At 55.4% G+C, this 68,545-nt stretch overlaps 4 protein-coding genes and 5 non-coding genes across 12 annotated transcripts; 3 read left to right on the forward strand and 6 right to left on the reverse strand.

Annotated features, from left to right (window-relative positions):
* Positions 1–3,165: 3,165 nt before the first annotated feature.
* Positions 3,166–12,015, forward strand: apom (apolipoprotein M). Of its 2 annotated transcripts, none has more exons than XM_069198621.1 (7): positions 3,166–3,570; positions 4,563–4,705; positions 5,903–5,973; positions 6,990–7,088; positions 8,328–8,426; positions 9,473–9,510; positions 11,725–12,015. In XM_069198621.1, the coding sequence occupies exons 1-6, from the start codon at positions 3,451–3,453 to the stop codon at positions 9,499–9,501; spliced, it is 561 nt and encodes a 186-aa protein (XP_069054722.1). In that variant the 5' UTR covers positions 3,166–3,450; the 3' UTR covers positions 9,502–9,510; positions 11,725–12,015. The 2 variants fall into 2 exon arrangements, with proteins under 2 accessions (XP_069054722.1, XP_069054723.1); XM_069198622.1 differs by having other exon boundaries at positions 11,883–12,015.
* A 4,648-nt stretch (positions 12,016–16,663) lies between these two features.
* LOC138243182 (prostaglandin E synthase-like) lies at positions 16,664–21,792 on the forward strand. The gene is made up of 3 exons (XM_069198697.1): positions 16,664–16,856; positions 17,987–18,069; positions 20,289–21,792. The coding sequence occupies exons 1-3, from the start codon at positions 16,740–16,742 to the stop codon at positions 20,536–20,538; spliced, it is 450 nt and encodes a 149-aa protein (XP_069054798.1). The 5' UTR covers positions 16,664–16,739; the 3' UTR covers positions 20,539–21,792.
* An 830-nt stretch (positions 21,793–22,622) lies between these two features.
* Positions 22,623–22,693, reverse strand: trnag-gcc (transfer RNA glycine (anticodon GCC)). Its single transcript has one exon. It is a non-coding gene; the product is annotated as a tRNA-Gly (tRNA).
* A 1,404-nt stretch (positions 22,694–24,097) lies between these two features.
* Positions 24,098–24,168, reverse strand: trnag-gcc (transfer RNA glycine (anticodon GCC)). The gene has a single exon. It is a non-coding gene; the product is annotated as a tRNA-Gly (tRNA).
* Positions 24,169–24,814: 646 nt separating this feature from the next.
* On the reverse strand, positions 24,815–24,885 carry trnag-gcc (transfer RNA glycine (anticodon GCC)). The gene has a single exon. It is a non-coding gene; the product is annotated as a tRNA-Gly (tRNA).
* Positions 24,886–25,420: 535 nt separating this feature from the next.
* On the reverse strand, positions 25,421–25,491 carry trnag-gcc (transfer RNA glycine (anticodon GCC)). Its single transcript has one exon. It is a non-coding gene; the product is annotated as a tRNA-Gly (tRNA).
* A 598-nt stretch (positions 25,492–26,089) lies between these two features.
* Positions 26,090–26,160, forward strand: trnag-gcc (transfer RNA glycine (anticodon GCC)). Its single transcript has one exon. It is a non-coding gene; the product is annotated as a tRNA-Gly (tRNA).
* A 1,265-nt stretch (positions 26,161–27,425) lies between these two features.
* Positions 27,426–46,790, reverse strand: LOC138242697 (regulator of G-protein signaling 2-like). The gene is made up of 7 exons (XM_069198256.1): positions 46,704–46,790; positions 37,836–38,313; positions 36,551–36,612; positions 35,213–35,308; positions 34,191–34,252; positions 30,763–30,929; positions 27,426–29,455 (listed from the first exon to the last, which is right to left on the reverse strand). The coding sequence occupies exons 2-7, from the start codon at positions 38,307–38,309 to the stop codon at positions 29,279–29,281; spliced, it is 1,038 nt and encodes a 345-aa protein (XP_069054357.1). The 5' UTR covers positions 38,310–38,313; positions 46,704–46,790; the 3' UTR covers positions 27,426–29,278.
* A 14,977-nt stretch (positions 46,791–61,767) lies between these two features.
* LOC138243049 (uncharacterized) lies at positions 61,768–67,050 on the reverse strand (the record flags this gene model as incomplete). Of its 3 annotated transcripts, none has more annotated exon segments than XM_069198539.1 (5): positions 61,768–61,991; positions 62,944–62,972; positions 63,316–63,436; positions 65,593–65,988; positions 66,748–67,050. In XM_069198539.1, coding segments are annotated over 5 exon segments (1,028 nt in total), but the record flags the coding sequence as incomplete, so codon positions are not given.
* Between the last annotated feature and the right edge of the window lie 1,495 nt (positions 67,051–68,545).

The raw sequence follows: 68,545 nt of genomic DNA on the forward strand, positions 1-68,545 counted from the left end.
TTACAGGGGTCTGTGACCCTGGTCCAGTCAGTCCAGGGGTCTGTGACTCTGGTCCAGTCAGTCCTGGGGTCTGTGTCCCTGGTCCCATCAGTCCAGGGGTCTGTGACTCTGGTCCAGTCAGTCCAGGGCTCTGTGACCTCTGGTCCAGTCAGACCAGGGGTCTGTGACTCTGGTCCAGTCAGTCCAGGGGTCTGTGACTCTGGTCCAGTCAGTCCGGGGGTCTGTGACTCTGGCCCAGTCAGTCCGGGGGTCTGTGACCCTGGTCCAGTCAGTCCAGGGGTCTGTGTCCCCGGTCCAGTCAGTCCAGGGGTCTGTGTCCCCCGGTCCAGTCAGTCCAGGGGTCTGTGACTCTGGTCCAGTCAGTCCAGGGGTCTGTGTCCCCGGTCCAGTCAGTCCAGGGGTCTGTGACTCTGGTCCAGTCAGTCCAGGGGTCTGTGTTCCCGGTCCAGTCAGTCCAGGGGTCTGTGTCCCCCGGTCCAGTCAGTCCAGGGGTCTGTGTCCCCCGGTCCAGTCAGTCCAGGGGTCTGTGACTCTGGTCCAGTCAGTCCAGGGGTCTGTGTCCCTGGTCCAGTCAGTCCAGGGGTCTGTGACTCTGGTCCAGTCAGTCCAGGGGTCTGTGACTCTGGTCCAGTCAGTCCAGGGGTCTGTGTCCCCGGTCCAGTCAGTCCAGGGGTCTGTGTTCCCGGTCCAGTCAGTCCAGGGGTCTGTGACTCTGGTCCAGTCAGTCCAGGGGTCTGTGACTGTGGTCCAGTTGTAACTGCAGGGAAACGAGCAGATTCGACACAGCCACAGCGCCATCTACTGGACCAGGGCCCTCTCCACACTCAAGAACTTGGGGATCGTTCCTCAGGAGGCACCAGACTCCGGGAGAACAGAGTGTACCGCAGGGAGAACCGCAGGTGTGCTCTCATCAGAGAGGGCAAAGAAACAGGAAAACAGGTCCCCCCCACTAGACAGTAGCTCCTGACACAGCGGGTTGGGGAAACAAGGTTGTTTTTAATCAACCGAGACGGAGAAAACTGTTTGTGCGCAGTTTCTTTCTGTTTCCAGGATGTGAGCTTTTGTTTGTTTGCGTGGAGTTTGGAACAGTAAATAAAAGCACACAGAGTGAGTGGAGTAGGTCTCTCAGATCCTGGAATACGAGTGGATGGATTTGTGTGTGGGGTCTGTGTGTGGTGTGTGTGTGTGTGGGGGGGGGTCTGTCAGTGTGTGTGAATTTGTGCGTGAAGTTTGTGTGTGTGAATTTGTGTGTTGGGTCTGTGTCTGTGGGATCTGTCATTGTGTGTGTGGATTTGTGTGTGGGGTTTGTGTGTATGGATTCATGTGTAGGGTCTGTGTGTGTGTGTGGATTTGTGAGTGAGGTTTGTGTGTATGAATTTGTGTGTGGGGTCTGTGTGTGTGGGATCTGTCATTGTGTGTGTGGATTTGTGTGTGGGGTTTGTGTGTGTGTGTGGATTTGTGTGTGGGGTTTGTGGATGTGTGTGTGTGTTGATCCAGGCTGTGTGAGTGTGTGGTGTGGATTTCTGTGTGTGTGTTGATTCAGGTGTGTGAGTGTGTGGTGTGGATTACTGTGTGTGTGTGTTGATTCAGGTGTGTGAGTGTGTGTGGATTTCTGTATGTGTGTGTTGATTCAGGTGAGTGTGTGTGGATTTCTGTGTGTGTCTAGTCAGGTTTGTGTGAGTTTGGATATCTGTGTGTGTGTTGATTAAGGTTTGTGAGTGTGTGTGGATTTCTGTGTGTGTGTTGATTCAGGTGTGTGAGTGTGTGGTGTGGATTACTGTGTGTGTGTTGATTCAGGTGTGTGAGTGTGTGTGGATTTCTGTATGTGTGTGTTGATTCAGGTGAGTGAGTGTGTGTGGATTTCTGTGTGTGTCTTGTCAGGTTTGTGTGAGTTTGGATATCTGTGTGTGTGTGTTGATTAAGGTTTGTGATTGTGTGTGGATTTCTGTGTGTGTGTGTGTTGACTCAGGTGTGTGAGTGTGTGGTGTGGATTTCTGTGTGTGTGTGTTGATTCAGGCGTGTGAGTGTGTGTGGATTTCTGTGTGTGTGTTGATTCAGGTGTGTGAGTGTGTGTGGAGTTCTGTGTGTGTGTGTTGATCCAGGCTGTGTGAGTGTGTGGTGTGGATTTCTGTGTGTGTGTGTTGATTCAGGCGTGTGAGTGTGTGTGGATTTCTGTGTGTGTGTTGATTCAGGCGTGTGAGTGTGTGTGGAGTTCTGTGTGTGTGTTGATTCAGGTGTGTGAGTGTGTGTGGAGTTCTGTGTGTGTGTGTTGATCCAGGCTGTGTGAGTGTGTGGTGTGGAGTTCTGTGTGTGTGTGTGTGTGTTGATCGAGGCTGTGTGAGTTTGTGGTGTGGATTTCTGTGGGAATCTGTTCAACTGTGTGTGTTTCTGTGACGCAACCTTCTTGTGTGGACACATGCAAGAACACACACCTCCCCCGCAGGGCAGCAGAGCAAACTGACCTCTTCTGTGTCCTTGCAGACTGACCCTCCTCCCCTGCTATCTGTGTGTGTGTGTGTGTGTGTGTGAGCCTCTGTCCTTGAGCAGAAATACTCCAGAGGCAGGTATTGAACAAACTGGAGGGAGCTAATAATTCATAATAATTCCTTACACTTATATAGCGCCTTGCTGGACCCTCCCCTCGGAGCTCTTCCCGGGTCAGGGGGATCCCCTCCAGCCCCCCCAGTGTGCAGCCCCCCCCTGGATGATGCTCCAGTCCGCTCAGCACACAGCAGCTCTCAGTGGGGAGGAGAGCAGAGGGATGGAGCCAGTTCAGAGAGGGGGGGTGATTAGGAGGCCATGATGGGTCAAGACCAGGACACTGGGGTAACACCCCTACTCTTCTCCAGAGACACCCCGGGATTGTTAATGAGCACAGAGAGTCAGGACCTCGGTTTGACGGCGCCTGTTTACAGTCCAGTGTCCCCCGTCACTATACTGGGGCATCAGGACCCACACAGACCGCAGGGTGAGAGCGCCCCCTGCTGGCCCCACTCACACCTCTCCCAGCAGCCTCAGTTTTTCCCAGGAGTCTCCCCTCCAGGTACTGGCCAGGCTCCCACCTGCTGGGGCTCCAGTGTTGGGGGGGGCTGCCAGCTGGGAGCTGCAGGGCTGAGAGGGCCGCCGGTTAATAATTAATAAGAGTTAACGATTACTGCCCCGAGCTGGGAGGGCAAAGGGCTGTGGGGCAGACGCAGCAGAGAGCTCAGAGGAGCAGGACGCCGGAGACCCGAAGCCGGACGGGAGCCCCCCCAAGAATCGCGACCCCCGCAACCCCCAGAAACAAAAACCCCGAGGTTCGATACAGAGAGAGAGAGAGGGGGCAGGTGGGAAGGGAGCGGGGACACCGTCTTCAGTGCCGCGCTCGGAGCGCGCGCCGGCGCACGCACACCCGCGCGCACGCGTGACCAGCCACCCGGGGGGGGGGAGGGCGCGCCGCCCGCCGCGCGCATGGCCCTGGACAGCAGCGTGTGGGCCTGCCTGGCCTACCTGGCCGGCCTGGCCCTGCAGGCCCTCTGGCCCTGCCGGGGGCCGCAGCAGATGTCCGCCGGGAGCCTGAACACCGCCGAGGTGAGAGAGGCGGGGCCGCCGGCCGCCGCCGCCCGCCGTCGCCGTCGCCGCCGCCACGGGCGCCACACGTGAGAGCAACCCTAACCCTAGCCTGCAGTGACAGCACCGTCCGCGGTAACACGAGTGCTGGCAGTGAGGGAAACACTAGTGCTGGCGGTAGTATCGGTAGAGCTGTAGTACCGGCAGTAGTATCAGTGGAGCAGTAGTACTGGCAGTAGTATTGGTAGAGTATTAGTACTGGCAGTAGTATCAGTAGAGCAGTAGTACTGGTAGAGCAGTAGTTCTGGCAGTGAGGGAAGCACTAGTACTGGCAGTAGTATTGGTAGAGTATTAGTACCGGCAGTAGTATTGGTAGAGTATTAGTACTGGCAGTAGTATCAGTAGAGCAGTAGTACTGGTAGAGCAGTAGTTCTGGCAGTGAGGGAAGCACTAGTACTGGCAGTAGTATCGGTAGAGTATTAGTACTGGCAGTAGTATCAGTAGAGCAGTAGTACTGGTAGAGCAGTAGTTCTGGCAGTGAGGGAAGCACTAGTACTGGCAGTAGTATCGGTAGAGTATTAGTACTGGCAGTAGTATCAGTAGAGCAGTAGTATCGGTAGAGTATTAGTACTGGCAGTAGTACTGGTAGAGCAGGAGTACTGGCAGTGAGGGAAGCTCTACTACTGGCGGTAGTATCGGTAGAGTATTAGTACTGGCAGTAGTATCAGTAGAGCAGTAGTATCGGTAGAGCAGTAGTACTGGCAGTAGTATCAGTAGAGCAGTAGTACTGGCAGTACTATTGGTAGAGTATTAGTACTGGCAGTAGTATTGGTAGAGCAGTAGTACTGGCAGTACTATTGGTAGAGTATTAGTACTGGCAGTAGTATCAGTAGAGCAGTAGTACTGGCAGGTGTGTCTCATGGAGAGCAAGCTGGGGTCTGCGAAAAGACAAATTCCTCATGCAAGAAATTGTATATATGGCCAATAAAGTGATCTGATCTTATCTCCCTCAGTATTTTGGCACCTGGTACTTCATAGCCGCAGCAGGAGAGAACTCATCAGACCTGCAGACCTTCACCCTAATGGACAACGCCATCTTCAGCCTGCAGGGGGCCGAGCTCCCCCAGCGACTACTGCTGCAGGGCGTCTTCAGAGTGTAAGACCAGTTTCTCAGTCAACACTGTCGTGTTGTTATCACAGTCAAGACCATCATCATCACCATTTTAACCATCATCATCCATGCTCGTCATAATTATCACCATCATCATAATTACAATCATCACCTCACCTCACAATCGTTATTCTGATCATCACCATTATTCTCATTATCATCACGAGCTTCATGAATATAATTCTCATCCTCGTCACCCCCAGCATCACGATTATAATTCTCACCATCGTCACCACCAGCATCACGATTATAATTCTCACCATCGTCACCACCAGCATCACGATTATAATACTCACCATCGTCACCCCCAGCATCACAATTATAATTCTCACCGTCACCACCAGCATCACGATTATAATTCTCACCATTGTCACCACCAGCATCACGATTATAATTCTCACCATCGTCAACAACAACGTCAGGATTATAATACTCACCATCGTCACCACCAGCATCACGATTATAATTCTCACCATCGTCACCACCAGCATCATGATTATAATACTCACCATCGTCACCACCAGCATCACGATTATAATTCTCACCATCGTCACCCCCAGCATCAAGATTACAATACTCACCATCGTCACCCCCAGCATCACGATTATAATTCTCACCATCGTCACCACCAGCATCCCGATTATAATAGTCACCATCGTCGCCACCAGCATCACGATTATAATTCTCACCATCGTCACCAACAACGTCAGGATTATAATACTCACCATTGTCACCACCAGCATCACGATTATAATATTCACCATCGTCACCACCAGCATCACGATTATAATACTCACCATCGTCACCCCCAGCATCACGATTATAATTCTCACCATCGTCACCACCAGCATCACGATTATAATTCTCACCATCGTCACCACCAGCATCACGATTATAATTCTCACCATCGTCACCAACAATGTCAGGATTATAATTCTCACCATCGTCACCACCAGCATCACGATTATAATTCTCACCATCCTCACCACCAGCATCACGATTATAATATTCACCATCGTCACCACCAGCATCACGATTATAAATCTCATCCTCGTCACCCCCAGCATCACGATTATAAATCTCACCATTGTCACCACCATCGTCACCACCGACGTCACGATTATAATCTCTATTCGCAGTCAGCACTCATGCCTTGGTGACGGTAAGTGTTTTTGTTTCTAGTGGGGAATACTGCGGGAATAAGACCTGGATTTACTACATCCACCCTGGGAGGGACGACCTGGAGCAGGAGGGTGAGATCCATGCTGAACTGACCCAGATGAGTTGGAAGGAATACGTGTACACTAGTTACCCCAGTGTGACCCCAGTGATCTCTCCAAATTCCCCCCTGGCCCTTACCAGTCATGGCCTCCTAATAATCCCCATCTCTGGACTGGAATCATCACTTTGGGAAAAGTAGTAATGACAATCGTAATAACCATTGTGGTGACATCAGAAAGTACTAATAACTTCTATAGTACTGATATCTGTAGTATTACTAAAAGTAGTGATAAGGATAGTAATAACAGTTGTTGCTGATACCAGTAACAGTAATGAGAAGCAGTAATAACCATCGTGGCGATGTCAGAAGTAATCAATACTACAGTGCTGATATCACTAATACTAGTATGAGTAGTAATTTCAGAAGAAGTCATCAGTACCACAGTGCTGATACCAGTCATAGTAATAAGAGTAGTAATAACAAAAGTAATAACCACCGTGGTGATTTCAGAAGAAGTCATCAATACCACAGTGCTGACACCAGTCATAGTAATAAGAGTAGTAATAACAAAAGTAATAACCACCGTGGTGATTTCAGAAGAAGTCATCAATACCACAGTGCTGATACCAGAAACACGAGTATGAGTAGTAATAACGACAGTAATAACCGTCGTGGTGATTTCAGAAGAAGTCATCAGTACCACAGTGCTGATACCAGTCATAGTAATAAGAGTAGTAATAACAAAAGTTATAACCACCGTGGTGATTTCAGAGGAAGTTATCAATACCACAGTGCTGATACCAGTAATACGAGTATGAGTAGTAATAACAACAGTAATAACCATCGTGGTGATTTCAGATGAAGTCATCAATACCACAGTGCTGATACCAGTAATACGAGTATGAGTAGTAATAACAACAGTAATAACCATCATGGTGATTTCAGAAGAAGTCATCAGTACCACAGTGCTGACACCAGTCATAGTAATAAGAGTCGTAATAACAACAGTAATAACCGTCGTGGTGATTTCTCTCTTTGCTGGCCCAGGCCGGCCGGAGAGGACCGTCAACATCTACCGGCTGGACTGCAGGGACTGTATCCTCCTGCAGGAGATCTCCGCGGGGTCCAACCGCGTCATGCTGTACGGTGAGCGCCCTGTACCCCCAAACCCCTTCACTCTGGACTGCAGTCTCGGTACATCCCAAACCCCAGTCCCCTCACACCCTGTACCCCAATCCCTTACACCCAGGACAGCTGTACCCCCAAACCCCTTCACTCTGGACTGCAGTCTCGGTACATCCCAAACCCCAGTCCCCTCACACCCTGTACCCCAATCCCTTACACCCAGGACAGCTGTACCCCCAAACCCTTTCACTCGAGACTGCAGTCTCCATACATCCCAAACCCCAGTCCCCTCACACCCTGTACCCCAATCCCTCACACCCAGGACAACCGTACCCCCAAACCCTTTCACTCGAGACTGCAGTCTCCGTACATCCCAAACCCCAGTCCCCTCACACCCTGTACCCCAATCCCTCACACCCAGGACAGCTGTACCCCCAAACCCCTTCACTCGAGACTGCAATCACAATACATCCCAGACCCCAGTCCCCTCACTGGGGGGGGGGGGGGACCCCAGTCCCCTCACACCCTGTACCCCAATCCCTCACACCCAGGACAGCTGTTCCCCCAGACCCCTTCACTCGAGACTGCAATCACAATACATCCCAAACCCCAGTCCCCTCACACCCTGTACCCCAATCCCTTACACCCAGGACAGCTGTACCCCCAAACCCCTTCACTCGAGACTGCAATCACAATACATCCCAAACCCCAGTCCCCTCACACCCTGTACCCCAATCCCTCACACCCAGGACAACCGTACCCCCAAACCCTTTCACTCGAGACTGCAGTCTCCATACATCCCAAACCCCAGTCCCCTCACACCCTGTACCCCAATCCCTCACACCCAGGACATCTGTACCCCCAAACCCTTTCACTCGAGACTGCAGTCTCCGTACATCCCAAACCCCAGTCCCCTGTCACCCTGTACCCCAATCCCTTACACCCAGGACAGCTGTACCCCCAAACCCTTTCACTCGAGACTGCAGTCTCCGTACATCCCAAACCCCAGTCCCCTCACACCCTGTACCCCAGTCCCTTCCAGTCTGTACCCCAATTTTATCACACCCCATACCCCAGTCCCCTCCACCCTGCTGCTCCCCGGACCCAGTCTTCCTGAGCGCTGCCCTGTACCCCAAGTCTCCCTCCCCAAGCCCTGCAGTGAGGGGGGCCGCCACACCCCGCCCTTCCCCGCCCCCCCAGAGCCCCGGCCCCGGCGTGACTGACCGGCGTCCGTGTCCCTGTCCCTGTCCGTCTCCGCAGGGCGGAGGGCCTCCCCCGGCGCCCAGCAGGTGCAGGACTTCCAGAGGGCCGCGGCCTGCATGGGCCTGACGCACTTCCTCAGGCTGCCCCAGCAGGCAGGTAGGGAGCGCCCCCCTGTGGTGGAGGGGATACTCGCCGTCGCCACCCCACCGCCCTGACCCGACCCGCCTCCGCAGCGCCAGACCGCAGCGCTGCAGGAAGACCACAGAGCTCAATCACCCCTCCGTCCTCCCCCAGCTCTCTGCAGGACAGGGTCACGGGGGGGAGCTGGAGTCTATCCCAGCAGGCAACAGGCACAAGGCGGGGTTCACCCTGGACAGGACAGCAGTCCATCACAGGACACACACACACACTCACACACCCTGGACAGGACAGCAGTCCATCACAGGACACACACACACACTCACACACCCTGGACAGGACACCAGTCCATCACAGGACACACACTCACACTCACACACCCTGGACAGGACACCAGCCCATCACAGGACACACACACACACACTCACACACCCTGGACAGGACAGCAGTCCATCACAGGACACACACACTCACTCACACACCCTGGACAGGACAGCAGTCCATCACAGGACACACACACACACTCACACACCCTGGGCAGGACACCAGTCCATCACAGGACACACACACACACTCACACACCCTGGACAGGACAGCAGTCCATCACTGGAAACACACACACACTCTCACACACACCCTGGACAGGACACCAGTCCATCACAGGACACACACACTCACACACACACCCTGGGCAGGACACCAGTCCATCACAGGACACACACACACACTCACACACCCTGGGCAGGACAGCAGTCCATCACAGGACACACACACACTCACAGCAGGGACAGTACTCCCAGAAGCCAATTCACCCACCAGCCTGTCTCTGGACTGTGGGAGGAAACCGGTGCACCTGGACGCAGCCCAATCAGACCTGGAGAGAACATGCAGACTCCCCACAGACAGCACCCCCAGGTCCAGAACTGAACCCAGGAAGCAGCCATGCTGACCCCTGTAAACAAACAGGCAGATGGACACTGTGTTCCTCCAGCACCAGGCCATGGGAAACACTGTTCTGACTCAGGGTGGCCTTGTAACCTGCTGCCCCCTGCTGTTTCTTACAGAGTACTGCACGCTGGAGAGCGCACCTTGAGGACTGGAGGTAAGGACCATCCTCAGGCCTACAGCCAGTTGACCGCCGCCTGCTCTCGTTTCAGCACAGACAGGGCCCGCACAGTTCCTGGAGTGTGGGTGTGTCTAATCTATAGACCCCTCCCACTGTGGGCGTGTCTAATATATAGACCCCTCCCACTGTGGGTGTGTCTGATCTATAGACCCACTCCACTGTGGGTATGTCTTATCTATAGACCCCTCCCACTGTGGGTGTGTCTAATCTATAGACCCCTCCCACTGTGGGTGTGTCCGAAAGGGGGCCACTCCCTTTGTGGGCGTGTCTAATACAGGATACTCCCAATATGGGTGTGTCAGATTTATAGGGTCAGTCCCACTGTGGGTGTGTCTGATATTAGTGGGTCACCCCCACTGTGGGTGTGTCTGATATTAGTGGGTCACTCCCACTGTGGGTGTGTCTGATTACTAGTGTCACCCCCACTGTGGGTGTGTCTGATATTAGTGGGTCACTCCCACTGTGGGTGTGTCTGATATTAGTGGGTCACCCCCACTGTGGGTGTGTCTGATATTAGTGGGTCACTCCCACTGTGGGTGTGTCTGTTTACTAGTGTCACTCCCACTGTGGGTGTGTCTGATATTAGTGGGTCACCCCCACTGTGGGTGTGTCTGATTACTAGTGTCACTCCCACTGTGGGTGTGTCTGATATTAGTGGGTCACCCCCACTATGGGTGTGTCTGATATTAGTGGGTCACTCCCACTGTGGGTGTGTCTGATATTAGTGGGTCACTCCCACTGTGGGTGTGTCTGATATTAGTGGGTCACTCCCACTGTGGGTGTGTCTGATTACTAGTGTCACCCCCCACTGTGGGTGTGTCTGATATTAGTGGGTCACCCCCACTGTGGGTGTGTCTGATATTAGTGGGTCACCCCCACTGTGGGTGTGTCTGATTACTAGTGTCACTCCCACTGTGGGTGTGTCTGATATTAGTGGGTCACCCCCACTGTGGGTGTGTCTGATATTAGTGGGTCACTCCCACTGTGGGTGTGTCTGATAATAGTGGGTCACTCCCACTGTGGGTGTGTCTGATATTAGTGGGTCACTCCCACTGTGGGTGTGTCTGATTACTAGTGTCACCCCCCACTGTGGGTGTGTCTGATATTAGTGGGTCACCCCCACTGTGGGTGTGTCTGATATTAGTGGGTCACTCCCACTGTGGGTGTGTCTGATATTAGTGGGTCACCCCCACTGTGGGTGTGTCTGATATTAGTGGGTCACCCCCACTGTGGGTGTGTCTGATTACTAGTGTCACCCCCACTGTGGGTGTGTCTGATATTAGTGGGTCACTCCCACTGTGGGTGTGTCTGATATTAGTGGGTCACCCCCACTGTGGGTGTGTCTGATATTAGTGGGTCACCCCCACTGTGGGTGTGTCTGATTACTAGTGTCACCCCCCACTGTGGGTGTGTCTGATATTAGTGGGTCACCCCCACTGTGGGTGTGTCTGATATTAGTGGGTCACTCCCACTGTGGGTGTGTCTGATATTAGTGGGTCACCCCCACTGTGGGTGTGTCTGATTACTAATGTCACTCCCACTGTGGGTGTGTCTGATATTAGTGGGTCACCCCCACTGTGGGTGTGTCTGATATTAGTGGGTCACTCCTACTGTGGGTGTGTCTGATATTAGTGGGTCACCCCCACTGTGGGTGTGTCTGATTACTAGTGTCACCCCCCACTGTGGGTGTGTCTGATATTAGTGGGTCACCCCCACTGTGGGTGTGTCTGATATTAGTGGGTCACTCCCACTGTGGGTGTGTCTGATATTAGTGGGTCACCCCCACTGTGGGTGTGTCTGATATTAGTGGGTCACCCCCACTGTGGGTGTGTCTGATTACTAGTGTCACCCCCACTGTGGGTGTGTCTGATATTAGTGGGTCACTCCCACTGTGGGTGTGTCTGATTACTAGTGTCACTCCCACTGTGGGTGTGTCTGATATTAGTGGGTCACCCCCACTGTGGGTGTGTCTGATTACTAGTGTCACCCCCCACTGTGGGTGTGTCTGATATTAGTGGGTCACCCCACTGTGGGTGTGTCTGATTACTAGTGTCACCCCCACTGTGGGTGTGTCTGATATTAGTGGGTCACTCCCACTGTGGGTGTGTCTGATATTAGTGGGTCACTCCCACTGTGGGTGTGTCTGATATTAGTGGGTCACCCCTCTGCTCTATCTCTCCCCTCACCGAGGTGCCAACAGCTGACGCCGCTGCCTGTGTCCCCCGATCGCGAGGAGCCCCTGCGCCCCCACGCCCCTCGCGAGAGAACTACCCAGCAACCCCTCCCCGCCCCCCCCCGCGCTCCAACCTCCCTGCTCTTCTCCTTCTTCTTCTTGTTTTGTTACCAAGAAGGTAGTAGCCCACCCGACCCGACCGGACCCGACCGGACCCGACCGGACCCGACCGGACCCGTCCAGCGATCCTGTATTTCTCCACGTGCCGAAAACCGCGAAACCAAAATAAAATCAACTAAAAGAAAATGTTCCTGACCCCCCCACTCCTCTCTTCACTCGGTCCGTCTGGCTCTTCTCTGTGTGTCACTGTCTGCCGGGGTTGGGGGGGCGACTGATGTGTGTGCAGAGCCTGACGTAGACGCTCACCCGGGACCCTGCTGTCGGCCACTACGGCCTGGTTCTGGTACCAACGTACGAATTCACTTAAACCAGGCAGAACCAGAGATCTGCTCCAGTCTGCGCGGTCCGTCAGTCAGCCAGGATTCCTACAAAATTCCTGGGGCCAGAGCTGGGAGGTAGGTTCCCCCTGGGGTTACAGTGCCTGTCACCTTTCACCTTTCACCTTTCACCCATGACCTTATCATTATAATAATAATAATAATGGCTGACACTTATAGAGCTCTTTTCTGGACAGTCCACTCAAAGCGCTTGACAGGTCATGGGGGAATCCCACTACCGCCACCAATGTGCAGCCCCCACCTGGATGATGTCACCCCCACCCCCCCCGTCCACCACAAAACCACAAAACCGGGTGAAACGTCGGCACAAAAACCTCTGTGTTCGGTCCACATCATTCCAAGAGTCCGCGGGGATTTGAGTAACGGGGAGATTCATGGGACAGCAGGCAAAGCAGCCTGGGATGCCCTTTCCTCCGGAACTGCGCCGGGCTCTCCTCCTCCTCCTCCTCCCTCTTCCTCACCCTGTCCCCGAGCCCACAGGGCTGTGGTCTGAGCCCATCAGACAGACACTCACTCACTCGCATCCTGCTGGGGCCCGGAGAGATCCCCTATTCCTGATTCCCAGCTGAGCGACACCCGCCTGGCTCATCTCGCCCCCCGGGGCGGGAGATGCGCTGGCTTTGCAGGCTGGGGGAAAGACGGGACACAGCGCATCTGACACCACGCGGACCCCCGCTGGCCGAGAGGAGACACACACACACACACACACACACACAGGAAGGATGAGATAGAAAGACAAGTCAATATGAAGTCATAGTAAAGGACAAAATTCTCTGCTGGGAGAAAGGCCCTACTGAATGGATTGTTGGCCTGGTCCTGGAGGGGTCAGTGTGTGTGTGTGTGTGTGTGTCTGCAGAGTCTCCAGGGGTCTTTAAAGCAGGGCTGTCCAGTCCTGGTCCTGGAGGGGTCAGTGTGTGTGTGTCTGCAGAGTCTCCAGGGGTCTTTAAAGCAGGGCTGTCCAGTCCTGGTCCTGGAGGGGTCAGTGTGTGTGTGTGTCTGCAGAGTCTCCAGGGGTCTTTAAAGCAGGGCTGTCCAGTCCTGGTCCTGGAGGGGTCAGTGTGTGTGTGTCTGCAGAGTCTCCAGGGGTCTTTAAAGCTGGGCTGTCCAGTCCTGGTCCTGGAGGGGTCATTGTCTGTGTGTGTGTCTGCAGAGTCTCCAGGGGTCTTTAAAGCAGGGCTGTCCAGTCCTAGTCCTGGAGGGGTCAGTGTTTGTGTCTGCAGAGTCTCCAGGGGTCTTTAAAGCAGGGCTGTCCAGTCCTGGTCCTGGAGGGGTCAGTGTGTGTGTGTGTCTGCAGAGTCTCCAGGGGTCTTTAAAGCAGGGCTGTCCAGTCCTGGTCCTGGAGGGGTCAGTGTGTGTGTGTGTGTCATCTTTCTTTCTAAACAGCTGAAGGATTTTTCTCTGAAACAAATGACTTTTTAATTGTTGGCAACCTTGTGTGAAAGTTTCACTCTTAGTTGTCAGTCTGTTTGATGTTTCAACGAGTCTTCCTGCCCTTAGGTTTAAGAAAATTCCCATCAGGAAAAGCAGGAAATGGTCTTGACTCATGCTGGGGAATCAGAGCCACTTCACTGAAATCAACAGGTACTATCAGGCCTGGCGCCATGAGTCACTAACAGGAACATTACAAACAAGAGAGACCATCTGGCCTGTTGGGGAGGTATTGATCCGAGGAGCTCACCCAGTTTGTTCCCCACCCCCACCACCCTCTGTGTACAGAAGAGCCTCCTGTCCTGACTGGAGGAGCTCACCCAGCTGTGTCTGGAGAGGAGCCAGGGTATCGGCTTCAACCACAGGACTGGGCAGCTTGTTCCCCACCCCCACCCCCCTCTGTGTACAGAAGAGCCCCCTGTCCTGAGCTCAGCACTCTTCATAACCCCCAGACCAAACCTCTTTTGCTCCTATCAATTTAGAGTTTGGCACTGAAGTGCAGGGGTCAGCGTTGGCCTTGCTGGGACCCTGGGTTCAATTCCGGACTGGGGGTGCTGTCTGTGTGGAGTCTGCACGTTCTCTCTGTGTTTGTGTGGGCTTCCTCCAGGTGCTCCAGTTTCCTCCCACAGTCCAGTGACATGAATTCACTGGTGGGTGATTTTCCCTTCTGGGAGAACTGGCCCTACTGTGTGTGTGTGTGTCCTGTGATGGACTGGTGTCCTGTCCAGGGTGTGTGTGTGTCCTGTGATGGACTGGTGTCCTGTCCAGGGTGTGTGAGTGAGTGTGTGTGTCCTGTGATGGACTGGTATCCTGTCCAGGGTGTGTGTGTGTCCTGTGATGGACTGGTGTCCTGTCCAGGGTGTGTGAGTGTGTGTGTGTCCTGTGATTGACTGGTGTCCTGTCCAGGGTGTGTGAGTGTGTGTGTGTGTGTGTCCTGTGATGGACTGGTGTCCTGTCCAGGGTGTGTGTGAGTGTGTGTGTGTCCTGTGATGGACTGGTGTCCTGTCCAGGGTGTGTGAGTGTGTGTGTCCTATGATGGACTGCTGTCCTGTCCAGGGTGTGTGTGTGTGTGTGTGTGTGTGTGTGTGTGTGTGTGTGTGTCCTGTGATGGACTGGTGTCCTGTCCAGGGTGTGAGAGTGTGTGTGTGTGTGTCCTGTGATGGACTGCTGTCCTGTCCAGGGTGTGTGAGTGTGTGTGTGTGTGTCCTGTGATGGACTGCTGTCCTGTCCAGGGTGTGTGAGTGTGTGTGTGTGTGTGTCCTGTGATGGACTGGTGTCCTGTCCAGGGTGTGTGTGAGTGTGTGTGTGTCCTGTGATGGACTGGTGTCCTGTCCAGGGTGTGTGAGTGTGTGTGTGTCCTGTGATGGACTGGTGTCCTGTCCAGGGTGTGTGAGTGTGTGTGTCCTATGATGGACTGGTGTCCTGTCCAGGGTGTGTGTGAGTGTGTGTGTGTCCTGTGATGGAATGGTGTCCTGTCCAGGGTGTGTGAGTGTGTGTGTGTGTGTCCTGTGATGGAATGGTGTCCTGTCCAGGGTGTGTGTTAATCTCCAGCGAACAGCTGTGTGGTTTTCCAACGCTATGCTTACACAAGAGCCTCACCGCCGCGCTGAATCCCAGACGGGACGACGTCACCGCGTGCCGGAGCAGGCTGGGGCTCGCCGGGCCCGCGCGCGCCGGTGTTGATCCTGTCTGCCTCTCCTGGGGTGCGTGTGGCTGAGAAATCACACAGCTCCTCCAGCAGCCGGCTTGAACAGGACCGCGCGTCACTGGTAATCTGCCCCCGAGCAAGGAAATCCACTCAGAAGAGCCTCCTGTCCTGACTGGAGGAGCTCACCCAGCTGTGTCTGGAGAGAAGCCGGGGTATCAGCTTCAACCACACGGACTGGGCAGCCTGTTCCCCACCCCCACCCCCCTCTGTGTACAGAAGAGTCTCCTGCCCTGACTGGAAGAGCTCATCCAGCTGCATCTGGAAACAAAAAACAGGGTATCGGCTTCAACAACACATCTGGGCAGCTTGTTCCACCCTCCCGCCACCCTCTGTGTACAGAAGAGCCTCCTGTCCTGACTGCAGGAGCTCACCCAGCTGTGTCTGGAAAAAAAAAACAGGGTATCGGCTTCAACAACACATTTGGGCAGCTTGTTCCACCCTCCCGCCACCCTCTGTGTACAGAAGAGCCCCCTGTCCTGACTGGAGGAGCTCACCCAGCTGTGTCTGGGGAGAAGCCAGGGTATCGGCTTCAACCACACGGACTGGGCAGCCTGTTCCCCACCCCCACCCCCCTCTGTGTACAGAAGAGCCTCCTGTCCTGACTGGAGGAGCTCACCCAGCTGTGTCTGGAAAAAAAAACAGGGTATCGGCTTCAACAACACATCTGGGCAGCTTGTTCCCCACCCCCACCACCCTCTGTGTACAGAAGAGTCTCCTGCCCTGACTGGAGGAGCTCACCCAGCTGTGTATGGAAAAAAAAACAGGGTATCGGCTTCAACAACACATCTGGGCAGCTTGTTCCCCACCCCCACCACCCTCTGTGTACAGAAGAGCCTCCTGTCCTGACTGGAGGAGCTCACCCAGCTGTGTCTGGGGAGAAGCCAGGGTATCAGCTTCAACCACACGGACTGGGCAGCCTGTTCCCCACCCCCACCCCCCTCTGTGTACAGAAGAGGCCTCCTGTCCCGACTGGAGGAGCTCACCCAGCTGCGTCTGGAGAGGAGCCCAATCCGGCTGGGATTTTCCAGTCCTCCCTTCGAGGTTTGGAGCTCGGCTCACCGCGCGTGTCCGGGCAGGAACCTGGCAGAGAGGCAGGAAACAGAGCCCAGGAAATGTCTGCCCTCCGGGAATGAGCTCTTCCCCCTCACGTTCTCCCACACCTCCGGGGCTGCACGAAACACAGGCCTTTCACTTTCTTCCAAAAAAGAGAGAGAGGGAGGGAGGGAGGGGAAGGGATGGGTGTGGGAGGCTATAAAACGAGCCGAGCAGCTCGGGCACCTCCTCACACAGAACCGGAGACGCTCAGAACCGCCCGGTCCGGTCCGGTCTGTTGCTGTTGCTGTTGCTGTTGCTGTTGCTGTTGCTGTATCGAAACCTCATGGCCCTGGACCTGCGGGACGAGGTGTGCTGCTCGTTCGTCTTCTACGCCGTCCTGCTGGTGCTGAAGATGTTCGGCGTCGCCGTCCTGACGGGTCAGTTGCGCCTCCGCAGGAAGGTGAGAGAGAGAGAGAGAACCAGACCCGATCCTGGGTCTCGGGTCGGCGCCGGTCCCGCCCCGCTGTCCTGGAGCGTGGCTTCGCTGTTCTCGTTTGCGTTGTTGTCGTTGTTGTCGCTGTTGGTGGTGGTGCCGTCGTTGTTACTGTTGCTGTTGTAGGCGTCGTCGTCGTGGTTGCTGCTGGTTGTGTTGTTGTTGCTGTTGTCGTTGTTGGTGGTGGAGGTGTTGTTACTGTTGCTGTTGTTGTTGTTGTTGTTGTCGCTGTTGGTGGTGGTGCCCTCGTTGTTACTGTTGCTGTTGTAGGCGTCGGCGTCGTGGTTGCTGCTGGTTGTGTTGTTGTTGCTGTTGTCGTTGTTGGTGGTGGAGGTGTTGTTACTGTTGCTGTTGTTGGTGTTGTTGTTGTTGTTGCTGTTGTCGTTGGCGGTGGAGGTGTTGTTACTGTTGCTATCATTGTTGTCGTTGCTGTTGTTGTCGTTGCTATTGTCGTTATTGTTGGTGGTGGAGGTGTTGTTACTGTTGCTGTCGTTGTCTTTGTTGTTGTAGCTGTTGCTGTCGTTGCTGTTGTTGTTGTTGCTATTGTCGTTATTGTTGGTGGTGGAGGTGTTGTTACTGTTGCTGTCGTTGTCTTTGTTGTTGTTACGGTTGCTGTCGTCGTTGTTGTTGCTGTTGTTGTTATTGTTGTTGTCGTTGCTGTTGCTGTCGTTGCTGTTGTCGTTATTGTTGGTGGTGGAGGTGTTGTTACTGTTGCTGTCGTTGTCTTTGTTGTTGTTACTGTTGCTGTCGTCGTTGTTGTTGCTGTTGTCGTTATTGTTGTTGTTGTCGTTGCTGTTGCTGTCGTTGCTGTTGTCGTTATTGTTGGTGGTGGAGGTGTTGTTACTGTTGCTGTCGTTGTCCTTGTTGTTGTTGTCATTATTGTCGTTGTTGCTGTTGCTGTTGTGGTTGTTGGTGGAGGTGTTGTTACTGTTGCTATCATTGTTGTCATTGCTGTCGTTGTTGTTGCTATTGTCGTCATTGTCGTTGTTGCTGTTGTCGTTGCTGGTTGTGTCGCGTGTGTGTGTGTGTGTGTGTGTGCGGACAGCCTTGTGAGCTCGGGGTGACGGATGTCTCCCCCCTCTCCCTCTCTCTCGCAGGCGTTCGCTAACCCCGAGGACGCACTCCGACACGGGGGGGTGAAGTTCTGCCGCCGAGACGAGGACGTGGAGCGGTGCAGGAGGTGAGCGGGTCGCTATATACACACACACACACACACACACACACACACACACACACACACACACGCCTACTGTGCCCAGGGGCTCACACACAGGAGAGCGATGGGAGGAACGAGCTGCCCAGGACAGGAGGCTCTACTGTACACAGAGGGTGGCGGGGGTGGAGAACAAGCCGCCCAGCCCTGTGGTTGAAGCCGATACCCTGGCTTCTCTCCAGACACAGCTGGGTGAGCTCCTCCAGTCAGGACAGGGGGCTCTTCTGTACACAGAGGGGGGTGGGGGTGGGGAACAGGCTGCCCAGCCCTGTGGTTGAAGCCGATACCCTGGCTTCTCTCCAGACACAGCTGGGTGAGCTCCTCCAGTCAGGACAGGGGGCTCTTCTGTACACAGAGGGGGGTGGGGGTGGGGAACAGGCTGCCCAGCCCTGTGGTTGAAGCCGATACCCTGGCTTCTCTCCAGACACAGCTGGGTGAGCTCCTCCAGTCAGGACAGGGGGCTCTTCTGTACACAGAGGGGGGTGGGGGTGGGGAACAGGCTGCCCAGCCCTGTGGTTGAAGCCGATACCCTGGCTTCTCTCCAGACACAGCTGGGTGAGCTCCTCCAGTCAGGACAGGGGGCTCTTCTGTACACAGAGGGGGGCGGGGGTGGGGAACAGGCTGCCCAGCCCTGTGGTTGAAGCCGATACCCCGGCTCCTCTCCAGACACAGCTGGGTGAGCTCCTCCAGTCAGGACAGGAGGCTCTACTGTACACAGAGAGTGGAGGGGGTGGGGGAACAAGCCGCCGAGTCCCTGTGGTTGAAGCTTCTCTCAGGACGCAGCTGGGCGAGACAGCTGGGACCAGTTGGCGACTCACTGTGGAACGAGCCTGGCCGCCCAGGGCGAGCTCCCCTCACGTGTGGCGCGTTCTGCTCCCCAGCGACGGCCGGGGGCTCTGTGTGGGCGGGTGGGTGGGTGTGTGCGTGTAGGCGTGCGCGCGCGTGTGTCTCCCTGCTGCCGTGAAAAGCCCCTAATCCGCTAATGAGCAGCTCGGAGGACAGAGAGTGGCGATCAAATCCGTTTAACGACTTTAATTGCCGGAAACGGAGATCTCGTGACTCGGCGCAGCTCTCCGCTCGCTAACGATCCGCCGCCCAGCCTGCAGAGGCGCAGACGGTCACACCGAGGAAGGGACTCTGGACAAATATAATCACCCCTCCGTCTCCCCCCGGCTCTCTCTCCAGGACAGGGTCACAGACTGGGGGAGCTGGAATCTGTCCCAGCAAGCAACAGGCACAAGGCAGGGCTCACCCTAGACAGGACAGCAGTCCATCACAGGACACACACACACTCAAACACCCTGGACAGGACAGCAGTCCATCACAGGACACACACACACAGCCTGGACAGGACACCAGTCCATCACAGGACACACACACACACCATGGACAGGACAGCAGTCCATCACAGGACACACACACACTCACACACCCTGGACAGGACAGCAGTCCATCACAGGACAAACACACACACTCACACACCCTGGACAGGACAGCAGTCCATCACAGGACACACACACACACTCACACACCCTGGACAGGACACCAGTCCATCACAGGACACACACACTCACACACCCTGGACAGGACAGCAATCCATCACAGGACACACACACACTCACACACCCTGGACAGGACAGCAGACCATCACAGGACACACACACACTCACACACCCTGGACAGGAGACCAGTCCATCACAGGACACACACACCCCCTGGAGAGGACACCAGTCCATCACAGGACACACACACCCCCTGGAGAGGACACCAGTCCATCACAGGACACACACACACTCACACACACTCACACACCCTGGACAGGACACCAGTCCATCACAGGACACACACCCCCTGGACAGGACACCAGTCCATCACAGGACACACCCACACACACACACACACACACCCTGGACAGGACAGCAGTCCATCACAGGACACACACACACACACACTCACACACCCTGGACAGGACACCAGTCCATCACAGGACACACACAGGACAGGTTACCAGCTCCAAGGACGTGGGCATGGGCGGATTGTTCCACCCTCCCACCCCCCTTTGTGTACAGAAGAGCCTCCCGTCCGGCTGTGTCTGGAGAGAGAGCTGGGCCCCCCCGGTCCTGTTGTATCCGAAGGACGCCGGCGTGCCGTAACCCGTCTCCCCCCTCCTCCTCCTCCTCCCCCAGGCTCCACCGCAACGACCTGGAGTGCATTCTGCCCTTCCTGTTCACCGGCGCCCTGTACTGCCTGCTGGAACCGGCGCCAGCCACGGCCCGGCTGTACTTCCGGGCCTTCTTCCTGGCCCGGCTGGCCCACACCGCGGCCTACCTGTGCGCCCTGCCAGCCCCGGCCCGCTCGCTGGCCTACGCCCTGGGCCAGCTGCCCTGCCTCTCCATGGCCCTCAAGATCCTCATCAACGTCGCCTCCTACTGGTAGGCGCTGGAACTGCGACCCCCCTGGTGGTTTTATCCCCCAAGGGCTGGGGAGCTGGGGGGGCGGTCTGTGAGCAGGATGGGCAGATAATACCCCCCCCCCCCGCCAAGAGACGCCTCTCTCCGTGGGACAAGGTGTGGACCTCGTCTTTTATCTGAGAGACTTTGTCTGGAGTGACACCTAGAGATGGGACCCAGCGCTATATGTTTTGTTGCATTTTCTATTTAAAAGACCCCTGGAGACTCTGCAGACACACACACACACACACTGACCCCTCCAGGACCAGGACTGGACAGCCCTGCTTTAAAGACCCCTGGAGACTCTGCAGACACACACACACACACACACACTGACCCCTCCAGGACCAGGACTGGACAGCCCTGCTTTAAAGACCCCTGGAGACTCTGCAGACACACACACACTGACCCCTCCAGGACCAGGACTGGACAGCCCTGCTTTAAAGACCCCTGGAGACTCTGCAGACACACACACACTGACCCCTCCAGGACCAGGACTGGACAGCCCTGCTTTAAAGACCCCTGGAGACTCTGCAGACACACACACACACACTGACCCCTCCAGGACCAGGACTGGACAGCCCTGCTTTAAAGACCCCTGGAGACTCTGCAGACACACACACACTGACCCCTCCAGGACCAGGACTGGACAGCCCTGCTTTAAAGACCCCTGGAGACTCTGCAGACACACACACACACTGACCCCTCCAGGACCAGGACTGGACAGCCCTGCTTTAAAGACCCCTGGAGACTCTGCAGACACACACACACTGACCCCTCCAGGACCAGGACTGGACAGCCCTGCTTTAAAGACCCCTGGAGACTCTGCAGACACACACACACACACTGACCCCTCCAGGACCAGGACTGGACAGCCCTGCTTCTATTTTACCTCTGCAGGGCTGCTATTGAAAGAAAAACTGATTCAGTTGAACTGGGAAAGCCCAAAAAACAAATGCCTTCAGGCTCCTCAGCAGTATTGTGTAAATATATCATAGGGTGAGGGGCGTTCTTTGTGCTCAGATGTAATACCTGTTGTATTTATTCATATGTGTTTTTTTGTACGCTGTTAATCAACCAGCTTCTCCTTTTTGTCGGCTCATCGTGGGCAAGCTGACTCAGGGGCGCCACCTGCTGGGCAGCAGTGGGCTGACCGCTGTATATTTTATGTCGCTTGTATTTCAGTGGAAACGTTGTAATGCCTCCGTTTTAAATTAAACGAAACACAGAGTGAACTTTATCTCCGTGGTCGTTGTTTGTTTGTTTGTTGTTGTTCTGAATGCCAGCTCTCCCTGAGCCAATACACACACGCACACACGCCCCCTGGACAGGACACACACACACACTCACACACTCTGGACAGGACACACTGACACACCCTGAACAGGACACACACACACACTCACACACACCCACGCACTCTGGACAGGACACACACACACACACACCCACACACTCACACACTCACACACCCTGAACAGGACACACACACACACACACACACACACACACACACCCACGCACTCTGGACAGGACACACACACACACACACACTCTGGACAGGACACACTGACACACTCACACACCCTGAACAGGACACACACACACACTCACACACTCTGGACAGGACACACTGACACACCCTGGACAGGACACACACACACACACCCACGCACTCTGGACAGGACACACACACACTCACACACTCTGGACAGGACACACTGACACACCCTGAACAGGACACACACACACACTCACACACACACACCCACGCACTCTGGACAGGACACACACACACACACTCTGGACAGGACACACTGACACACTCACACACCCTGGACAGGACACACACACAATCACACACGAATGACAGCCCGAGCCGTGTCTCGTTGTACCCACGGCCGCGATCGGGTTCGAGTAAGAGACTCGTGTCTTTCCGAGCGCTGCATCGGCACCGGGCGATCTGATTCAGAACCGGCCCCCAAAAGTCCCCCCAAATTATTACCCTGCTGTCTCTGGTCCAGGGGACACCCACCCCAGTCTGACAGGACAGAAAATAAAACGCGACTCTGCATTGGCCGGGAATCGAACCCGGGCCTCCCGCGTGGCAGGCGAGAATTCTACCACTGAACCACCAATGCCGCGCGTGCCTGTGCCCTCGTGTCTCCCGACTCCCCCGCTGGTCCTGGTGCCCGGAGCCGGAGGCGAGTCTATACACCAAGAGCTGGTGGGGGTGGGGAACAGGCGCGGAAGGAGGTCGGGGTGGCTCAGCGGGAGGGTTCTCGCCTGCGATTCCCGGCCCGTGCAGCCGGTCCCGTTACATTTCCGGCTCTGTGAGACCGGAAATTGAACGCTTGAAGCTCCGACCTGTCCAGGAGCAGGAGATCCTGCAGATTTTTTATTATTATTATAATAATTAACACCCGCGCTTGAAGCTCCGACCTGTCCAGGAGCAGGAGATCCTGCAGATTTTTTATTATTATTATAATAATTAACACCCGCGCTTGAAGCTCCGACCTGTCCAGGAGCAGGAGATCCTGCAGATTTTTTATTATTATTATAATAATTAACACCCGCGCTTGAAGCTCCGACCTGTCCAGGAGCAGGAGACCCTGCAGATTTATCATTACTATCATTATCATTATTACTAACAAGACCCCCCGCGCTTGAAGCTTGTTTCTGCGTGATGGCCGCCTGCCCTGCGTGCGGAGCTGCTCGCCTGCTCGACAGACGTTCAGTAAAGTCGCAGTACCCCGCTCGCCGCCTGGGGAACCCGCGTGTCTCCCGCTCCTACCCCACCTCCACCTGCTGCACGCGCTCGCCCACGCGAGTCGGGGGGGCGGCCCCACTCCCCCCCACACCTGCGGGTATTGATCCCCTCCCCGCCGCTCAAGACGACCGGAGCCCCGGATTGATCCGGAAAGGAGACCGGCGCTTTCTCTCCGCTCAGCTGAACAGTCCTCATTGAGGATGATTATTAACAACACCCTGCTGAATCATCATAATAATAATAATAATATAATAATAAACTTTATTTTGTATAGCGCCTTTAAAGGTGGCTTCTCAAAGCGCTTTACAGGATGACAATAACAATAAATAAGAAGGCTACAACAATAAATAAGAAGATTTCACAAGACAGGACACAATTATAATGACAACAATACAACAATAACAATAGAGGAGACCGTGGAAGGTGTTACTAAGAGCAGAGGGGTGAAGAATGGAACCAGTTAAGTAAAGGCTTTTCTGAAGAAGAAGGTTTTGAGTCTGGATTTGAAGGAGTTTAGAGAAGGTGACTCTCTAATATCCTTGGGCAAGGAGTTCCAGAGCTTGGGGGCGCAGCAGGAGAAGGCCCTGTCGCCTATACAATGTATGATAATGTTATCATCATTATTATTATTATCATTATTATTACTATTATTATAAACACCCGTGCATGGAGCTCAGACCTCTCCAGGAGCAGGAGACCCTGCAGATTTAGCATTATTATTATTATTAACAACAAGAACTAACAGTCTGACAGGACAGAAAATAAAACGCGACTCTGCATTGGCCGGGAATCGAACCCGGGCCTCCCGCGTGGCAGGCGAGAATTCTACCACTGAACCACCAATGCTGCACGTGCCTGTGCCCTCGTGTCTCCCGACTCTCCCGCTGGCCCTGGTGCCCGGAGCCGGAGGCGATTCTATACACCAAGAGCTGGTGGGGGTGGGGAACAGGCCGACCTCTCCAGGAGCAGGAGACACAGCAAGTTTATAATTATTATTATTATTATTATTATTATTAACACCCGCCGCGCTTGAAGCTCCGACCTGTCCGGGAGCAGGAGACCCTGCAGATTTATCATCATCATCATTATTATTATTATTATTATTATTATTAATAACAAGAACAACCGCGCTTAAACCAGAGCAATATTTCGGGGGGATCTTTATCACCTCTTGAGGAATAAAACTTTTAGAACAGGGCTGTTCCCCGTGGTTTTTTTTTGGGTGTGTGTTTTTGTGCGTGTTCGTCTCGCCTGTCCGCAGCCCGGTCCAGAAACCCCCAGTCCACACGGAACTTTCTTTCTCACACGCGAAACGATCATCCTGCTCGACATGATGATTTTTATCTTGGGCTGATTGTTATCGTGGTCTGAATTCTTCTTCATTATAAACTATCTTAAATATTCAATATAAGTGAAATTTAAATGCAATTAAATATAAATGTTAAGTCTGGTCAGCAGACACCCCCTCCTCTCCGAAGGAAAAAGTCGGGTCTGCATTGGCCGGGAATCGAACCCGGGCCTCCCGCGTGGCAGGCGAGAATTCTACCACTGAACCACCAATGCCGCACGTGCCTGTGCCCTCGTGTCTCCCGGCTCTGTGAGACCGGAAATTGAACGCTTGAAGCTCCGACCTGTCCAGGAGCAGGGAACAGTCTTCATTTAATATGATCATGAACAACTACAACCGCGCTTAAACCAGAGCAATATTTCGGGGGGGATCTTTATCACCTCTTGAGGAATAAAACTTTGAAAACAGGGCTGTTCCCCGTGGTTTTTTTTTGTGTGTGTCTTTGTGCGTGCGCTTCCACTCCTGAACTGCACGGTGGCGCCAATCGCTCCCCTCCCCGGCTCTCCTTACCTCGTTTTTTACTCCGCTGTACCGCTGTACACGTCTCGCCTGTCCGCAGCCCGGTCCAGAAACCCGGAACTTTCTTCCAAACACACAAAATGATCATCTTGTTCGACATGACCATTTTTATCTTGGGCTGATTGTTATCGTGGTCTGAATGATATTATTATTATTATTAATAATAAACTATCTTAAATATTAAGTCTGGTCAGCAGACACACACTCCTCTCCCCAAGAAAAATTCGGGTCTGCATTGGCCGGGAATCGAACCCGGGCCTCCCGCGTGGCAGGCGAGAATTCTACCACTGAACCACCAATGCTGCACGTGCGGGGTTCTGCTTCAGGAACGCGCTTCGTGCTCGTCCCCTCCTCCTCCTCCTCCTCCACGTCCACCCGTGTTCGGCTGTGTTCGCGACGGCTCGTGTGGAGGAGTCGTCCTGCCGCCCTCAGAAGCTAAGGTGGCTCAGAACGACCCGCTGGGAGCCCAGAGAGCCGAGTAGGGCCGGGCACAGCGGAGCCGAGCAGACCCGAGCGCAGCCGAGCCGAGTAGAGCCGAACACACCCGAGCACAGCCGACCCGAGTAGAGCCGAACACACCCGAGCACAGCCGAGCCGAGTAGAGCCGAACACACCCGAGCACAGCCGAGCCGAGTAGAGGCGAACAGACCCGAGCACAGCCGACCCGAGTAGAGCCGAACACACCCGAGCACAGCCGAGCCGAGTAGAGCCGAACAGACCCGAGCACAGCAGACCCGAGTAGAGCCGAACACACCCGAGCACAGCCGAGTAGAGCCGAACACACCCGAGCACAGCCGAAGCGACGCGTCTCCTCCACACGAGCAGCAGCTGCTCGACCTGCTGCTCGGGGGGGAGGGACGAGCACGAGGCGCGCTCTTAAAGGCAGAGTCAGCGCGAGCAGCATTGGTGGTTCAGTGGTAGAATTCTCGCCTGCCACGCGGGAGGCCCGGGTTCGATTCCCGGCCAATGCAGAGTCGTGTTTTATTTTCTGTCCTGTCAGACTGGGGTGGGTGTCCCCTGGACCAGAGACAGCAGGGTAATAATTTGGAGGGATTTTGGGGGGGCCGTGCAGGATTGACTGCTCGCTTTAGGACAGAAGCCACCGGACCCCAGGCCCCGCCAGGACCGGGGTCCGAGACCTGTAATCCAGCGCGACAGTCCACACACAGACACACACCACACGGCCACCAGAGGGCGGTAGCGTCGCGCCTATCCGGCTCTCCCGGCCTGGGCTCCTCGCCACAGACAGCGGGGGGTCAGAGTTCTCTCGGGAAAGCGAATTCGGCGACGTCTGCATCGGGTCCCGACAGGTGGAGAGTTCACTCCCGTGCCGCGTTAGGAGGAGAAAAGAGACCCGGACACGTCTGGGGAGGGTGTGACACTGTATTACATCAATCCACGTCGAAATCTCTGAGCTTCCGGCGCCACCGGGGGGTGGGCTGGGAGCTACTGTCCGCTGAAGCCCCGCCTCTCTCTCTCCCTCGGCTCCTAGGCTTGGGGTGTCGGGGGGGGGGTGGGGGTTTAATGGGGTCTGTCGGGGTCCACCTGCGCGAATCAGGGAATCAGAATTCTGCGCTTGTAACAGAGCAGATCGACTCCACGGATACTACAGGATCTCCTCTCTCTCTCTCTCTCTCGCTGTGTCTCCCGTCCTGTGGAGTGTGTGTTTACTACTGAGGGGTCCTCGGAACTCTCCTATCTCTCTCTCACTGTGTCTCCTGTCCTGTGGAGTGTGTTTACTACTGAGGGGTCCTCAGAACTCTCCTCTCTCTCTCTCACTGTGTCTCCCGTCCTGTGGAGTGTGTGTTTACTACTGAGGGGTCCTTGGAACTCTCTCTCTCTCTCTCTCTCTCTCTCTCTCTCTCTCTCTCTCTCTCTCTCTCTCTCTCTCTCTCTCTCTCTCTCTCTCTCTCTCTCTCTCTCTCTCTCTCTCTCTCTCTCTCTCTCTCTCTCTCTCTCTCTCTCACTGTGTCTCCCGTCCTGTGGAGTGTGTGTTTACTACTGAAGGGTCCTCAGAACTCTCCTCTCTCTCTCTCTCTCACTGTGTCTCCCGTCCTGTGGAGTGTGTGTTTACTACTGAGGGGTCCTCAGAACTCTCCTCTCTCTCTCTCTCACTGTGTCTCCCGTCCTGTGGAGTGTGTGTTTACTACTGAGGGGTCCTCGGAACTCTCCTCTCTCTCTCTCACTGTGTCTCCTGTCCTGTTGTGTGTGTTTATTACTGAGGGATTCTCTGTGTCTCCTCTCTCTCTCACTGGGTCTCCTGTCCTGTGGTGTGTGTTCATGGCCGAGGGAGACGCTCTGAGTTCTCTCCTCTCTCTCTCTCGCTGTGTCTCCCGTCCTGTGGTGTGTGTCCCTGGCCGAGGGAGACGCTCTGAACTCTCTCCTCTCTCTCACTCACTGTGTCTCCTGTCCTGTGGTGTGTGCCCCTGGCCGAGGGAGACGCTCTGAACTCTCTCCTCTCTCTCTCTCACTGTGTCTCCTGTCCTGTGGTGTGTGTTCATGGCCGAGGGAGACGCTCTGAGCTCTCTCCTCTCTCTCTCTCGCTGTGTCTCCCATCCTGTGGTGTGTGTCCCTGGCCGAGGGAGACGCTCTGAGCTCTCTCCTCTCTCTCGCTGTGTCTCCCATCCTGTGGTGTGTGTTCATGGCTGAGGGAGACGCTCTGAGCTCTCTCCTCTCTCTCTCGCTGTGTCTCCCATCCTGTGGTGTGTGTCCCTGGCCGAGGGAGACGCTCTGAGCTCTCTCCTCTCTCTCTCGCTGTGTCTCCCATCCTGTGGTGTGTGTCCCTGGCCGAGGGAGACGCTCTGAACTCTCTCCTCTCTCTCTCTCACTGTGTCTCCCGTCCTGTGGTGTGTGTTCATGGCCGAGGGAGACGCTCTGAGCTCTCTCCTCTCTCTCTCTCGCTGTGTCTCCCGTCCTGTGGTGTGTGTCCCTGGCCGAGGGAGACGCTCTGAGCTCTCTCCTCTCTCTCGCTGTGTCTCCCATCCTGTGGTGTGTGTTCATGGCTGAGGGAGACGCTCTGAGCTCTCTCCTCTCTCTCTCGCTGTGTCTCCCATCCTGTGGTGTGTGTCCCTGGCCGAGGGAGACGCTCTGAGCTCTCTCCTCTCTCTCTCGCTGTGTCTCCCATCCTGTGGTGTGTGTCCCTGGCCGAGGGAGACGCTCTGAGCTCTCTCCTCTCTCTCGCTGTGTCTCCCATCCTGTGGTGTGTGTCACTGGCCGAGGGAGACGCTCTGAGCTCTCTCCTCTCTCTCTTGCTGTGTCTCCCGTCCTGTGGTGTGTGTCCCTGGCCGAGGGAGACGCTCTGAGCTCTCTCCTCTCTCTCGCTGTGTCTCCCGTCCTGTGGTGTGTGTCCCTGGCCGAGGGAGACGCTCTGAACTCTCTCCTCTCTCTCTCTCTCTCTCGCTGTGTCTCCCGTCCTGTGGTGTGTGTCCCTGGCCGAGGGAGACGCTCTGAACTCTCTCCTCTCTCTCTCTCTCTCTCTCTCGCTGTGTCTCCCGTCCTGTGGTGTGTGTCCCTGGCCGAGGGAGACGCTCTGAACTCTCTCCTCTCTCTCTCCCCCTCTCGCTGTGTCTCCCGTCCTGTGCTGTGTGTCCCTGGCCGAGGGAGACGCTCTGAGCTCTCTCCTCTCTCTCTCTCTCGCTGTGTCTCCCATATTGTGGTGTGTGTCCCTGTCCGAGGGAGACGCTCTGAGCTCTCTCCTCTCTCTCTCTCTCTCGCTGTGTCTCCCGTCCTGCGGTGTGTGTCCCTGTCCGAGGGAGACGCTCTGAGCTCTCTCCTCTCTCTCTCCCTCTCGCTGTGTCTCCCGTCCTGTGGTGTGTGTCCCTGGCCGAGGGAGACGCTCTGAGCTCTCTCCTCTCTCTCTCTCTCGCTGTGTCTCCCATATTGTGGTGTGTGTCCCTGGCCGAGGGAGACGCTCTGAGCTCTCTCCTCTCTCTCTCTCTCTCTCGCTGTGTCTCCCGTCCTGCGGCGTGTCTCCGGAGTGTCGGGCGCGCGATGAAAACGTCAGCGGGCGGGAGAGTAAACGAACGAACCTCTACGCAGGTTCGGGGCCCTACTCCACGGACTAACGAGGCCGGGGCAGGGTGGGGGCTCTCAGAGGGGGGCGCCCCCCCCCAGCAGGGCCAGGTAGAGGTCGGAGCGCAGGAAGCGGGGGTAACAGTCGCGGTCCATCAGGCCGTAGACGCGGCGCTGGGCCTGGGAGAAGGTGGACCGGGACGGGCCCTGGACCAGGCCGCGGGTCAGCTCGCGGGTCTTGGAGTCCAGGTTCACCTGGCGGGGAGAGGGGCCACACCTGAGGTCAACACACACACACACCCTGGACAGGACAGCAGTCCATCACAGGACACACACACACACACACACACCCTGGACAGGACACCAGTCCATCACAGGACACACACACACCCTGGACAGGACAGCAGTCCATCACAGGACACTCACACACCCTGGGCAGGACACCAGTCCATCACAGGACACACACACTCACACACCCTGGACAGGACAGCAGTCCATCACAGGACACACACACACTCACACACACTGGACAGGACACCAGTCTATCACAGGACACACACATTCACACACCCTGGACAGGACACCAGTCCATCACAGGACACTCACACACCCTGGGCAGGACACCAGTCCATCACAGGACACACACACTCACACACCCTGGACAGGACAGCAGTCCATCACAGGACACACACACACTCACACACCCTGGACAGGACAGCAGTCCATCACAGGACACACACACACACACACCCTGGACAGGACACCAGTCCATCACAGGACACACACACACACACACACACACACACACACACACCCTGGACAGGACAGCAGTCCATCACAGGACACACACACACCCTGGACAGGACAGCAGTCCATCACAGGACACACACACACCCTGGACAGGACAGCAGTCCATCACAGGACACACACACACCCTGGACAGGACAGCAGTCCATCACAGGACACACACTCACACACCCTGGACAGGACAGCAGTCCATCACAGGACACACACACTCAATCACACACCCTGGACAGGACAGCAGTCCATCACAGGATGCACACACACACACACCCTGGACGGGACACCAGTCCATCACAGGATGCACACACACACACACCCTGGACGGGACACCAGTCCATCACAGGACACACACACTCAATCACACACCCTGGACAGGACAGCAGTCCATCACAGGACACACACACTCAATCACACACCCTGGACAGGACAGCAGTCCATCACAGGACACACACACTCAATCACACACCCTGGACAGGACAGCAGTCCATCACAGGACACACACACTCAATCACACACCCTGGACAGGACAGCAGTCCATCACAGGACACACACACTCAATCACACACCCTGGACAGGACAGCAGTCCATCACAGGACACACACACTCAATCACACACCCTGGACAGGACAGCAGTCCATCACAGGACACACACACTCAATCACACACCCTGGACAGGACACCAGTCCATCACAGGTCACACACACTCACACACCCTGGACAGGACACACACAGCGCGGTGTCTGAATACAGTCCCTTACTTCTCTGGGAGCTCCGGGCTCGATGTACTGGTAGAAGATCTTCCTGGCTTTGCGCTGGAGGCTGAAGTTGGACTTGGATTTCCGGTATGCCTCACAGGCCAGCCAGAATTCCAGGTTCTCCTCACTGAACTCGGAGCGCAGGAACGCTCGGAATGCTGCCAGACCAACTGAGAAAGAGCAGGAGAGAGAGAGGGGTTAATACAGACACTCCAGTACATGAACACTGCACTGAGAGAGAGAGAGGGGTTCATACAGACACACTGACTGGACACTCCAGGACATGAACACTGCACTGAGAGAGAGAGGGCTTCATACAGACACACTGACTGGACACTCCAGGACATGAACACTGCACTGAGAGAGAGAGAGGGGTTCATACAGACACACTGACTGGACACTCCAGGACATGAACACTGCACTGAGAGAGAGAGAGGGGTTCATACACACACACTGACTGGACACTCCAGTACATGAACACTGCACTGAGAGAGAGAGAGGGGTTCATACAGACACACTGACTGGACACTCCAGGACATGAACACTGCACTGAGAGAGAGAGGGGTTCATACAGACACACTGACTGGACACTCCAGTACATGAACACTGCACTGAGAGAGAGAGGGGTTCACACAGACACACTGACTGGACACTCCAGTACATGAACACTGCACTGAGAGAGAGAGGGGTTCACACAGACACACTGACTGGACACTCCAGTACATGAACACTGCACTGAGAGAGAGAGGGGTTCATACAGACACACTGACTGGACACTCCAGTACATGAACACTACACTGAGACAGAGAGAGGGGTTCATACAGACACACTGACTGGACACTCCAGTACATGAACACTACACTGAGACAGAGAGAGGGGTTCATACAGACACACTGACTGGACACTCCAGTACATGAACACTACACTGAGACAGAGAGAGGGGTTCATACAGACACACTGACTGGACACTCCAGTACATGAACACTGCACTGAGAGAGAGAGAGGGGTTCATACAGACACACTGACTGGACACTCCAGTACATGAACACTGCACTGAGAGAGAGAGAGGGGTTCATACAGACACACTGACTGGACACTCCAGTACATGAACACTGCACTGAGAGAGAGAGGGGTTCATACAGACACACTGACTGACTGGACACTCCAGGACATGAACACTGCACTGAGAGAGAGAGAGGGGTTCATACAGACAGACTGACTGGACACTCCAGTACATGAACACTGCACTGAGAGAGAGAGGGGTTCATACACACACACTGACTGGACACTCCAGTACATGAACACTGCACTGAGAGAGAGAGGGGTTCATACACACACACTGACTGGACACTCCAGTACATGAACACTGCACTGAGAGAGAGAGGGGTTCACACAGACACACTGACTGGACACTCCAGGACATGAACACTGCACTGAGAGAGAGAGGGGTTCATACAGACACACTGACTGGACACTCCAGTACATGAACACTGCACTGAGAGAGAGAGAGGGGTTCATACAGACACACTGACTGGACACTCCAGTACATGAACACTGCACTGAGAGAGAGAGGGGTTCATACAGACACACTGACTGGACACTCCAGTACATGAACACTGCACTGAGAGAGAGAGGGGTTCACACAGACACACTGACTGGACACTCCAGTACATGAACACTGCACTGAGAGTGAGGGGTTCATACAGACACCCTGACTGAGTGGACACTATCCCATGCACACAATCCACAGAGGAAAGCACACACTCACTGTCCCGCCCACAGACACACAGCTGACAAGAGATCGGCGTCGCTGCTCTCTGTAAGGAGACTGAAGTGACGTGTTCATGAACTCCTTCTCCAGCTTCCAGGGCTGGGAACAGGACTCTGAGCAGCAGGACTCAGCTCTACTGCGGTACCAACAGGAAATGTCACCCCACAGCTGGGGACAGAGAGAGAGAGAGTGTGGATCTCTCAGAAATCAACACAACAGAGACAGGAGACGCAGTGAGAGAGGAGAGCACAGAGGACCCCTCAGTCATAAACACGCACCACAGGACAGGAGGCACAGTGAGAGAGAGAGAGAGGAGAGCACAGAGAATCCCTCAGTCATAAACACATACAACAGAGACAGGAGACGCAGTGAGAGAGGAGAGCACAGAGGACCCCTCAGTCATAAACACGCACCACAGGACAGGAGACACAGTGAGAGAGAGAGAAAGGAGAGCACAGAGAATCCCTCAGTCATAAACACATACAACAGAGACAGGAGACACAGTGTGAGAGAGAGAGGAGAGCACAGAGAATCCCTCAGTCATCACACACACACACACACACACACACACACACAACAGGACAGGAGGCACAGTGAGAGAGATAGAGGAGAGCACAGAGAATCCCTCAGTCATAAGCACACACACACACACACACACAACAGGACAGGAGGCACAGTGAGAGAGAGAGAGGAGGGCACAGAGAATCCCTCACTAATAAACACACAATAGGACAGGAGACACAGCGAGAGAGAGAGGAGATCACAGAGGACCCCTCAGTTATAAACACACACAACAGAGACAGGAGACACAGTGAGAGAGAGGAGACAGGGAGAGAGGTGACGGGAGGCTCTTGCCCTGTTGCTGGGCTCAGCGTGCGTCTTGGTGAGCGTGCATCTTGGTGTGTGTGTGTGTGTGTGTGTGTGTGTGTGTGTGTCTCGGCCTCCCAGGACGAGCGCGCTGTCTCCTCCCCCTGACATTTCCCCTCCTCCCTGTTCTCGGGGGGCAGGAATGTGAACGGACTGGAATGAAAGACAACACACCCCCCTCCCTCCTCCTCTCCCTCTCTCTCTGAAGCAGCCCAGCAGTTTGGCAGGAAGTGACTCCCGAAACCTCGCTGTGTCTCTCTCTCCTCTTCCCTCTCTCTCACCTCTCCCGGGAGATTGAGGTTGTGTAGCTGTGTGTGTTATGTGTAAATATTTGTGCTGACAAAGATGCAGTGTGAGACAATTTCAGGATTAGGTCAGTACAGTACAGGACCTATCTCTGTCTGTGTGTGTGAGTGAGACATTGTGTGCAGTGTGTCTCTGTGAGATGGTCAGTGTGTGTGTGTGTGTGTGTGTGTGTGTGAGATGGGCAGTGTGTGTGTGTGTGTGTGTGTGTGTGTGTGTGGGGAGATGGGCAGGGTGTGTGTGGTGTGTGTGTATGTGTGTGTGTGTGTGTGTGATGGGCAGTGTGTGTGTGTCTGTGTGTGTGTGTGTGTGTGTGTGTCTGTGTGTGTGTGTGTGTCTGTGTGTGTGTGTCTGTGTGTGTGTGTCTGTGTGTGTGTGTCTGTGTGTGTGTGTCTGTGTGTGTGTGTGTGTGTCTGTCCTGTGATGGACTGCTGTCCTGTCCAGGTGTGTGTGTGTGTGTGTGTGTGTGACACGGTCAGTGTCCACTCACAGCGGTGAGCCAGTAGGTTGTCCAGAGACTCTGCCCATTTTTTCACTTCCTCTGGACTGGGCCTGAAACACACACAGAGTCACAAACACACAGAGACAGAGACACACACACACACAGTCTGGGCAGTCGACTGTGCATTTACTTGAAATACATTTCTATTCTTTGTTTCCATGCATCTGTTGAATATCCTGCGCATGAAGTGTATTGTGTAATGTGTTCACCTGCCTGCAAAGCCAATTTCCCATATGGGATAACAAAATAATAATTCCTCACACTTCTAGAGCTCTTCCCTGGACCCCCCACTCAGAGCTCTTCCCAGGTCAGGGGGATCCCCTCCAGCCCCCCCGGTGTGCAGCCCCCACCTGGGTGATGCTCCAGTCCGCTCAGCACACAGCAGCTCTCAGTGGGGAGGAGAGCAGAGGGATGGAGCCAGGTCAGAGAGGGGGGTGATTAGGAGGCCATGATGGGTCAAGACCAGGGGGGGAATCAGGCCAGGACACTGGGGTAACACCCCTACTCTTCTCCAGAGACACCCCGGGATTGTTAATGAGCACAGAGAGTCAGGACCTCGGTTTGACGGCGCCTGTTTACAGTCCAGTGTCCCCCGTCACTATACTGGGGCATCAGGACCCACACAGACCGCAGGGTGAGAGCGCCCCCTGCTGGCCCCACTCACACCTCTCCCAGCAGCCTCAGCTTTCCCATGAGTCTCCCCTCCAGGTACTGGCCAGGCTCCCACCTGCTGGGCTCCAGAGGAATAGCGCCAAACGTTTTGGAAGCGCATTTAAAACTGATAACAGGAGGCTCTTCTGTACACAGAGGGGGGTGGGGGTGGGGAACAGGCTGCCCAGCCCTGTGGTTGAAGCCGATACCCTGGCTTCTCTCCAGACACAGCTGGGTGAGCTCCTCCAGTCAGGACAGGAGGCTCTACTGTACACAGAGGGTGGCGGGGGTGGGGAACAAGCCGCCCAGCCCCGTGGTTGAAGCCGATACCCCGGCTCCTCGGAGGGATGCCAACTCACCTCACGTCGTAGTGGCTGCTGGCCGCCGTGACCGTGCCCATCTCGCTCCAGCGCTTCAGGAAGGGCAGGCGCGACTTCGCCTCGCGGTCCCGGTCTCTGCGCGCGGACAGACAACACAACAACAGGTCTGCTTACGGGGACGGGCAGGGGCCGCAGATAAAGGGACAGCCCCCGGGGTCGTCAGGTTGATGGGGATGATGGGACTGTAACACTCCCACAATCCCCCGGGGAAACGGCAGGACAGAACACTCCCACAATCCTCAAGGACACAGCAGGACAGAACACTCCCACAATCCTCAAGGACACAGCAGGACAGAACACTCCCACAATCCCCAAGGGATACAGCAGGACAGAACAACACAGCAGGACAGAACACTCCCACAATCCCCCGGGACACAGCAGGACAGTACACTCCCACAATCCCCCGGAACACAGCAGGACAGAACACTCCCACAATCCCCAAGGACACAGCAGGACAGAACACTCCCACAATCCCCAAGGACACAGCAGGACAGAACACTCCCACAATCCCCAAGGGATACAGCAGGACAGAACAACACAGCAGGACAGAACACTCCCACAATCCCCCGGGACACAGCAGGACAGTACACTTCCACAATCCCCCGGAACACAGCAGGACAGAACACTCCCACAATCCCCAAGGACACAGCAGGACAGAACACTCCCACAATCCCCAAGGACACAGCAAGACAGAACACTCCCACAATCCCCAAGGACACAGCAGGACAGAACACTCCCACAATCCCCAAGGACACAGCAGGACAGAACACTCCCACGATCCCCAAGGACACAGCAGGACAGAACACTCCCACAATCCCCCGGGACACAGCAGGACAGAACACTCCCACAATCCCCCGGAACACAGCAGGACAGAACACTCCCACAATCCCCCAGGGACACAGCAGGACAGATTGGGGACAGATTGGGGACAATCCCCTGGAACACAGCAGGACAGAACACTCCCACAATCCCCAAGGACACAGCAGGACAGAACACTCCCACAATCCCCCGGGACAGAGCAGGACAGAACACTCCCACAATCCCCTGGGGACACAACAGGACAGAACACCAGGGATCGTGGGAGTGTCCTGTGCCGCTGTGTCCCGGGGGGTCGTGGGAGTGTTCTGTGCCGCTGTGTCCTTGGGGATTGTGGGAGTGTCCTGTGCCGCTGTGTCCCGGGGGATAATGGGAGTGTCCTGTGCCGCTGTGTCCCGGGGGGGTCGTGGGAGTGTTCTGTGCCGCTGTGTCCCGGGGGGTCGTGGGGAGCTCCTGAACGGGGCGGAGGCCGGGGCCGGGCGGCGCGGCGGGGTCCCTCACCGGCTGTCCCCCTCCGGGCCGTCGGGGCTGTCCAGCTCGTACTCCACGCTGGAGTGGAAGCTCTGAGAGAGAGGGGGGAGAGAGAGACAGAGACGCAGGGCTCAGCGCGCAGGGGCCACATCCCCCGGCTCGGCGAGGTCACGTGACCGGTCGCCTCCCCCCCCCCACACCCCACACTCTGGCGAGGAACGAGCCCGGGAGCTCCTGTCAGGGTGGGGACTGACAGAGGGAGACGGAGGGGAACGAGAAGGAGAGGAATGAGGACAGCCCCCACCCCCCCACCCCCCGGTCCGGTCCGGTCCGGCACGGGGCGAGCTCGGAGCCGGTTCCGGTCCCAGATCACGGAAGGTGGCAGGGGACAGCAAAGGAAAGTGGGATAGGGGGACAGAGAGGGATTAAGGGACAGAGAGGGACAGGGGGGTTAAGGGACAGAGAGGGATTATGGGACAGAGAGGGATAGGGGGATTATGGGACAGAGAGGGATTATGGGACAGAGAGGGATAGGGGGATTAAGGGACAGAGAGGGATTAAGGGATAGAGGGATTATGGGACAGAGAGGGATAGGGGGATTAAGGGACAGAGAGGGATTATGGGACAGAGAGGGATTATGGGACAGAGAGGGACAGGGGGGTTAAGGGACAGAGAGGGATTATGGGACAGAGAGGGATAGGGGGATTATGGGACAGAGAGGGATTATGGGACAGAGAGGGATAGGGGGATTAAGGGACAGAGAGGGATTAAGGGACAGAGAGGGATTATGGGACAGAGAGGGATTATGGGACAGAGAGGGATAGGGGGATTAAGGGACAGAGAGGGATTATGGGACAGAGAGGATAGGGGGATTATGGGACAGAGAGGGATTATGGGACAGAGAGGGATAGGGGGATTAAGGGACAGAGAGGGATTAAGGGACAGAGAGGGATTATGGGACAGAGAGGGATTATGGGACAGAGAGGGATAGGGGGATTAAGGGACAGAGAGGGATTATGGGACAGAGAGGATAGGGGGATTATGGGACAGAGAGGGATTAAGGGACAGAGAGGGATAGGGGGATTATGGGACAGAGAGGGATTATGGGACAGAGAGGGATTAAGGGACAGAGAGGGATAGGGGGATGATGGGACAGAGAGGGATTATGGGACAGAGAGGGATAGGGGGATTATGGGACAGAGGGATTATGGGACAGGGGGGGGACAGAGGGACAGACTGTTGTGGACTGGACTCGCGCGGACAGGACAGACGACGCACGCCGGAAAGGCGGGGGGGAGATGGGGGAGCCCCTTACGTGCTGAAACCAGGTCCGCAGGTGCAGCTTGGCGCTGGCCAGCTTGGCGATGCCGTGGTGCTTGGGCAGCGAGGGAGAGGAGGGGGAGGAGGGCAGCCCCGCCTCCCGCGCCGCCCCGGGCCCCAGCTGGCTGTCGCTGTAGGCCCGGCAGCCCTCCGTGAGCGCCCCCACGCCGAGGGACGCGCCCGCTCCCCCGGGGCCGAGGCCCTGGCCGGCCGCCGCCAGCCCCAGCTGGGCCAGCGCCTCGGCGCTCAGGCTGTGCTCCTTCTGCACGCAGATCGCGGGCGGCCCCGCCCCCGGCCCCGCCCCCGGCCCCTCGGGATTGGCCCCCGGGCGGCCGGCGGCCCCGCCCCCCCGGGGCCCCGCCCCCGGCCCCTCCTCCTGCCCCTCGGGGGCGCGCCGGCGCAGGGCGACCTTGTGCCAGGGCAGGAAGTCGCAGTCCAGCAGGGACCCCTCCGAGCTGTAGCGCCTCATGACTCTGGGGGGGGGGGAGAGAGAGAGAGAGAGAGAGAGAGAGACGGGCGGCGTCAGCATCCGATAAGTCACAATTCATCCCGCCTATCATCATCATAATATAATTATTCCTAACACTCTCTATATAGCGCCTTGCCGGACCCTCCCCTCGGAGCGAGCTCTTCCCGGGTCAGGGGGATCCCCTCCAGCCCCCCCCAGTGTGCAGCCCCCACCTGGGTGATGCTCCAGTCCGCTCAGCACACAGCAGCTCTCAGTGGAACAGCAGGCTCTTCTGTACACAGAGGGGGGTGGGGGCGGGGAACAAGCCGCCCAGCCATGTGGTTGAAGCCGATACCCTGGCCGATACCCTCAATAATAATCATCATCATCACCATCTTTACACTCTCTATATAGCGCCTTGCTGGACCCTCCCCTCGGAGCTCTTCCCAGGTCAGGGGGATCCCCTCCAGCCCCCCCCAGTGTGCAGCCCCCACCTGGGTGATGCTCCAGTCCGCTCAGCACACAGCAGCTCTCAGTGGGGAGGAGAGCAGAGGGATGGAGCCAGTTCAGAGAGGGGGGTGATGAGGAGGCCATGATGGGTCAAGACCAGGGGGGGATCAGGCCAGGACACTGGGGTAACACCCCTATTCTTCTCCAGAGACACCCCGGGATTGTTAATGAGGACAGAGAGTCAGGACCTGGGTTTGACGTCTCATCCGAAGGACGGCGCCTGTTTACAGTCCAGCGTCCCCCGGTATAGTGACTTGAGAGCAGCCGGGGTATCGGCTTCAACCGCCTGGCTGGGCAGCTTGCTCCCCACCCCCACCACTCTCTGTGTAAAGAGTCGCCCCCCCCAACCCCAACCCCGCCTGCATTTCAACTGCCCCCGGCACTTCCCAGGGATAATAACCTCCAGCCCGCCCCTCTCGCCACCCCCTCGTCTCCTCTGGTCCCTCAAGAAAGGGGCGCCCCCCCCCACTCCCCCCGCCCAGATGAGCAATTATCAGCGCCCGAGGGCTCAGGGAGAGCAGATGGCGATCTCAGCCAGCCAACATTAAATATTAACCCTGCACGCTGTGAAAAATTAATGCACACTGCAGGGGATAAACTCTCCCGCCCCCTCCCCCCTTCCTGGGCTGAGGACCTGCTCAGGAGCTCCAGAGCGCCCCCCACTGGTCAGGGCCCGGCCCTGCGGAGAGCCGCTCCCCTTGGGGGGGGGGAGGGGCGGTTCTCTTGCATCGGACAGGGGGGTGTCCTCTCACTTGCAAATTCTGATAGTTCCCCCCTCTGGGTACAGAAGAGCCCCCTGTCCTGACTGGAGGAGCTCACCCAGCTGTGTCTGGAGACAAGCCGGGGTATCGGCTTCAACCACACGGACTGGGCGGCTTGTTCCCCACCCCCACCCCCGTCTGCGCACAGAAGAGCCTCCTGTCCTGACTGGAGGAGCTCACCCAGCTGTGTCCGGAGAGAAGCCGGGGTATCGGCTTCAACCACACGGACTGGGCGGCTTGTTCCCCACCCCCGCCCCCCTCCGTGTAAGGCAGATCCTCCTGTCCTGACCGGAGAAGCCAGGTGATCCCCCACATCCCTGGGTCAACGGAGACCCAGACACACGGACAAACAGACGCACAGGCAGGTGGACAGGCAAGTCTTGACGACTTCGGAAGCCCACAGGCCCGGCGATCCTACCCCCCGGTAGCATTATCCCCAATTAACAGCGGTGCCGTGATCACGACAAGCAGGGACAGGGCTGATAAACAGCGCTTCCAATCCATCACTCTGCTGTCATTATCACCAGTCTCCCTCCCCCCCCCTGGCCTGCCTGGAAAATGTCATCCACACTCACAGACACTATTTTTAAAACTCCGCCAGCTGCAACTGTTCCAAACACACAGAGCGGAGACACTGTACAAACACTCCCTCTCGCGCTCCTCCTCCTCGTCCGATCTGTACAGGACTGGAGAGACACTCAGTCTGATCACCTCCAGCCTCACCCTCACACTCCTCCTCCTCAGATCTGTACAGGACTGGAGAGACACTCAGTCTGATCACCTCCAGCCTCACCCTCACACTCCTCCTCCTCAGATCTGTACAGGACTGGAGAGACACTCAGTCTGATCGCCTCCAGCTTCACCCTCACACTCCTCCTCCTCCTCAGATCTGTACAGGACTGGAGAGACACTCAGTCTGATCGCCTCCAGCTTCACCCTCGCACTCCTCCTCCCCCGATCTGTACAGGACTGGAGAGACACTCAGTCTGATCGCCTCCAGCTTCACCCTCACACTCCTCCTCCCCCGATCTGTACAGGACTGGAGAGACACTCAGTCTGATCACCTCCAGCCTCACCCTCACACTCCTCCTCCTCCTCAGATCTGTACAGGACTGGAGAGACACTCAGTCTGATCACCTCCAGCCTCACCCTCACACTCCTCCTCCTCCTCAGATCTGTACAGGACTGGAGAGACACTCAGTCTGATCGCCTCCAGCTTCACCCTCACACTCCTCCTCCTCAGATCTGTACAGGACTGGAGAGACACTCAGTCTGATCACCTCCAGCCTCACCCTCACACTCCTCCTCCTCCTCAGATCTGTACAGGACTGGAGAGACACTCAGTCTGATCACCTCCAGCTTCACCCTCACACTCCTCCTCCTCAGATCTGTACAGGACTGGAGAGACACTCAGTCTGATCGCCTCCAGCTTCACCCTCACACTCCTCCTCCTCAGATCTGTACAGGACTGGAGAGACACTCAGTCTGATCACCTCCAGCTTCACCCTCACACTCCTCCTCCTCCTCAGATCTGTACAGGACTGGAGAGACACTCAGTCTGATCACCTCCAGCTTCACCCTCACACTCCTCCTCCTCCTCAGATCTGTACAGGACTGGAGAGACACTCAGTCTGATCGCCTCCAGCCTCACCCTCGCACTCCTCCTCCTCCTCAGATCTGTACAGGACTGGAGAGACACTCAGTCTGATCACCTCCAGCTTCACCCTCACACTCCTCCTCCTCAGATCTGTACAGGACTGGAGAGACACTCAGTCTGATCACCTCCAGCTTCACCCTCACACTCCTCCTCCTCAGATCTGTACAGGACTGGAGAGACACTCAGTCTGATCACCTCCAGCTTCACCCTCACACTCCTCCTCCTCAGATCTGTACAGGACTGGAGAGACACTCAGTCTGATCACCTCCAGCTTCACCCTCACACTCCTCCTCCTCCTCAGATCTGTACAGGACTGGAGAGACACTCAGTCTGATCACCTCCAGCTTCACCCTAGCACTCCTCCTCCTCCTCCTCAGATCTGTACAGGACTGGAGAGACACTCAGTCTGATCACCTCCAGCTTCACCCTCACACTCCTCCTCCTCCTCAGATCTGTAGAGGACTGGAGAGACACTCAGTCTGATCACCTCCAGCTTCACCCTCACACTCCTCCTCCTCCTCAGATCTGTAGAGGACTGGAGAGACACTCAGTCTGATCACCTCCAGCTTCACCCTCACACTCCTCCTCCTCAGATCTGTACAGGACTGGAGAGACACTCAGTCTGATCACCTCCAGCTTCACCCTCACACTCCTCCTCCTCAGATCTGTACAGGACTGGAGAGACACTCAGTCTGATCACCTCCAGCTTCACCCTCACACTCCTCCTCCTCAGATCTGTACAGGACTGGAGAGACACTCAGTCTGATCACCTCCAGCCTCACCCTCACACTCCTCCTCCTCAGATCTGTACAGGACTGGAGAGACACTCAGTCTGATCACCTCCAGCTTCACCCTCACACTCCTCCTCCTCCTCAGATCTGTACAGGACTGGAGAGACACTCAGTCTGATCACCTCTAGCTTCACCCTCACACTCCTCCTCCTCCTCAGATCTGTACAGGACTGGAGAGACACTCAGTCTGATCACCTCCAGCCTCACCCTCACACTCCTCCTCCTCCTCAGATCCGTACAGCACTGCGCAGAGACCCGGTTTTACTCCATCGAGTCAGAAACAGAACAGAATTTTGCTCATTTAGCTCAGAGAAGGAACATCCTGGGTTTAAAACAACAATCGTGCAAAACCGAACCCACCGGCTCTGCTTATCGCTGGGACGCTAGAAAACCCCAACGCTGTGAGCCTTTCACAAGGACAGATTTGGCAGGCTGATCAGAGAGCTCGTCAGGGGAGGGGAGGCTGCTGTTAATTACTGATGTGTTTTTGAAGCAGACGGGACTCTCTCTTCGCGAGGAGCTGTGTGTCTGGGAGCGCACACACAGTCTGGCGGACGAGAGGAACCCGTCTGCCTCACTCGGTCGCTCAAGAGCCGCTTTAAGTGAATCACTTAATTTCAGGCTCTTGACTTAATGTGTCCCTCCACTCTCCCCCCGGCTCTCTCTCCAGGACAGGGTCACAGACTGGGGGAGCTGGAGTCTGTCCCAGCAAGCAACAGGCACGAGGCAGGGCTCACCCTGGACAGGACAGCAGTCCATCACAGGACACACACACACACACCCTGGACAGGACAGCAGTCCATCACAGGACACACACACACGCACACACCCTGGACAGGACAGCAGTCCATCACAGGACACACACACACACTCACACACCCTGGACAGGACACCAGTCCATCACAGGACACACACACACACTCACACACCCTGGACAGGACACCAGTCCATCACAGGACACACACACACACTCACACACCCTGGACAGGACACCAGTCCATCACAGGACACACACACACACACACACCCTGGACAGGACACCAGTCCATCACAGGACACACACACACACACACACCCTGGACAGGACACACACACACACACCCTGGACAGGACACCAGTCCATCACAGGACACACACACACCCTGGACAGGACACCAGTCCATTACAGGACACACACACACACCCTGGACAGGACACCAGTCCATTACAGGACACACAGACACACCCTGGACAGGACACCAGTCCATCACAGGACACACACACACACACACACACCCCAAGGCCAGTTTTCCCAGAAGTCAATTCACCCACCAGCCTGGCTCTGGACTGTGGGAGGAAACTGGAGCACCTGGAGGACACCCACACAAACAGGGAGAACGTGCAGACTCCACACAGACAGCACCCCCCCAGGTCCAGCACTGAGCCCAGGGCCCAGTGCCGACACCCCTGCGCCCCCCTGCTCGACTTATTTTTCAGATTTCAGTCCAGAGCCCTGAGCCCCCAGTTCCAGACCCCCGCCACTCCCGATGTAAAGACGCCCTGCCCTCCTGCCTCTCTGACACGCCCCCCCCCCATCAGGGACCCCAAGATCTGCCTGGTTCCTGCTCGATCGTGTGTCCGCTGTAGGATTTCACCCAGAAAGCAAGCAACTCAAGAGAAACAAGACAAGCACTTCTTCCGCAAAGACAGTCACGCAAGCCCTCAAAAAAAAAAAAACGGTCGATCAGATATCTGTCTTACGACGAGAACGCTGTCAGTTTGCTCGCAGGACGGACTCCAGATCTTGGCATTTAGGCAAGGAAAAAAAAAGGGCAAAACTTGCAACTCCGGTTCTGACGCTGAACGGGGACAACACCCTCCCCAGTTATATCAAGGCACCACTGCTTTTCACTGGGACGACAGGTCACTTCAGAGCCGATCTTCAGCTGGAAATCAACATTTGAATCGACTGAATCGGTTCTGAACACAAACCACAGTGGACCATAGTGTCCTGACTGGAGGAGCTCACCCAGCTGTGTCTGGAGAGAAGCCAGGGTATCGGCTTTGTTCCACACCCCCACCACCCTCTGTGTACAGTAGAGCCTCCTGTCCTGACTGGAGGAGCTCACCCAGCTGTGTCTGGAGAGAAGCCGGGGTATCGGCTTCAACCACAGGGCTGGGCAGCTTGTTCCACACCCCCGCCACCCTCTGCGTACAGAAGAGCCTCCTGTCCTGACTGGAGGAGCTCACCCAGCTGTGTCCTGAGAGAAGCCAGGGTATCGGCTTCAACCACAGGGCTGGGCAGCTTGTTCCACACCCCCGCCCCCCTCTGTGTACAGAAGAGCCTCCTGTCCTGACTGGAGGAGCTCACCCAGCTGTGTCTGGAGAGAAGCCGGGGTATCGGCTTCAACCACAGGGCTGGGCAGCCTGTTCCACACCCCCGCCCCCCTCTGTGTACAGAAGTCCCTTCAGCCCCCGGGGGGTGAGAAGCTGCCTGGCGATGGCCTAGATCAGGGTCTTCCCGCCTGCCCGGCTGGCTGTCGGGGGGAGCGCACACCCCCCCTACGCTAATCTCCCCGCGGCGACAGGATCTGCCTTAATCCCCCCCAGACCCCACCCCGGCCTCCAGTGTTGATGAGCGGAGATAATCCTGCTGCTGGGGCAGAGAGGAGGTGAGGGATTACTGCACGCGTGTGAGCCAGGAGACACACAGAGAGACACACTGACCCCTCCAGGACCAGGACTGGACAGCCCTGCTTTAAAGACCCCTGGAGACTCTGCAGACACACACACACACACACTGACCCCTCCAGGACCAGGACTGGACAGCCCTGCTTTAAAGACCCCTGGAGACTCTGCAGACACACACACTGACCCCTCCAGGACCAGGACTGGACAGCCCTGCTTTAAAGACCCCTGGAGACTCTGCAGACACACACACACACACACTGACCCCTCCAGGACCAGGACTGGACAGCCCTGCTTTAAAGACCCCTGGAGACTCTGCAGACACACACACACACACACACACTGACCCCTCCAGGACCAGGACTGGACAGCCCTGCTTTAAAAACCCCTGGAGACTCTGCAGACACACACACACACTGACCCCTCCAGGACCAGGACTGGACAGCCCTGCTTTAAAGACCCCTGGAGACTCTGCAGACACACACACACACTGACCCCTCCAGGAGCAGGACTGGACAGCCCTGCTTTAAAGACCCCTGGAGACTCTGCACACACACACACACTGACCCCTCCAGGACCAGGACTGGACAACCCTGCTTTAAAGACCCCTGGAGACTCTGCAGACACACACACTGACCCCTCCAGGACCAGGACTGGACAGCCCTGCTTTAAAGACCCCTGGAGACTCTGCACACACACACACACACTGACCCCTCCAGGACCAGGACTGGACAGCCCTGCTTTAAAGACCCCTGGAGACTCTGCAGACACACACACACACGCACTGACCCCTCCAGGACCAGGACTGGACAGCCCTGCTTTAAAGACCCCTGGAGACTCTGCAGACACACACACACACGCACTGACCCCTCCAGGACCAGGACTGGACAGCCCTGCTTTAAAGACCCCTGGAGACTCTGCACACACACACACACACACTGACCCCTCCAGGACCAGGACTGGACAGCCCTGCTTTAAAGACTCCTGGAGACTCTGCAGACACACACACACTGACCCCTCCAGGACCAGGACTGGACAGCCCTGCTTTAAAGACCCCTGGAAACTCTGCAGACACACACACTGACCCCTCCAGGACCAGGACTGGACAGCCCTGCTTAAGCCCAGCGATGTCCTATTTGTGATTGAATTCTCCATGAGAGTACTTTTCTGCTCTCAGTTTTACTACCCTTCCAGTGCAGAGCGCCGGTATTTATTTAATAACCGCCCAGAACGAGGAGGACCCTCTGGATCCAAACAAGATTTTTTTTTTTTTACTCTTTCTCGGGAACTGCACTGCTCCGGTAAAAAAAATAAATATATAAACACTTTTTTTCCGCCCTTTCTGTCGGGGCCCATGAGTGTCGTCGTGTTATCGAAGGTAAACCTTCGCGATTTTTCTCGCTGGGAAGAGACGAGGAGTTTCACTGCAAAATTCAATATCGCAACAACTTCCCACAAACGGATGGGAAACACACACACACAAACACACACACACACACGGAGAAAGAAAGAAAAGAGTCGATTTTACCGTACCTCAGGAAATCCGTGACAATGACCCGCACGATACCCGTGGTTGTTAATATTCAGGTTTTTTTTTCTGTTTTAAATCAAACCCTGGTTTTTTTTTTTGGTTTTTTTTTACCTCGGACCCGCCAAGAAGTGTTTTTTTCTGAACGCCAGAATAAAAATTACAAAACCGCCGTCGTAAAAAACAAAAAATGGAAGGAAGAGAGAGAAATAATCAACAATATTTCACGGTTTTCGTCGACGGGGGGGGTTTGTTTTGTTGGTGCCGGGGTTACCTGTCTACCTGGTCGCACCGCCCGGACGACACCTGCGTGACCGCGTCCGCCTCCGTGTGCGTGTCCGAGTGACAGGCAAGAGCAGACGGTCCTGACAAAGTTTGCGTGGAAACTTCCACGACGATGGCACACCCCCCCACACCTAACCTCCACCCACTTCTTGGTCAGCAGAAATAATAATAATAATAATAATAATAATAATAATAATAATAATAATAATCACGAACCCACTCGTGGCGAGACCCGAGCGTGTTTTACCTGGACCCCCAGCGCACGTCGGTGTCCCGTCACCGGCTTGTTGATCGGAGATCCCGGGCGGGGGTGGGGTTTGGTGTGCGTGGGGTTCGGCCCCCCCCGGCCCGCCCGGGCGAACACGTCACGGGGCTGTGTGGCGAGCGTGGGGCCGCTGTGGACCGGACCGGACCGGGCTGGCGAGCGAGCGAGCAGTCGCGCTGCTGGGACTCCAGCGGTGTCTCCGTCAGCTGTGAGGGGGGGAGAGGAGAGTCTCGCCTTCCGGTCCCGGGATTCCTCCGCCCACACAGGCGCGCAGAAACACACACACACAGTAAACACACACTCCTGTTCCCTCTCTCACACACACAGTAAACACACACTCCTGTTCCCTCTCACACACACAGTAAACACACACTCCTGTTCTCTCACACACACAGTAAACACACACTCCTGTTCCCTCTCTCACACACACAGTAAACACACACTCCTGTTCCCTCTCACACACACAGTAAACACACACTCCTGTTCCCTCTCACACACACAGTAAACACACACTCCTGTTCCCTCACACACACAGTAAACACACACTCCTGTTCCCTCACACACACACAGTAAACACACACTCCTGTTCCCTCTCACACACACACAGTAAACACACACTCCTGTTCCCTCTCTCACACACACAGTAAACACACACTCCTGTTCTCACACACACACAGTAAACACACACTCCTGTTCCCTCTCTCACACACAGTAAACACACACTCCTGTTCTCACACACACACAGTAAACACACACTCCTGTTCCCTCTCACACACACAGTAAACACACACACTCCTGTTCCCTCTCACACACACTCCTGTTCCCTCACTCACACAGTAAACACACACTCCTGTTCCCTCACACACACACAGTAAACACACACTCCTGTTCCCTCTCGCACACACAGTAAACACGCACTCCTGTTCCCTCTCTCACACACAGTAAACACACACCCCTGTTCCCTCTCACACACACAGTAAACACACACTCCTGTTCCCTCTCTCACACACACAGTAAACACACACCCCTGTTCCCTCTCTCACACACACAGTAAACACACACTCCTGTTCCCTCACACACACACAGTAAACACACACTCCTGTTCCCTCACACACACACACAGTAAACACACACTCCTGTTCCCTCACACACACAGTAAACACACACCCCTGTTCCCTCTCACACACACACAGTAAACACACACTCCTGTTCCCTCTCACACACACTGTAAACACACACCCCTGTTCCCTCTCACACACACAGTAAACACACACTCCTGTTCCCTCTCTCACACACAGTAAACACACACTCCTGTTCCCTCTCTCACACACACAGTAAACACACACTCCTGTTCCCTCACACACACACACAGTAAACACACACACTCCTGTTCCCTCTCACACACACAGTAAACACACACTCCTGTTCCCTCTCTCACACACACAGTAAACACACACTCCTGTTCCCTCTCACACACACAGTAAACACACACTCCTGTTCCCTCTCACACACACAGTAAACACACACTCCTGTTCTCACACACACACAGTAAACACACACTCCTGTTCCCTCTCACACACACAGTAAACACACACTCCTGTTCCCTCACACACACACAGTAAACACACACTCCTGTTCCCTCTCTCACTCACAGTAAACACACACCCCTGTTCCCTCTCACACACACAGTAAACACACACTCCTGTTCCCTCTCACACACACAGTAAACACACACTCCTGTCCCTCTCTCACACACACAGTAAACACACACTCCTGTTCCCTCACACACAGTAAACACACACTCCTGTTCCCTCACACACACAGTAAACACACACCCCTGTCCCTCTCTCACACACACAGTAAACACACACTCCTGTTCCCTCACACACACACAGTAAACACACACTCCTGTTCCCTCACACACACACAGTAAACACACACTCCTGTTCCCTCTCACACACACAGTAAACACACACCCCTGTTCCCTCTCTCACACACACAGTAAACACACACTCCTGTTCTCACACACACACAGTAAACACACACTCCTGTTCCCTCTCACACACACAGTAAACACACACTCCTGTTCCCTCACACACACAGTAAACACACACCCCTGTTCCCTCACACACACAGTAAACACACACTCCTGTTCCCTCACACACACAGTAAACACACACCCCTGTTCTCTCACACACACAGTAAACACACACTCCTGTTCCCTCTCTCACACACACAGTAAACATACACTCCTGTTCCCTCACACACACAGTAAACACACACTCATGTTCCCTCTCTCACACACAGTAAACACACACTCCTGTTCCCTCTCACACACACACAGTAAACACACACTCCTGTTCCCTCTCACACACACAGTAAACACACACTCCTGTTCCCTCTCACACACACTCCTGTTCCCTCACACACACAGTAAACACACACTCCTGTTCCCTCTCTCACACACACAGTAAACACACACACTCCTGTTCCCTCTCACACACACTCCTGTTCCCTCACACACACAGTAAACACACACTCCTGTTCCCTCTCACACACACAGTAAACACACACTCCTGTTCCCTCACACACACAATAAACACACACTCCTGTTCCCTCTCTCACACACACAGTAAACACACACTCCTGTTCCCTCTCACACACACAGTAAACACACACTCCTGTTCCTTCACACACACAGTAAACACACACTCCTGTTCCCTCTCACACACACAGTAAACACACACTCCTGTTCCCTCTCACACACACAGTAAACACACACTCCTGTTCCCTCACTCACACAGTAAACACACACCCCTGTTCCCTCTCTCACACACACAGTAAACACACACTCCTGTTCCCTCTCACACACACACAGTAAACACACACTCCAGTTCCCTCACACACACAGTAAACACACACTCCTGTTCCCTCTCACACACACAGTAAACACACACTCCTGTTCCCTCACACACACAGTAAACACACACTCCTGTTCCCTCACACACACAGTAAACACACACTCCTGTTCCCTCTCTCACACACACAGTAAACACACACTCCTGTTCCCTCTCACACACACAGTAAACACACACACCCCTGTTCCCTCACACACACAGTAAACACACACTCCTGTTCCCTCTCACACACACAGTAAACACACACTCCTGTTCCCTCTCTCACACACACAGTAAACACACACACCCCTGTTCCCTCTCACACACACACAGTAAACACACACTCCTGTTCCCTCTCTCACACACACAGTAAACACACACTCCTGTTCCCTCTCACACACACAGTAAACACACACTCCTGTTCCCTCTCTCACACACACAGTAAACACACACTCCTGTTCCCTCACACACACAGTAAACACACACCCCTGTTCCCTCACACACACAGTAAACATACACTCCTGTTCCCTCTCACACACACTCCTGTTCCCTCTCTCACACACACAGTAAACACACACACCCCTGTTCCCTCTCACACACACACAGTAAACACACACTCCTGTTCCCTCTCTCACACACACAGTAAACACACACTCCTGTTCCCTCTCTCACACACACAGTAAACACACACTCCTGTTCCCTCACTCACACAGTAAACACACACTCCTGTTCTCTCACCCACACAGTAAACACACACTCCTGTTCCCTCTCTCACACACACAGTAAACACACACTCCTGTTCCCTCTCACACACAGTAAACACACACTTCTGTTCCCTCTCACACACACAGTAAACACACACCCCTGTTCCCTCACACACACAGTAAACACACACTCCTGTTCCCTCTCTCACACACACAGTAAACACACACTCCTGTCCCTCTCTCACACACACAGTAAACACACACTCCTGTTCCCTCACACACACAGTAAACACACACCCCTGTCCCTCTCTCACACACACAGTAAACACACACTCCTGTTCCCTCACACACACAGTAAACACACACTCCTGTTCCCTCACACACACAGTAAACACACACTCCTGTTCCCTCTCTCACACACACAGTAAACACACACTCCTGTTCCCTCTCACACACACACAGTAAACACACACTCCTGTTCCCTCTCACACACACAGTAAACACACACCCCTGTCCCTCTCTCACACACACAGTAAACACACACTCCTGTTCCCTCACACACACAGTAAACACACACCCCTGTCCCTCTCTCACACACACAGTAAACACACACTCCTGTTCCCTCACACACACAGTAAACACACACTCCTGTTCCCTCACACACACAGTAAACACACACTCCTGTTCCCTCTCTCACACACACAGTAAACACACACTCCTGTTCCCTCTCTCACACACACAGTAAACACACACTCCTGTCCCTCTCTCACACACACAGTAAACACACACCCCTGTTCCCTCACACACACAGTAAACACACACTCCTGTTCCCTCTCTCACACACACAGTAAACACACACTCCTGTCCCTCTCTCACACACACAGTAAACACACACTCCTGTTCCCTCACACACACAGTAAACACACACCCCTGTCCCTCTCTCACACACACAGTAAACACACACTCCTGTTCCCTCACACACACAGTAAACACACACTCCTGTTCCCTCACACACACAGTAAACACACACTCCTGTTCCCTCTCTCACACACACAGTAAACACACACTCCTGTTCCCTCTCACACACACACAGTAAACACACACTCCTGTTCCCTCTCACACACACAGTAAACACACACTCCTGTTCCCTCACTCACACAGTAAACACACACTCCTGTTCCCTCACACACACAGTAAACACACACTCCTGTTCCCTCTCTCACACACAGTAAACACACACTCCTGTTCCCTCTCACACACACACAGTAAACACACACTCCTGTTCCCTCTCACACACACAGTAAACACACACTCCTGTTCCCTCTCACACACACTCCTGTTCCCTCACACACACAGTAAACACACACTCCTGTTCCCTCTCTCACACACACAGTAAACACACACACTCCTGTTCCCTCTCACACACACTCCTGTTCCCTCACACACACAGTAAACACACACTCCTGTTCCCTCTCACACACACAGTAAACACACACTCCTGTTCCCTCACACACACAATAAACACACACTCCTGTTCCCTCTCTCACACACACAGTAAACACACACTCCTGTTCCCTCTCACACACACAGTAAACACACACTCCTGTTCCTTCACACACACAGTAAACACACACTCCTGTTCCCTCACACACACACAGTAAACACACACTCCTGTTCCCTCACACACACACAGTAAACACACACCCCTGTTCCCTCTCACACACACAGTAAACACACACTCCTGTTCCCTCTCACACACACAGTAAACACACACTCCTGTTCCCTCTCACACACACAGTAAACACACACTCCTGTTCCCTCACTCACACAGTAAACACACACCCCTGTTCCCTCTCTCACACACACAGTAAACACACACTCCTGTTCCCTCTCACACAGAGTAAACACACACTCCTGTTCCCTCTCACACACACACAGTAAACACACACTCCTGTTCCCTCTCACACACACACAGTAAACACACACTCCTGTTCCCTCACACACACAGTAAACACACACTCCTGTTCCCTCTCACACACACAGTAAACACACACTCCTGTTCCCTCACACACACTCCTGTTCCCTCTCACACACACAGTAAACACACACTCCTGTTCCCTCTCACACACACAGTAAACACACACTCCTGTTCCCTCACACACACAGTAAACACACACTCCTGTTCCCTCTCTCACACACACAGTAAACACACACTCCTGTTACTGTTTCAAACGACAGAGAAAGCCGGGACATCATTTTCCAAGAAGAGCTGCTGGAGTCGCATTCCGTCGTCCAGGAGAACACAAACAAGGCTGGACACACTCCTACTGAACACTCTGCTGATGCAGATCATAATAATTATTATTACTGAACACTCTTCTGTCCAGCTGCAACCCCATCGTCCAGCACAGCGTCACGGGTGAGACAGGGTGTGCCCCCATAATAATAATAATAATAATAATAATAATAATAATAATAATAATAATAAATACCACAAGGACTCTTTAGGACTTAACACCTGGGAGACGCATAGTGATCACTCTGCACCAGTAGCCCCACCTAAGAGACGCACAGCGATCATTCTGCACCAGTAACCCCACCTGGGAGACGCACAGCGATCACTCTGCACCAGTAACCCCACCTGGGAGACGCACAGTGATCATTCTGCACCAGTAACCCCACCTGGGAGACGCACAGCGATCATTCTGCACCAGTAACCCCACCTGGGAGACGCACAGCGATCACTCTGCACCAGTAACCCCACCTGGGAGACGCACTGTGATCATTCTGCACCAGTAACCCCACCTGGGAGACGCACAGCGATCATTCTGCACCAGTAACCCCACCTGGGAGATGCACTGTGATCATTCTGCACCTGTAACCCCACCTGGGAGACGCACAGTGATCATTCTGCACCAGTAACCCCACCTGGGAGACGCACAGCGATCATTCTGCACCAGTAACCCCACCTGGGAGACGCACAGTGATCATTCTGCACCAGTAACCCCACCTAGGAGACGCACAGCGATCACTCTGCACCAGTAACCCTACCTGGGAGACGCACTGTGATCATTCTGCACCAGTAACCCCACCTGGGAGACGCACAGCGATCATTCTGCACCAGTAACCCCACCTGGGAGACGCACAGCGATCATTCTGCACCAGTAACCCCACCTGGGAGACGCACAGTGATCATTCTGCACCAGTAACCCTACCTGGGAGACGCACAGCGATCATTCTGCACCAGTAACCCCACCTGGGAGACGCACAGCGATCATTCTGCACCAGTAACCCCACCTGGGAGACGCACAGCGATCATTCTGCACCAGTAACCCGAACTGGGAGACACACTGTGATCATTCTGCACCAGTAACCCTACCTGGGAGACGCACAGCGATCACTCTGCACCAGTAGCCCCACCTGGGAGACGCACAGCGATCACTCTGCACCAGTAGCCCCACCTGGGAGACGCACAGCGATCACTCTGCACCAGTAACCCCACCTGGGAGACGCACAGCGATCATTCTGCACCAGTAACCCCACCTGGGAGACGCACAGCGATCACTCTGCACCAGTAGCCCCACCTGGGAGACGCACAGTGATCACTCTGCACCAGTAACCCCACCTGGGAGACGCACAGCGATCATTCTGCACCAGTAACCCCACCTGGGAGACGCACAGCGATCACTCTGCACCAGTAGCCCCACCTGGGAGACGCACAGTGATCACTCTGCAGCAGTAACCCCACCTGGGAGACGCACAGCGATCGTCCTGCACCAGTAACCCCACCTGGGAGACGCACAGTGGTGATTCTGCACCAGTAACCCCACCTAAGAGACGCACAGCGATCATTCTGCACCAGTAACCCCACCTGGGAGACGCACAGCGATCACTCTGCACCAGTAACCCCACCTGGGAGACGCACAGCGATCATTCTGCACCAGTAACCCCACCTGGGAGACGCACAGCGATCATTCTGCACCAGTAACCCCACCTAAGAGACGCACAGCGATCATTCTGCACCAGTAACCCCACCTGGGAGACGCACAGTGATCATTCTGCACCAGTAACCCCACCTGGGAGACGCACAGCGATCATTCTGCACCAGTAACCCCACCTAAGAGACGCACAGCGATCATTCCGCACCAGTAACCCCACCAGGGAGACGCACAGTGATCACTCTGCACCAGTAACCCCACCTGGGAGACGCACAGTGATCATTCTGCACCAGTAACCCCACCTAAGAGACGCACAGCGATCATTCCGCACCAGTAACCCCACCAGGGAGACGCACAGTGATCATTCTGCACCAGTAACCCCACCAGGGAGACGCACAGCGATCATTCTGCACCAGTAACCCTACCTGGGAGACACACAGCGATCCTTCTGCACCAGTAACCCCACCTGGGAGACGCACAGCGATCATTCTGCACCAGTAGCCCCACCTGGGAGAGGCACAGCGATCATTCTGCACCAGTAGCCCCACCTGGGAGACGCACAGCGATCATTCTGCACCAGTAGCCCCACCTAAGAGACGCACAGCGATCATTCTGCACCAGTAACCCCACCTGGGAGACGCACAGTGATCATTCTGCACCAGTAACTCCACCTGGGAGACGCACAGCGATCATTCTGCACCAGTAACCCCACATGGGAGACGCACAGCGATCATTCTGCACCAGTAACCCCACCTGGGAGACGCACAGCGATCACTCTGCACCAGTAACCCCACCTGGGAGACGCACAGCGATCATTCTGCACCAGTAACCCCACCTGGGAGACGCACAGAGATCATTCTGCACCAGTAACCCCACCTGGGAGACGCACAGTGATCATTCTGCACCTGGGAGACGCACAGTGATCATTCTGCACCAGTAATCCCACCTGGGAGACGCACAGCGATCATTCTGCACCAGTAACCCCACCTGGGAGACGCACAGCGATCACTCTGCACCAGTAACCCCACCTGGGAGACGCACAGCGATCATTCTGCACCAGTAACCCCACCTGGGAGACGCACAGCGATCATTCTGCACCAGTAACCCCACCTAAGAGACGCACAGCGATCATTCTGCACCAGTAACCCCACCTGGGAGACGCACAGTGATCATTCTGCACCAGTAACCCCACCTGGGAGACGCACAGCGATCATTCTGCACCAGTAACCCCACCTAAGAGACGCACAGCGATCATTCCGCACCAGTAACCCCACCAGGGAGACGCACAGTGATCACTCTGCACCAGTAACCCCACCTGGGAGACGCACAGTGATCATTCTGCACCAGTAACCCCACCTAAGAGACGCACAGCGATCATTCCGCACCAGTAACCCCACCAGGGAGACGCACAGTGATCATTCTGCACCAGTAACCCCACCAGGGAGACGCACAGCGATCATTCTGCACCAGTAACCCTACCTGGGAGACACACAGCGATCCTTCTGCACCAGTAACCCCACCTGGGAGACGCACAGCGATCATTCTGCACCAGTAGCCCCACCTGGGAGAGGCACAGCGATCATTCTGCACCAGTAGCCCCACCTGGGAGACGCACAGCGATCATTCTGCACCAGTAGCCCCACCTAAGAGACGCACAGCGATCATTCTGCACCAGTAACCCCACCTGGGAGACGCACAGTGATCATTCTGCACCAGTAACTCCACCTGGGAGACGCACAGCGATCATTCTGCACCAGTAACCCCACATGGGAGACGCACAGCGATCATTCTGCACCAGTAACCCCACCTGGGAGACGCACAGCGATCACTCTGCACCAGTAACCCCACCTGGGAGACGCACAGCGATCATTCTGCACCAGTAACCCCACCTGGGAGACGCACAGAGATCATTCTGCACCAGTAACCCCACCTGGGAGACGCACAGTGATCATTCTGCACCTGGGAGACGCACAGTGATCATTCTGCACCAGTAATCCCACCTGGGAGACGCACAGAGATCATTCTGCACCAGTAACCCCACCTGGGAGACACACAGCGACCATTCTGCACCAGTACCCCCACCTGGGAGATGCACAGAGATCATTCTGCACCAGTAACCCCACCTGGGAGACACACAGTGATCTCTGTGCACCAGTAGCCCCCCCTTGGAGACGCACAGTGACCCCTGCTAGTGAATTAATAGAATCCCAACAATTGTGGACCGTTAATCCAGTAATTCATTTTTTATTCATTCAAAAAAAAAAGACTGTAAACCATGTTGAAAACATCCTGGGCATTTCTACATGGTTCCGTGTGGCGAAATCCCTCTTAGCTCGGGTCCAGGCGATCTGGGATGAGAAGGTCGCGGCCTGCGGTCTTTCAAAGGTTTCCCGCTGGATAACGGAAAAGAGCTTGAAGAGAAACACCTGGGGGGGGTCCTCGAGAGGAGGAGGATGGGCCGATGGGCCGACTGGATCGCGAGGAGAGGAATCCGAGAATCCCATCGGCACGGTGGGCCGACCAACAGGTGCAGCCCCCCGCCACTCTCGGTGTAAAGACGCGTCTCCTGGTTTTTTTCTTTCCCCCAAAAACGCCCCCCGAATGTCAAGGCTCCTTGCCTTCCAGCCGAGGGCTGAAAAACTAGACTCGGTCGTCGTCGCTGATAGAGGTTCCCACCCTGCCCACCGGGTGGTGCTGTTCGGCGACAACGGAAGAATAGATGACACTGTCCTCCGCTGGCCGGGGGGTTTTCGGAGTCGCCCCCTGGGTTTTGAGACCCACGGTGGTGTACTGGACCTCATCTGGGTCCTGGGAGGGGGAGAAAGAGAAGGGGGGGGCCGATCAGGAAGCGTGTTTATCCGCGTAAGGACCTCGGTTTGACGTGTCATCCGAAGGACGGCGCCTGTTTACAGTCCAGTGTCCCCCGTCACTATACTGGGGCATGAGGACCCACACAGACCGCAGGGTGAGAGCGCCCCCTGCTGGCCCCACTCACACCTCTCCCAGCAGCAGCAGCCTCAGTTTTCCCCAGGAGTCTCCCCTCCAGGTACTGGCCAGGCTCCCACCTGCTGGGCTCCAGTGGGGCTGCCAGTTGTGAGTTGCAGGGTGACGTGGCTGCTGGCAGACCTGCATTAAAGGCCTTTGCTACAGTCCCCAAAGTAGGGCAGCTCTCTCAGCGAGTCGCGTGGGCCCGAGCTCGTGATCACACTGCCTGCCACACCTGGAGAGGAGCAGGGAGCCCTGCTGCCCCAGCTCAGGAGTCCTCCATCGTGAGGGACTCGCCAGAGCCGAGCTCTGGCTGGTGGGGGGGGTGGGGGGTTTCGGGACTGACCGACCGGAACTCCCGAGACTTACCGTGGGTTTCTCGGCCACCGTGGTGTAGACGGTCTCTTCCGGAGTCTGCGATGGACAGAGGGAGAGAAATCAGAGGTCAGGGGGCGTTTACAGAGAGAGAGAGAGAAAGTTTGGGATATAGGGGGAGTTTCATAGGGACAGTTTCAAGCACGTCCTGACTGGAGGAGCTCACCCAGCTGTGTCTGTGTGAGAGAAGCCCCAGGGTATCGGCTTCAACCACAGGGGCTGGGGGGCTTGTTCCCCACCCCCACCCCCCTCTGTGTACAGAAGAGCCCCCTGTCCTGACTGGAGGAGCTCACCCAGCTGTGTCTGGAGAGAAGCCAGGGTATCGGCTTCAACCACAGGGGCTGGGCGGCTTGTTCCCCACCCCCACCCCCCTCTGTGTACAGAAGAGCCCCCTGTCCTGACTGGAGGAGCTCACCCAGCTGTGTCTGGAGAGAAGCCAGGGTATCGGCTTCAACCACACGGACTGGGCGGCTTGTTCCCCACCCCCACCACCCTCTGTGTACAGTAGAGCCTCCTGTCCTGACTGGAGGAGCTCACCCAGCTGTGTCTGGAGAGAAGCCAGGGTATCGGCTTCAACAACACAGCTTGTTCCCCACCCCCACCACCCTCTGTGTAAAGAACTGCCTCTCCCCCTCCCCGTTCTCAGTGTTAAATGCGCCTCCACTGAATTTTGCTCATGGCTCTCAGACTAGACACACGTGTTAATAAAAGCGGCGTCTTGGACTCACCTGTAAGGGGACGGTTTGACCCGGCCCTGTCAGAAATGAAGCAGACGCACAGCTGTGATGAACACCTGGGGGTGAGGCGCCCTGGAGCTGAAGAGCAGGCTGAGGGATTGTGGGAGAGTGACCATGTGGCGCCGGAGGCTGCACAGTCACACACCTGAGGGCAGCACTCTGGGGACCCCTGAGCTGTGAGACTCACAGGACTGGGGACCCCTGAGCTGTGAGACTCACTGGACTGGGGGACCCCTGAGCTGTGAGACTCACTGGACTGGGGACCCCTGAGCTATAAGACTCACTGGACTGGGGGACCCCTGAGCTATAAGACTCACTGGACTGGGGTCCCCTGAGCTATGAGACTCACTGGACTGGGGGACCCCTGAGCTGTGAGACTCACTGGACTGGGGTCCCCTGAGCTATAAGACTCACTGGACTGGGGGACCCCTGAGCTATGAGACTCACTGGACTGGGGGACCCCTGAGCTGTGAGACTCACTGGACTGGGGGACCCCTGAGCTATAAGACTCACTGGACTGGGGGACCCCTGAGCTGTGAGACTCACTGGACTGGGGGACCCCTGAGTTATAAGACTCACTAGACTGGGGACCCCTGAGCTGTGAGACTCACTGGACTGGGGGACCCCTGAGCTATAAGACTCACTGGACTGGGGACCCCTGAGCTATAAGACTCACTGGACTGGGGGACCCCTGAGCTGTGAGACTCACTGGACTGGGGGACCCCTGAGCTATAAGACTCACTGGACTGGGGACCCCTGAGCTGTGAGACTCACTGGACTGGGGGACCCCTGAGCTATAAGACTCACTGAACTGGGGACCCCTGAGCTATAAGACTCACTGGACTGGGGACCCCTGAGCTATAAGACTCACTGGACTGGGGGACCCCTGAGCTGTAAGTTGACTTCAACAATCCCCCTCCATCAGAACGATCACAATCTGAACTCAGAGATCACCGGGTTTGCAGTTTAATCAGCCCCCCAGACACCTCCACGCCGAACAGCCGAGGGCTCGGCCTGCACAGAGACAGAGAGAGAGCCTCACCTGGGGGCTCAGCGCTCCTCTTCCTCTCACTGGGGGCAGGGGGAGAAAAAAAAACAGCCAATCAACTGAAGGCTTCCTCACTTTTTCCCGGGAAATCGGAATCCGAAATCTCTTCCTCGCCAAAGATCCGATAGACACCGGGGAGGACGCCTGGTGCCTTCGCCATCAATTAAGTAATTAAGAACGTCCGGGAACGTCTCCCGTTCCCTCATTCCCAACGCGTGGACCCCCGTTTGCTTGAATTGCTTTCGTTTTTATTTTTTTAACGAAACTTTTTCCCCTCTTTCGTCGTCGGCGAGGCGCCCCCCCGGGGGTCCGGAAACCTCTCGTTCGGCCGATTTCTCCGGACTTCCGGGACAGACTGGGACTCACCGGTCTCTCTTGCGGGACCACGCCGCCGCCGCCGCCGCCCCCAGGCCGATGGCGGCCAGCAGAGCGCCGGCCAGGATCCCCAACACCAGAGCCGGTCCCCCCAGTTCGGATCGGCCTGGCGCTGAAGCAGGAGGACAGGGGGGGCGACACAACAGTCAATATGATCAATAAGATCACTTTATTAACCCTTTACAATGTCTGGCATGAGGAATCGGTCCTGTCGCAGACCCCAGCTGGCTCTCCAGGAGACACACAGACAGGGGGAGAGAGAGAAGCTGGGGGTCAGAGCGCAGGGGCAGACATTGTACAGCGCCCCTGGAGCAGCTGGGGTTCAGGGCCTCGCTCAGGGGGGCCCAGACGGAGTAGGATTCCTCTGCCGGCCGCGGGATTCGAACCGGCAAACCCCTCCCAGCCCCAGGCGCAAAGCCTGAGTCCCTACACCCTGGATGTGACACCAGTCCATCACAGGACACACACACACTCACAAACCCTGGACAGGACAGCAGTCCATTACAGGACACACACCACACACTCACACACCCTGGACAGGACACCAGTCCATCACAGGACACACTCACACACCATGGACAGGACAGAAGTCGATCACAGGACACACACACACACACACTCACACACCCTGGACAGGACAGCAGTCCATCACAGGACACACTCACACACCCTGGACAGGACACTCACACACACTCACACACCCTGGACAGGACACCAGTCCATCACAGGACACACACACACACCCTGGACAGGACACCAGTCCATCACAGGACACACACACACACCCTGGACAGGACAGCAGTCCATCACAGGACACACACACACACCCTGGACAGGACAGCAGTCCATCACAGGACACACACACACACCCTGGACAGGACACCAGTCCATCACAGGACACACACATCACAAATATCGGCACTGCGTAACTGCCGGAGCCCATGTTCACCCCCGCTAGAAATCGATTGAGGTGTTTCGGCTCCCCGATTCATATCCGGAGATGAAGCCAACAGCTTCTGTACGTTCTAGGGCCCATCAGAGAGCGCGGTGGAGCTGGGGCTCAGGATCTCTGGGCCTGGGGTCGGGAGGGGTTTGCCGGTTCGAATCCCGCAGCCGGCAGAGGAATCCTACTCCGTTGGGGCCCCCCCTGAGCGAGGCCCTGAACCCCAGGTGCTCCAGGGGGCGCCGTATAAATGGCCGACCCTGCGCTCTGACCCACAGCTTCTCTCTCTCCCCCTGTCTGTGTGTCTCCTGGAGAGCCAGCTGGGGTCTGCAACAAGACCAGTTCCTCATGCAACTGTGTTGGTCAGTTACTGGTCAGTTAGCAGCTCCTGACGGGCACTGGTCACTCATACAGACCTACATGTCTCACTGATAAGACTGTGCTGGTCAGTTACTGGTCAGTTAGCAGCTCTTGACGGGCACTGGTCACTCATACAGACCTACATGTCTCACTGATAAGACTGTGTCGGTCAGTTACTGGTCAGTTAGCAGCTCCTGACAGGCACTGGTCAGTCATACAGACCTACATGTCTCACTGATAAGACTGTGTCGGTCAGTTACTGGTCAGTTACCAGCTCCTGACAGGCACTGGTCACTCATACAGACCTACAGAAGAGCCCCCTGTCCTGACTGGAGGAGCTCACCCAGCTGTGTCTGGAGAGAAGCCAGGGTATCGGCTTCAACCACAGGGGCTGGGCGGCTTGTTCCCCACCCCCACCCCCCTCTGTGTACAGAAGAGCCCCCTGTCCTGACTGGAGGAGCTCACCCAGCTGTGTCTGGAGAGAAGCCAGGGTATCGGCTTCAACCACACGGACTGGGCGGCTTGTTCCCCACCCCCACCACCCTCTGTGTACAGTAGAGCCTCCTGTCCTGACTGGAGGAGCTCACCCAGCTGTGTCTGGAGAGAAGCCAGGGTATCGGCTTCAACAACACAGCTTGTTCCCCACCCCCACCACCCTCTGTGTAAAGAACTGCCTCTCCCCCTCCCCGTTCTCAGTGTTAAATGCGCCTCCACTGAATTTTGCTCATGGCTCTCAGACTAGACACACGTGTTAATAAAAGCGGCGTCTTGGACTCACCTGTAAGGGGACGGTTTGACCCGGCCCTGTCAGAAATGAAGCAGACGCACAGCTGTGATGAACACCTGGGGGTGAGGCGCCCTGGAGCTGAAGAGCAGGCTGAGGGATTGTGGGAGAGTGACCATGTGGCGCCGGAGGCTGCACAGTCACACACCTGAGGGCAGCACTCTGGGGACCCCTGAGCTGTGAGACTCACAGGACTGGGGACCCCTGAGCTGTGAGACTCACTGGACTGGGGGACCCCTGAGCTGTGAGACTCACTGGACTGGGGACCCCTGAGCTATAAGACTCACTGGACTGGGGGACCCCTGAGCTATAAGACTCACTGGACTGGGGTCCCCTGAGCTATGAGACTCACTGGACTGGGGGACCCCTGAGCTGTGAGACTCACTGGACTGGGGTCCCCTGAGCTATAAGACTCACTGGACTGGGGGACCCCTGAGCTATGAGACTCACTGGACTGGGGGACCCCTGAGCTGTGAGACTCACTGGACTGGGGGACCCCTGAGCTATAAGACTCACTGGACTGGGGGACCCCTGAGCTGTGAGACTCACTGGACTGGGGGACCCCTGAGTTATAAGACTCACTAGACTGGGGACCCCTGAGCTGTGAGACTCACTGGACTGGGGGACCCCTGAGCTATAAGACTCACTGGACTGGGGACCCCTGAGCTATAAGACTCACTGGACTGGGGGACCCCTGAGCTGTGAGACTCACTGGACTGGGGGACCCCTGAGCTATAAGACTCACTGGACTGGGGACCCCTGAGCTGTGAGACTCACTGGACTGGGGGACCCCTGAGCTATAAGACTCACTGAACTGGGGACCCCTGAGCTATAAGACTCACTGGACTGGGGACCCCTGAGCTATAAGACTCACTGGACTGGGGGACCCCTGAGCTGTAAGTTGACTTCAACAATCCCCCTCCATCAGAACGATCACAATCTGAACTCAGAGATCACCGGGTTTGCAGTTTAATCAGCCCCCCAGACACCTCCACGCCGAACAGCCGAGGGCTCGGCCTGCACAGAGACAGAGAGAGAGCCTCACCTGGGGGCTCAGCGCTCCTCTTCCTCTCACTGGGGGCAGGGGGAGAAAAAAAAACAGCCAATCAACTGAAGGCTTCCTCACTTTTTCCCGGGAAATCGGAATCCGAAATCTCTTCCTCGCCAAAGATCCGATAGACACCGGGGAGGACGCCTGGTGCCTTCGCCATCAATTAAGTAATTAAGAACGTCCGGGAACGTCTCCCGTTCCCTCATTCCCAACGCGTGGACCCCCGTTTGCTTGAATTGCTTTCGTTTTTATTTTTTTAACGAAACTTTTTCCCCTCTTTCGTCGTCGGCGAGGCGCCCCCCCGGGGGTCCGGAAACCTCTCGTTCGGCCGATTTCTCCGGACTTCCGGGACAGACTGGGACTCACCGGTCTCTCTTGCGGGACCACGCCGCCGCCGCCGCCGCCCCCAGGCCGATGGCGGCCAGCAGAGCGCCGGCCAGGATCCCCAACACCAGAGCCGGTCCCCCCAGTTCGGATCGGCCTGGCGCTGAAGCAGGAGGACAGGGGGGGCGACACAACAGTCAATATGATCAATAAGATCACTTTATTAACCCTTTACAATGTCTGGCATGAGGAATCGGTCCTGTCGCAGACCCCAGCTGGCTCTCCAGGAGACACACAGACAGGGGGAGAGAGAGAAGCTGGGGGTCAGAGCGCAGGGGCAGACATTGTACAGCGCCCCTGGAGCAGCTGGGGTTCAGGGCCTCGCTCAGGGGGGCCCAGACGGAGTAGGATTCCTCTGCCGGCCGCGGGATTCGAACCGGCAAACCCCTCCCAGCCCCAGGCGCAAAGCCTGAGTCCCTACACCCTGGATGTGACACCAGTCCATCACAGGACACACACACACTCACAAACCCTGGACAGGACAGCAGTCCATTACAGGACACACACCACACACTCACACACCCTGGACAGGACACCAGTCCATCACAGGACACACTCACACACCATGGACAGGACAGAAGTCGATCACAGGACACACACACACACACACTCACACACCCTGGACAGGACAGCAGTCCATCACAGGACACACTCACACACCCTGGACAGGACACTCACACACACTCACACACCCTGGACAGGACACCAGTCCATCACAGGACACACACACACACCCTGGACAGGACACCAGTCCATCACAGGACACACACACACACCCTGGACAGGACAGCAGTCCATCACAGGACACACACACACACCCTGGACAGGACAGCAGTCCATCACAGGACACACACACACACCCTGGACAGGACACCAGTCCATCACAGGACACACACATCACAAATATCGGCACTGCGTAACTGCCGGAGCCCATGTTCACCCCCGCTAGAAATCGATTGAGGTGTTTCGGCTCCCCGATTCATATCCGGAGATGAAGCCAACAGCTTCTGTACGTTCTAGGGCCCATCAGAGAGCGCGGTGGAGCTGGGGCTCAGGATCTCTGGGCCTGGGGTCGGGAGGGGTTTGCCGGTTCGAATCCCGCAGCCGGCAGAGGAATCCTACTCCGTTGGGGCCCCCCCTGAGCGAGGCCCTGAACCCCAGGTGCTCCAGGGGGCGCCGTATAAATGGCCGACCCTGCGCTCTGACCCACAGCTTCTCTCTCTCCCCCTGTCTGTGTGTCTCCTGGAGAGCCAGCTGGGGTCTGCAACAAGACCAGTTCCTCATGCAACTGTGTTGGTCAGTTACTGGTCAGTTAGCAGCTCCTGACGGGCACTGGTCACTCATACAGACCTACATGTCTCACTGATAAGACTGTGCTGGTCAGTTACTGGTCAGTTAGCAGCTCTTGACGGGCACTGGTCACTCATACAGACCTACATGTCTCACTGATAAGACTGTGTCGGTCAGTTACTGGTCAGTTAGCAGCTCCTGACAGGCACTGGTCAGTCATACAGACCTACATGTCTCACTGATAAGACTGTGTCGGTCAGTTACTGGTCAGTTACCAGCTCCTGACAGGCACTGGTCACTCATACAGACCTACATGTCTCACTGATAAGACTGTGTTGGTCAGTTACTGGTCAGTTAGCAGCTCTTGACGGGCACTGGTCACTCATACAGACCTACATGTCTCACTGATAAGACTGTGTTGGTCAGTTACTGGTCAGTTAGCAGCTCTTGACAGGCACTGGTCACTCATACAGACCTACATGTCTCACTGATAAGACTGTGTCGGCCAGTTACTGGTCAGTTAGCAGCTCCTGACAGGCACTGGTCACTCATACAGACCTACATGTCTCACTGATAAGACTGTGTTGGTCAGTTACTGGTCAGTTAGCAGCTCTTGACAGGCACTGGTCACTCATACAGACCTACATGTCTCACTGATAAGACTGTGTTGGTCAGTTACTGGTCAGTTAGCAGCTCCTGACAGGCACTGGTCACTCATACAGACCTACATGTCTCACTGATAAGACTGTGTTGGTCAGTTACTGGTCAGTTAGCAGCTCCTGACAGGCACTGGTCACTCATACAGACCTACATGTCTCACTGATAAGACTGTGTTGGTCAGTTACTGGTCAGTTACCAGCTCTTGACCCATGCTGGACAGTCCAGTATTCTATCACAAAGCCTGCATTGAGGCCTGCAGTCCAGCCGGTCCAGTAAAACACTAACGAGGGTCAGAACGTCCTCACTCACCTGTTTCTGTCTCAGCGGTCTGGTTTGTGGGCTGTAGGGGAGACGTGGACACAGCGGTCTGGTCTCCGGGTTGTAGGGTCGCGGTGGACACAGTGGACGGGCTGTCCTGCCCAGAGGGACGGTCCACTCTCGGGCACAGCTCTGACCTCTGACCCCCAACGCCACAGCGCACTCCTCCCTCGATTCTCTCGTCCACTGCCAGGACAGACAGAACTCTCCGACCCAGCAGGTACCCGCTGGAGTCTGTACTGATGGGCCGCCCACTGACAATCCAGTCAAAGCTGTCAGAGGGCAACTCTGTACCATCACAGGCAGTGCAGTAGAAACTGAAAGGCTCTCCCAGTTTGGGTGTGACGTTCTGGGAAGCCAGAGTCACTCTGAAGCCCCTGTGACAACCTGCAGGAGGAGAAGAGGAGAGAATCCACAGCAGCTGACTATGGGGCACTGAAGCGCTGCAGGGAGCCAGCGGCCTGATTGATTGGTAGGAGCCGACGTACGCAAGACCACTGCTGGTCCAAACCCCACCACCAGCTGACCCAGTGAAACCCCGTTCACGGACCAACGCCGCAAATTCAGGCCATGTGAGAACACAGAATCAACTCCCCCACTCTGGCCTATAACGTAATGAATCAACTCGCTGACACCCAGCGAGTCTATTTACAGTACTGGGAGGCCTTTGTTAGCTTCAGTCTTCAGTCAATATAGTCTTCCGGTTCTGCTACACCCAGTCTACTGATCAAGCCCCTTGCCAATCACATCATGAATGAACTCACTGTCACCCGGTGAGCCTATTTACACTATTCAAAAGTTCGAAAATCCGATTTTGATCTCATTTGTGAGCGCCATTAATCCGATATCATTTGAACAATCAGACTGGGTGAATTTCAGTCTCAACTGAATACGACAAATACGACAAATGAGATTTAAAGTCTGCGAAGGGACGAGGTTCAAAGGAACACCTTTATTTTTATAACCCCCTGCTTCAGATGAGCCGGATCTAACCCGGCACCGGTGGCCCATCTCTGATCAACAGGTCTTGGCTGTGTTGTTACTAAAAGCTCAGCCGTAAGGGGAATTCACAGAGCGTGTGAGTTTGAGTTTTTCGACCAGCTGTGATCAAGTCAGTAAGTATTAATTCGTGCGGGAATGATTTACCTGCAGTCACAGTCAGATTGAGACGATCTCCGACAGGTCCTGTCGAAGGGGAGCAGCTGTAGAGCCCGGAGTCGCTCATGACTGCGTCCTTCAGCACCAGTTTGAACTCTCCGCTCTGCGGACCTGCAGTCACTGTCAGTCTCCCCTTGAACCTGTCCGACTCCACCCTGTGAGCCCCATTCCTGTCGATGCTGTAGATCAGTGTCCACGTTGACTTCACTCCTGCACACTTGGGATACAGAGGCTCCCACTCCCAGGTGACCTCTGGTCCTTTAGCAGAGCAGGAGAAATGTGTCTCCCCTCCTGGCGGAGTTGATGTTATGTCACCTGGGGAAAGAGAAACAACAAAGATGTAATTGATCAGATTCAGAAGGTCTCTGCAGCAGTGTCATTATACCAGGTGGGATAATTCATTGAGCACTGCTGAGTGGCACATTCTCTAGGGTCAGAACAAGGAGACCTTCTCTTCTTCCACACCATCTGGGGTGAGAGGGAGGAGACCAGGGCTGGAGACTCTCTGGGGTGAGAGAGAGGGGTGAGACCGGGGCTGGAGAGTCTCTGGGGTGAGAGAGAGGAGATCCTGTTCTTCTCCAGATCCACAGGATCATTATGTACAATGCCGCGTAGCTGCACTACGAAACTCACCCACGTCTCAAAATGGACACACACACACACACACACACACCCTGGACAGGACACCAGTCCATCACAGGACAAACACACTCACACACCCTGGACAGAACAGCAGTCCATCACAGGACACACACACTCACACACCCTGGACAGGACACCAGTCCATCACAGGACACACACACACACACTCACACACCCTGGACAGGACACCAGTCCATCACAGGACACACACACACTCACACACCCTGGACAGGACAGCAGTCCATCACAGGACACACACATTCACACACCCTGGACAGGACACCAGTCCATCACAGGACACACACACACACACACTCACACAGACACTCTCACACTCTCGCAGACAGACAGAGAGACAGGGCAGCTCGAGGAGATGACTGAGAGGAGGTGTTTGTGCTCTCAGCGCGCTGTGGAACGAGTGTGTGTTTCCACAGTCAACAGAAGCGCCGAAGACGTCGCGCTGTGGGGCAGCGCGGCCGAGGAGGGGAGGGGGAGGGTTTCCTGTGCTGCTTGAGAAACATCACAGCTCGGAGCTGAGCACTACAGCCCCTGGGCAAGCAATCACCTTCAATACAATCACCATCATCGTCGTCAATAACGCTAATCAGAACCGCCTTCAATACAATCACCATCTTCATCGTCGTCAATAACGCTAATCAGAACCGCCTTCAATACAATCACCATCATCATCGTCAATTATGCTAATCAGAACCGCCTTCAATACAATCACCATCTTCATCGTCGTCAAGAACGCTAATCAGAACCACCTTCAATACAATCACCACCATCGTCGTCAATAACGCTAATCAGAACCGCCTTCAATACAATCACCAGCATCGTCGTCAATAACGCTAATCAGAACCACCTTCAATACAATCACCATCTTAATCGTCGTCAAGAACGCTAATCAGAACCGCCTTCAATACAATCACCACCTTCATCGTCGTCAAGAACGCTAATCAGAACCGCCTTCAATACAATCACCATCTTCATCGCCGTCAAGAACGCTAATCAGAACCGCCTTCAATACAATCACCATCTTCATCGTCGTCAAGAACGCTAATCAGAACCGCCTTCAATACAATCACCATCTTCATCGTCGTCAAGAACGCTAATCAGAACCGCCTTCAATACAATCACCATC

The sequence above is a fragment of the Lepisosteus oculatus genome, chromosome 14, assembly GCF_040954835.1.
Source record: "Lepisosteus oculatus isolate fLepOcu1 chromosome 14, fLepOcu1.hap2, whole genome shotgun sequence".
Lineage (NCBI taxonomy): Eukaryota > Metazoa > Chordata > Actinopteri > Semionotiformes > Lepisosteidae > Lepisosteus > Lepisosteus oculatus.

Bases quoted from the DNA above. Each gene is read 5' to 3' on its own strand.
- apom (XM_069198621.1), top strand. From the start codon at position 3,451: ATGGCCCTGGACAGCAGCGTGTGGGCCTGCCTGGCCTACCTGGCCGGC. The intron at 4,706-5,902 runs GTAAGACCAGTT...TTTTGTTTCTAG, and splicing joins CTGCAGGGCGTCTTCAGAGT to TGGGGAATACTGCGGGAATA. The intron at 7,089-8,327 runs GTGAGCGCCCTG...CCGTCTCCGCAG, and splicing joins CAACCGCGTCATGCTGTACG to GGCGGAGGGCCTCCCCCGGC.
- LOC138243182 (XM_069198697.1), top strand. From the start codon at position 16,740: ATGGCCCTGGACCTGCGGGACGAGGTGTGCTGCTCGTTCGTCTTCTAC. The intron at 16,857-17,986 runs GTGAGAGAGAGA...TCTCTCTCGCAG, and splicing joins AGTTGCGCCTCCGCAGGAAG to GCGTTCGCTAACCCCGAGGA. The intron at 18,070-20,288 runs GTGAGCGGGTCG...CTCCTCCCCCAG, and splicing joins GACGTGGAGCGGTGCAGGAG to GCTCCACCGCAACGACCTGG.
- LOC138242697 (XM_069198256.1), bottom strand. From the start codon at position 38,309: ATGAGGCGCTACAGCTCGGAGGGGTCCCTGCTGGACTGCGACTTCCTG. The intron at 35,309-36,550 runs GTGAGGGACCCC...GTCCGCGCGCAG, and splicing joins GGCCCGGAGGGGGACAGCCG to AGACCGGGACCGCGAGGCGA. The intron at 30,930-34,190 runs GTGAGTGGACAC...GCTCTTTCTCAG, and splicing joins CAACCTACTGGCTCACCGCT to TTGGTCTGGCAGCATTCCGA.